This window comes from Salmo trutta, chromosome 19 (genome assembly GCF_901001165.1).
Source record: "Salmo trutta chromosome 19, fSalTru1.1, whole genome shotgun sequence".
NCBI classification, from domain to species: Eukaryota; Metazoa; Chordata; class Actinopteri; order Salmoniformes; family Salmonidae; genus Salmo; species Salmo trutta.
Genome location: NC_042975.1, coordinates 36,394,041 through 36,464,736, shown reverse-complemented (window position 1 = coordinate 36,464,736; position 70,696 = coordinate 36,394,041). Strand labels below are relative to the sequence as shown.

At 43.8% G+C, this 70,696-nt stretch overlaps 5 protein-coding genes and 1 long non-coding RNA gene across 9 annotated transcripts; 4 read left to right on the top strand and 2 right to left on the bottom strand.

The window, feature by feature from the left end:
• Positions 1-12,974: 12,974 nt before the first annotated feature.
• LOC115154490 (NF-kappa-B inhibitor alpha) lies at positions 12,975-16,664 on the top strand. Its single transcript, XM_029700759.1, has 6 exons — positions 12,975-13,876; positions 13,966-14,083; positions 14,322-14,523; positions 14,664-14,752; positions 14,951-15,181; positions 15,379-16,664. The coding sequence occupies exons 1-6, from the start codon at positions 13,383-13,385 to the stop codon at positions 15,418-15,420; spliced, it is 1,176 nt and encodes a 391-aa protein (XP_029556619.1). The 5' UTR covers positions 12,975-13,382; the 3' UTR covers positions 15,421-16,664.
• Positions 16,665-17,919: 1,255 nt separating this feature from the next.
• On the bottom strand, positions 17,920-19,478 carry LOC115154489 (uncharacterized). Its single transcript, XR_003867906.1, has 2 exons — positions 19,360-19,478; positions 17,920-18,996 (listed from the first exon to the last, which is right to left on the bottom strand). It is a non-coding gene; the product is annotated as an uncharacterized LOC115154489 (long non-coding RNA).
• Positions 19,459-21,919, top strand: LOC115154488 (zinc finger protein with KRAB and SCAN domains 1-like). Of its 3 annotated transcripts, none has more exons than XM_029700758.1 (3): positions 19,459-19,595; positions 19,981-20,495; positions 20,663-21,919. In XM_029700758.1, the coding sequence occupies exons 2-3, from the start codon at positions 20,008-20,010 to the stop codon at positions 21,537-21,539; spliced, it is 1,365 nt and encodes a 454-aa protein (XP_029556618.1). In that variant the 5' UTR covers positions 19,459-19,595; positions 19,981-20,007; the 3' UTR covers positions 21,540-21,919. The 3 variants fall into 3 exon arrangements, with proteins under 3 accessions (XP_029556618.1, XP_029556617.1, XP_029556616.1); XM_029700757.1 differs by having other exon boundaries at positions 19,816-20,495; positions 20,762-21,919; XM_029700756.1 differs by having other exon boundaries at positions 19,816-20,495.
• Positions 21,920-25,765: 3,846 nt separating this feature from the next.
• Positions 25,766-29,003, bottom strand: LOC115154487 (tripartite motif-containing protein 16). 2 transcript variants are annotated; one of them, XM_029700755.1, is made up of 8 exons: positions 28,744-29,003; positions 28,096-28,625; positions 27,857-27,952; positions 27,378-27,611; positions 27,015-27,171; positions 26,858-26,914; positions 26,695-26,748; positions 25,766-26,608 (listed from the first exon to the last, which is right to left on the bottom strand). In XM_029700755.1, the coding sequence occupies exons 2-8, from the start codon at positions 28,594-28,596 to the stop codon at positions 26,058-26,060; spliced, it is 1,650 nt and encodes a 549-aa protein (XP_029556615.1). In that variant the 5' UTR covers positions 28,597-28,625; positions 28,744-29,003; the 3' UTR covers positions 25,766-26,057. The 2 variants fall into 2 exon arrangements, with proteins under 2 accessions (XP_029556615.1, XP_029556614.1); XM_029700754.1 differs by having other exon boundaries at positions 28,096-29,003.
• A 2,792-nt stretch (positions 29,004-31,795) lies between these two features.
• LOC115154485 (tubulin polymerization-promoting protein family member 3) lies at positions 31,796-35,586 on the top strand. Its single transcript, XM_029700753.1, has 4 exons — positions 31,796-31,927; positions 33,995-34,191; positions 34,330-34,483; positions 34,666-35,586. The coding sequence occupies exons 2-4, from the start codon at positions 34,001-34,003 to the stop codon at positions 34,855-34,857; spliced, it is 537 nt and encodes a 178-aa protein (XP_029556613.1). The 5' UTR covers positions 31,796-31,927; positions 33,995-34,000; the 3' UTR covers positions 34,858-35,586.
• An 11,576-nt stretch (positions 35,587-47,162) lies between these two features.
• Positions 47,163-59,503, top strand: LOC115154484 (transgelin-2). Its single transcript, XM_029700752.1, has 5 exons — positions 47,163-47,343; positions 57,972-58,159; positions 58,298-58,469; positions 58,716-58,818; positions 58,931-59,503. The coding sequence occupies exons 2-5, from the start codon at positions 57,980-57,982 to the stop codon at positions 59,082-59,084; spliced, it is 609 nt and encodes a 202-aa protein (XP_029556612.1). The 5' UTR covers positions 47,163-47,343; positions 57,972-57,979; the 3' UTR covers positions 59,085-59,503.
• The last annotated feature ends 11,193 nt before the right edge of the window (positions 59,504-70,696 follow it).

The following is a 70,696-nucleotide window of genomic DNA, read 5'->3' as shown; positions in this document are numbered from 1 at the left end:
AAGTCACAAATAACAGACAATACAATACTCAAAACCAAACATACCAAGACAAAACAACTAAAGATACTCAGACATATTCACAGGTTTTTTAATTACTAGGGTTGTGGTAAACCCAAGACAGGACAGGAAGGAACGGGACAAGACAGGACAGAACTGGACAAGACAGGACAGCAACGGACAAAACAAGACTGGTGGATAAGCTGCTGGTTAGCATAGGGCTGTGAATTAGGTAGAGGGGGCATACTTGATGTTGTCTGGGGTTTCTGAGGGCAATGTAGGATAGGAATGTTTCCCAGATTGGGTTAAAGTCCTTCAGTTTGTTAGCTGAAGGTAGATCTCTCCAGGGAGGCCAGGTTCAGACAGTAGGTTAAGCCAGTGTATGGTTGAAACATTCAATCTGCTTTTCCAGTTTAGCGTAATCACTTTTTTTACAGATTGGGAAATATAAGGCACGTCGTAAGTGGTTTTAGATAGGAAACTTCTACATCAATCCAGGAAGGTGAGTTTGCACTCGGATAATTGAGACATTTGGCTATGGTAGTAATTTGAAAGGTCAAAATATATTTTTGAAATCTGGTGCTCCTAATCAACCTTTGAGTTTACCGTGTTGCAATTTTGAAAGTTTAATCCTGGCATTTCCTGTCTCCAATAAAATCTTGAGATAGAACGGTTAATGGTATCAAACCATTTCTGTGGTTCCAATGATAATTTAACCTTCCCTGTAGCTCAGTTGGTAGAGCATGGTGTTTGCAACGCCAGGGTTGTGGGTTCGATTCCCACGGGGGTCCAGCACAGAAAAAATATAACAAATAAAAAAATGTTTAGAAATGAAATGTATGCATTCACTACTGTAAGTCGCTCTGGATAAGAGTGTCTGCTAAAATGTAACCATGATCATCTAATCGTCGATTTTAGGGTGTGGTCCTAATAAAGTGATATTTTATAACATCCCCCACCCCCCACGGTGTCCGTATTCTATTATCCCATTAAGTGGACATCCTTATGTCAGAGAGAATGTAAAAAGAGTGATGGTCATGGTTGTCATTTATACCTTAGAGTAGACCATGAAGTGTTATTATTAGCCAAGATGTGTGACATTTTAAATTAGTAACGTTTGATATCTGAAATGGTACTTCTTCACAAGAGGATCAGTCAGCTTTCGCTCAACTTGGAGGATAATTGGACTACAAAGTCAGCCGAAGATTGCATATGAAACATGTCATTAACATCTAGTGAGAGAATGAGAGAGGGAGATTGAGAGAAAAATAAAATGAAAGACAGAAAAGAAAAGAAAAGAAAAGAAAACTGTATTGTCAGGTTTAGAAGGAAGGAGGGTTGGAGACAGCTAGGGCAAAGGAGAAGCTGGTGGAGACACAAGGCTGGTGTTTGAGGGGAAAGAGAGCGAGTGAGACAAGAAGGCAGGGGGAGGGAGAGAAAGATGGCAGAGAGAGAGGGAGAGAAGAAGGCAGGGGGGAGGGAGAGAAAGAGGCAGAGAGAGAGGGAGAGAAGAAGGCAGGGGGGAGGGAGAGAAAGAGGCAGAGAGAGAGGGAGAGAAGAAGGCAGGGGGGAGGGAGAGAAAGAGGCAGAGAGAGAGCGAGAGAAGAAGGCAGGGGGGAGGGAGAGAAAGAGGGAGTGTTACAGTGAATGGCAGAGAGTGCCAGGGGTGTGCTTTGACATTCATCACAGTGATGGTCTGGAGAAGGAGGGTTAATCTTTGTCACATTGCCCTGACATCTCTGACATCACTACATGGCTTCACGTCACAGGGAATCCAGGACAAACATGGAGCAGCTGCACATGCTAACTGCACATCTGTATACCTCCAGTCAGGAACAGCCATGTGCTCATTAGTGGCTTCAATGACACAAAACATCCAGTTAGACAGGTCAGTGCTCCTTAATACAGTCATTGTTGGTCAGCTCAGAAAATGAAGACATCCGGCTTTAAAAACGCATTGATTGCTTCAACCCCCCCCCCCCCCCCCCCCACACACACACATACATACACAAACAAACACACCCACACACACATCATTCTCTTGCCTAATGATCAGCCATTCTAACACACAAACACTCATACATACTATACACCCCCAACACACACACACACACACACACACACTCCTTCTTCCTTAATGAGTCTAGTTTTAATGACTCTAGTTAATTAGGTGAACATAATCTTCTGGTGAAAGCCCAATACAGCCTTTACAGCGAATAAATAAATTGCCAGTGTATTTAATACTGACTGGCTATGTGCAGCCTACACAGAACAGTCTCCCTTATTACTTTGTGCTTAGAGATTGACTACTAGCTTGATGATCAGAGCAGTCATGGCTCGTTTCTGCTGATTCTTCGTTTTTCAAAACTGCTTGGGTGTGCATTCTATTATCGAATGATACACTGGTACCCTTATGTATTAAAGATGTGAACACCATTTTCCTGTCACCATATGCCAACAGCTATACAGAGCTTGGATTAACCGTTGAATCCCTGGACTGCCTCCTATTCCTATTACGACATGTGGAAGACATCTATCTCAGTGCCTCAACCATATAAATATTGTAGAGTCCATAGATTATATTTCTATGCCCTTGACCCAGGTCTACTCTCTGATCCGTGTGTCTAGCGGATGCAGAGAGCTGCACGTTGCACACCCCCCTCAGGCAGTCCATCTCCCAGGGCTATGATTTAGAGCCAGAGGAAAGAGCCATTGGCAGGTTTAAAACACTCTGTTACCAGGCCAGCTCCCCAAGTAAACAGATAACACAGCTTGGCAGCTATTCAATAAGACTCCTACCACACTACAGCTGTGATTCTCATAGATACCCCCCCCTCCCCCCCAAAACAAATGATGTTTTACAGGTACTGTCATGATTCCCTAAATAACCTGCTGTCTCCCTTCCTCCATGCTTGATTTAAGGAACATCTGGAGAGTTATTTATTTGCAGGTACCGTTGTCACGTTGGTATGAAGAGATTTGGGAGACAGGCGCAGGAATGCGTAATATAATTTTTTTTATACCCCAAATTACGGCGGGCCGTTTAAAGGCATGGGGACGAAGACAAAAACACCATACAAAACACAGGGTTGAAACCCAAACAAAAGAACGAGGAGTATCTCAAATAAATAACACACGCGCACAATGATTAACACACAGGACGAGACCCGTAATCATCTGCACAATCCACAATGGCACGAAAGCCAAAACACACAGCACAGGTACTCACGCACCCATGGACATTGTAACAATAATCGACAGCACCATGGAAACCAAAGGGCACATATATATAATTACAATCAGTGGGAATAGGGGACAGGTGTGCGTGATGAAAGTTCCGGAGGGATCCGTGACAACTGTCATAATTCCCTAAATAACCTGCTGTCTCCCTTCTTCCATGCTGTCACGATCGTCAAAAGGAGTAGACCAAGGTGCAGCGTGGTAAGTGTTCATCCTTGTATTCATTTTAAATCAGAACACTAAACACAAAATAAGAAGCAATGATAACGACCGTCACGTCTGGCAGGCTTAACAAGCAGTACAAAAATAAGATCCCACAACTACAGGTGGGGAAAGGCTGCCTAAGTATGATTCCTAATCAGAGACAATGATAGACAGCTGCCTCTGATTAGGAACCATACTCGGCTCAACACAAAGAAATAGACACCATTGAATGCCCACCCCACACCCTGACCTAACCACATAGAGAAACTGTAAGGGCTGTCGTCGTAATGAGACCAAGGTGCAGCGGAGGGTGTGTATTCATCTTAGGTATTTAATGAAAAGAGAACACTTTACAAAAATAAACAAAAACGACAGCCAAACAGTCCTGTCAGGAAAAACCCTCAACGAAACAGAAAGCACTAAACAGAAACAATCACCCACAAAAACCCAAAGGAATAACAGGCTACTTATGTGTGACTCCCAATCAGCAACAACGAACTACAGCTGTGCCTGATTGGGAGCCACACACGGCCCAAAACAAAGAAATACAAAAACATAGAAAAATGAACATAGAATGCCCACCCAATGTAACACCCTGGCCTAACCAAAATAAAGAACAAAAACCCCTCTCTATGGCCAGGGCGTTACAGTACCCCCCCCCCCCAAAGGTGCGGACTCCGGCCGCAAAACCTGACTCTGAAGGGGAGGGTCCGGGTGAGCCTTCTTACGGTGGCGGCTCAGGTGCGGGACGTGGCCTCCGCTCCACCCTCGGCGTCGCCCACTTAGGTGGCGCCCCTGGCCGCGCCGGAGGACTGGTGGGCGACCCTGACTGCGCCCGGCTGGCGGGCGATTCTGGTTGCGCCCGGTTGGCGGGCGACCATGGCTGCGCCCGGTTGGCGGGCGACCCTGGCTGCGCCAGGCTGGTGGGCGATTCTGGCTGTGCCCGGTTGGTGGGCGACCCTGGCTGCGCCCGGCTGGCGGGTGATTCTGGTTGCGCCCGGTTGGCGGGCGACCCTGGCTGCGCCCGGCTGGCGGACGTCCCTGCTGCGCCTGGCTGGCGGGCGACCCTGGCGGCTCCGGCGGCTCCGGGCTGGCGGGCGGCTTCGGTGGCACTGACCAAGGATTCACCAGGCTGGGGAGACATGAAGGAGGCCTGGCCCTGGGTGCAGGCACAGGACTCACCAGGCTGGGGAGACATGAAGGAGGCCTGGCCCTGGGCGCAGGCACAAGACTCACCGGGCTAGCGGGCGGCTTTGGCGGCTCCGGACAGGCGGGCGGCTCTGCCGGCTCCGGACAGGCGGGCGGCTCTGCCGGCTCCGGACAGGCGGGCGGCTCTGTCGGCTCCGGACAGGCGGGCGGCTCTGGCGGCTCCGGACAGACGGGTGGCTCTGGCGGCTCCGGACAGACGGGCGGCTCTGGTGGCTCCGGACAGACGGGCGGCTTTGGCGGCTCCGGACAGACGGGCGGCTCTGGCGGCTCTGGACTGGCGGGCGGCTCTGGCGGCTCCGGACTGGCTGGCGGCTCTGGCCCAGGACTCACCAGGCTGGGGAGACATGAAGGAGGCCTGGCTCTGGGCGCAGTCACTGGACTCACCAGGCTGGGGAGACCCACTGGAGGCCTGGTCCGTGGAGGAGGCACAGGACTGACCAGGATGGGGAGACCCACTGGAGGCCTGGTCCGTGGAGGAGGCACAGGACTGTCCAGGATGGGGAGACCCACTGGAGGCCTGGTCCGAGGAGGAGGCACAGGATAAACCGGGCTGTGGGGGAGCACTGGAGTTCTGGTACGTAGGCTCTTTACCCACACTCCAGGCTGAATGCCCACTTTGGCCCGGCACGGGCGGAGTGCAGGCATTGGGCGAACTGGACCCTCCCAGCGCCCTGGAGACACAGCGCGCAGAGCCGGTGCAGGATAACCTGGACCGAAAAGGCGCACCGGAGACCAGACGCGCTGAGCTGGCACAATCCGTCCTGGCTCGATGCCTGCACTCGCATGACACTTGCGGGGGGCTGGCCTATAGCGTACCGGGCTATGAACGTGCACTGGAGACACCGTGCGCTTAACCACATAACACGGTGCCTGACCAGTACTGCGCTGCCTCCAGTAAGCACGGGATTTGGCTCAGGTCTACCGCCTGACTCCGCCAATCTCCCCGTGTGCCCCCCCAAAAAAATGTTTTGGGGCTGCCTCTCCTGCCTGTTGCGCTCCCTTGCCTCATACCAGCATCTCTCAGCTATCGCCGCCTCGATCTCCAACTGCGGTCGGCGATACTCCCCAGCTTGAGCCCATGGTCCTTTACCGTCCAGTAAGTCCTCCCATCTCCACGAGTCCATACTGCCCCTCTCCTGGTGCTTCTCCTTCCTCCGCTGCTTGGTCCGTTTCTTGGTGGATGATTCTGTAAGGGCTGTCGTCGTAATGAGACCAAGGTGCAGTGGAGGGTGTGCATTCATCTTAGGTATTTAATGAAAAGAGAACACTTTACAAAAATAAACAAAAACGACAGCCAAACAGTCCTGTCAGGAAAAACTCTCAACGAAACAGAAAGCACTAAACAGAAACAATCACCCACAAAAACCCAAAGGAATAACAGGCTACTTATGTGTGACTCCCAATCAGCAACAACGAACTACAGCTGTGCCTGATTGGGAGCCACACACGGCCCAAAACAAAGAAATACAAAAACATAGAAAAATGAACATAGAACGCCCACCCAATGTAACACCCTGGCCTAACCAAAATAAAGAACAAAAACCCCTCTCTATGGCCAGGGCGTTACAGAAACAAACCGTCTCTCTCAGGTCAGGGTGTGACACATGCTTGATTTAAGGAACATCTGGAGAGTTTTTTTCATGTCTGCTAGTGCCTAAATGAATCAAAACACAGAAGGCCTGAGCAGCGGAGAGTCAGTTACAGTAGGAGCACATACAGTACCAGTCAAAAGTTTGGACACCTACTCATTCAAGGGTTTTTCTTTATTTTTACTATTTTCTACATTGAAGAATAATAGTGAAGACATCAAAACTGTGAAACAACACATACGGAATCATGTAGTAACCCAAAAAGTTTTAAACAAATCAAAATATATTTTAAATTTGAGATTTTTCAAAGTAGCCACCCTTTGCCTTGAAGACAGTGTGTCCAAAATGTGTCACATTCCGTTTCAGAGGAGAGGTCAAATAGAACCTCACAAGCACGCATGCGCGCACACACACACACACACACACACACACACACACACAGGTCAAACCATGTGATGCCCAGTTGGAAGCTTCATATTAGGTTAGAGCAGATGAGGTAGAACTCTATACAGGATGCCAAGGACATACAGTCTGTTTGTACATCTGTTAAGACAGGCAGAGAGCTTACTTAACCTCACTATTTTTCCTATAAGATCATCCAATGACTGTATATGAGATCACCACTCTGATCTGGGAAAGGGAAATTGAGGTGGGATGGAGAAGGGGTGAATGGACGAGGGGATTCTTGTGCTGCTGCCAGCATTGAAAAATGTCCACAGAAGAGCGCAGGTCAGCACTTTTCAGAGAGCTGCTGCAGACCCGGCACCAGAATAAAGTGACTTAGGGGGGCAGTTGAAATCGATGAGGGGGCACAATTTTGGGGGGTTCTTGCATTGGAATTATATTGAATTCTGCGTATATACCACAATAAACATAAAGTTCAAATGCTGAGACTCTGAGACCATTGAATGACAACATTTGAAGTGACAGGTTGACACAAAATCTGTAGCCTATCTCTGCTGCGCTGTATCAGCACAATGGATAGCGTCCTACACACTAAAGCACATGGAAACCATGTGTTTGATGCAATTGATACCATTCCACTCATTCCGTTCCAGCCATTACCACAAGCCCGTCCTCCTCAATTAAGGTGACACCAACCTCCTGTGCAAACAGCCTATCTGAATGCAGCCATACACACAGCTGTCTTACCAAAATAATGCAAACTAAATGCTGAAAGTAGTAGCCTAGTTATTCATGCATGCAAACAAAAACACTGAACAACAGTTTGGCTTAGAAACCGACACAACTGCGAATGCGAACGAATGAATGAATGTGAACAGAACAAAACAGTGGCACCAAGTAGGCCTAGTAAACAAAATATCAGAAGGATAAAGGCATGACACAATCTATATTTAGGCTAGTTACATTAACAGTAATCAAACACAAGCATATCCTACAACCTCCTACAGTGAGATGCAGCCTTGCACAGGCCCGCTTCAAACATGGAAAATCATGCCGCTCATGACTTCAGTAACTTCTGTGGATCAAATTTCATCCACGTAATCATTTAAGCAATGACAGCCTACCATGAACACGTTTCTAATAAGTACAGTTCCATTTACAGCAACGCAAACCAATAGGCTACCAAGAAAACCACAATAGAATGTATCTATTTCTATGATGAAACATACCCATATGTAGCTTTACCCAGCGGCGTCATTTGGGTTCTTACATTGGAAGTATATTGAATTCTACTTATATCATTCTATTCCACAATAAACATAAACGTTTAAATGCAGAGACCATTGAGTGCTTTTGACCAAGAAGTGACAGGTTGGTTCGAAATCTCCGCTGCACTCTATCAGCACCATGGACAGCGCCTTACACACTACGCTTCCACCAAATCTGTTTTGCTTATATCCAGCAGTGCTTTCACCTTTTTAACATCTAGAAAGTTATGGCTCTCTGGGTCAAGGCCACACAGGGCCTCCACCAGTTAGCTTGTGTTCTCTGAATCGTTCTGACATTTCACCAATGACAGCATCCAAGAACAGTCTTTTACACTCAGTTTCTTCTCCTCTGTCCTCCTGGCCTACTGTACTGTCCACCACGTAATAGAACTTCATAATGCTGTCACAACTTTTAACATCCACTGACACAGTAACCAGGTGTCCCCTTCTCCTTTGGCTTTGTTTCGGTACTTTGGTGAAGCCAATTTCGGATATCCATTGTTAGGTCCGAGCTAGCTAAATAGGCTATAAAGCTAATGCTTTTTACAGCTAGCTAAATAGGCTATAAAGCGAATGCTTTTTACAGCTAGCTAAATAGGCTATAAAGCGAATGCTTTTTACAGCTAGCTAAATAGGCTATAAAGCTAATGCTTTTTACAGCTAGCTAAGACACTAACTAAACACTGTAGTGGTGGGGCGTGACGCATGTTGAGTGAAACTGCTACAACGGTAAACTTGACTCCACCCTTATAAATCCAAATCAAATATTAAAGGCAGAGGTGTATCACGTTATTAATTTAGCCTACCACAGATGATAATTTTTTTGTAAAAAATGTACCTAAGCTTTCCATAGCCCCCCTACACACACCGGGCACACTGTCCATTGTGCTGACACAGTGGAAATACAGATTTTGTGCCAACCTGTCACTCTGCTTTTTTGATATAGGGACATAAAACTAGAGGGGACACAAGTTTCCTTTTGCCACCTTGTGGATCCGGGCCCGAGCTGCTGTAGTGTAGAGTGGTGATCTCTCCACCTCCTCTACCTCCTCCCACCCTCTTCCTCCCCCATCAGCTCAAAATCCTGGGCCTCCCCTGGGAGCGCCTCCTCTCCCCTCCTCACATACTGTACAGAGCAGGACGCCCAGACTGAGCTCAGCTCCCATGCTAATCATCCATATGTTCATCTGCAGCAGCACATCTTTGGCCCAGCCACATGCTACTGTGCTATGATGAACTAAACCCCACCATCTCCATCGTCCCTACACAGTACATACATTTCCATGGGCCACTAGCTTGCTGAAATGAATGTACTTAGCCAGGTGTTTTATTAACCCCTTCCTTCCCATCTCTAACTCCATACCACCACACAAGCACATCCACCTTCCAAATCATTACATGGATGGAGGCTGACCATGTTTTCTCTCTCTCTCTCTGTCTCACTTCCGTTGGATGGTGATACTGGAGGAGAGAGTGCGTCAAGGTATTATAATTAAGTGCCTCTCTCTCACACACGCATGCAAGCACGTGCACACACACGCACACACACACACATACACACCTCACCTTCAAACAACCCTCTTAATTCTCTGACTCTTAGTTATTCCTGTTCAGTTTCTTTGAATATCCTTTTCACACAAAACCACAACATGTCATGTAGCCTCTTTCATCGCATTTCATTTGGACTTTCTTTCAGAATGTATTTTATTCCTCTGAAATGTTGTAGCCTATCTTTGGAACGTCTCATACCATTATTTCATGCAGCGAATTAGTTGCTAATGAATCCTATAATATAGAGCTTAGTTTGTCCCTGATAACCTTTGTTAATGATCATTTTGCTTACAGATGACAAAGAGGAAAACAAAACATGGTTTTTGTATAGGTCTCTGGCGCCACCCCGTGTATCCTCATAAAATTAATATTTGACTTCAAGTGCTATTTTCTACTGCAAATGATCTTTGTTCATTCAGTGATTATTACAGTTAATGTCATCAAATTAATTGATGGTGGTATCAAGGATCAATACCATTTTGATTATTGTGCTCTTCAAAAGACAGACAGACACCTATGCAACATAAAGCAGGCTTTCCGAGAAAACCCAGCAATCGTTATGTAAAGTAAGTCATGTATTGATTGAGATGAATGATGCCCAAATTTGTATTAACAATGTATTATCTACAGTGGAGAGGGTCAAAAGCTTTAAGTTCCTCTGCGTGCACATCACTGAGGATATGAAATGGTCCCTTCACACTGACAGCACATTGAAGAAGGCACAACAGAGCCTCTTCAACCTCAGGAGGCTGAAGAAATGTGTCTTGGCCCCTCACAAACATCTACAGATGCACCACCAAGAGCATCCTGTCAGGTTGTATTACCGCATGTTACAGCAATTGCACCACCCGCAACCGCAGGGCTCTCCAGAGAGTAGTGCGGTCAGCCCAACGCATCATCGGGGGCACACTGCCTGCCCTCCAGGACATCTACAGCACCCGGTGTCACAGGAAGGCCAAGAAGATCATCAACGACCTCAGCCCCCAGAGCCACAGCCTGTTCACCCCACTACCATCTAGAAGGTGGAGACAGTACAGGTGCATCAAAGCTGGGACCGAGAAACTGATAAACAACTTCAATCTCCAGGCCATCAGTAGCGGTGCGTGGGTCAAATCCCTGGGGAAGCCAAGCCCTTTCATTCATGGGCAATGTTAGCTAGTTAACATTAGCCTTCTACCTCTAGCTACATATTGAACTTCTATCCTCTCAGGCCAGGGGCACAACAATGTATGAATTAATGGTTGGATCAGAATTGCCGTTATAATCATTGGCCAGTACAGAGAATTAAGTAAAACCAGAAGTCCAAATCCCTATCTCCATCCATGGCTAATTTAGGAAAGGCCCAACACAACGAGATGCAACAATTCAAGATTTTCTGTCAATGACAATGGGATTTGATAGGAGTGACGCCAAATCCGAACTGTCTTCCCTTGATAATTTTTTGGGATGCGCCAGAACCATTCACAGTTGAGTTCACTCGGTTTAGCTCAACGCTGATTGGCACATTTGTTATACTTTTTTTGTCAAGGGAGTCCAGATCGCTTCAGATAGATGGCATACACGTAGAGAGACAGAGGGGCACTGTTTCGCTCTGTCAGATGCTTTCTCCTGTGAGATACATTCAGCTTCTTGCGAATTGAAGGAAAATGATGAAACACAGAGACCAAAGATATATTATTTTATGTTTTTTAATTGGGACATTTTTGGGGGAAGTCTGGCTTCTCTTGGAATGAAGGAGAATATAACACAATATATCTGGTAAAAGATAATACAAAGAAAAATGTTTTGTACCATCATCTTTGAAATGCAAGAGAAAGGCCATAATGTATTATTCCAGCCCAGGTGCAATATACATTTTGCCCACTAGATGGCAGCAGTGTATGTGCAAAGTTTTAGACTGATCCTATGAACCATTGTATTTCTGTTCATTTTTTTTATCAAGACTGCTCAAATATGCCTAATTTGTTTATTAATAACTTTTTATGTTCAAAATTGTGCACTCTCCTCAAACAATAGCATGGTATTCTTTCACTGTAATTGCTGCTGTAAATTGGACAGTGCAGTTAGATCAACAAGAATTTAAGCTTTCTGCCAATATCAGACGTGTATGTCCTGGGAAATGTTCTTGTTACTTACAACCTCATGCTAATCGCATTAGCCTACGTTATCTCAACTGTCCCATGGAAGGGACACCGATCCCGAAGAAATTTTAAATAGTACCCGCAAAACACCAGTCTCAACGTCAACAGTGAAGAGACGACTCCGGGATTCTGGCCTTCTAGGCAGAGTTCCTCTGTCCAGTGTCTGTGTTCTTTTGCCCATCTTAATCTTTTATTTTTATTGGCCAGTCTGAGATATGGCTTTTTCTTTGCAACTCTGCCTAGAAGGCCAGCATCCCGGAGTCGCCTATTCACTGTTGACGTTGAGACTGTTTTTTTGAGGGTACTATTTAATGACGCTGCCAGTTGAGGACTTGTGAGGCGTCTGTTTCTCAAACTAGACACTCTAATGTACTTGTCCTCTTGCTCAGTTGTGCACCGGGGCCTCCCACTCCTCGTTCTATTCTAGTTAGAGCCAGTTTGCGCTGTTCTGTGAAGGGAGTAGTACACAGCGTTGCACGAGATCTTTAGTTTCTTGGCAATTTCTCATATGGAATAGCCTTCATTTCTCAGAACAAGAATAGACTGACGAGTTTCAGATGAAAGTTCTTTGTTTCTGGCTATTTTGATCCTGTAATCGAACCCACAAATGCTGATGCTCCAGATACTCAACTAGTCTGAAGAAGGCCAGTTTTATTGCTTCTTTAATCAGAACAACTGTTTTCAGCTGTGCTAACATAATTGCAAAAGGGTTTTCTAATGATCAATTAGCCTTTTAAAATGATAAGCTTGGATTAGATAACACAACATGCCATTGGAACACAGGAGTCATGGTTGCTGATAATGGGCCTCTATACGCCTATGTAGATATTCCATTAAAAATCAGCCGTTTCCAGCTACAATAGTCATTGACAACATTAACAATGTCTACACTGTATTTCTGATCAATTTGATGTTATTTTAATGGACAAAAAATGTGCTTTTCTTTCAAAAACAAGGACATTTCTAAGTGACCCCAAACTTTTGAACTATAGTGGATATTTATATTCCGGCCTCTGGTCCAGAAGCAAAGTTCCTTCAATTATATTAATTTTGCAGTGGGGTTTTGTACCATGTACTTATATACTGGATTCTTGACATAGCTCACTAATATATCTACTGCTGTACATATCATTCTTTGTGTGTGTTGTGTTTTTTTAAATTTGTATTATTATTTGTGTACTTGTTTGACATTTTACTGTAATGTTAGGAGCTAGTAACATAAGCATTTCGCTGCACCCGCTGTAACATCTGCTAAACTGTGTAAATAAATAAACGTTGATTTAATCTCACTACAAGAGTAGTACAGTCAAATCTTTTTTCTCATTGTTCTATCAGTAATAAAGGACCTATCGGATATGCAATGACACGCATGCGCACAGGACCTACTCCTTCTAACAGACTTGGTTGGAGAGGCTTGGGAATTCCCCAGGACATCTCCTTTCGCGAGACGACTTGACCTGTAAACAATTTAGCACGGTAACGTTAATATTTATTTTACTCTGTGAAAAAGCTTATCAGGTGAAGATGAACTTTGATGATATCAGTTAGAACTTGGATGCAGCGCCCTGTGCTGTTTTCGTAGACTTGGTCCTCTTGCACCTTTAGCGTGCTAGCTAGCTAACTAACTGCTAGGACATCAGTTACCAGCTTGAAAGCACAGCTAGCCTGCTACATTGCTTTCGCAAACTGTCTGGTTAGTAAAAGCAATCGATTTTAACCAGCCGTTGCAAAGGAGTCTATTATAAAAAAGGAATAACTAGCTAGCAACAGTATTCGTAATGGCTGGTATTCAGCCCAGGTGCGATTTTGGAAAGCAGCATGCACGGCCTATACTTGGCTTCGGGCTTGACAAACACGAAACTCTGGGTACTTCTGCACCGGATGATTGGTGCGACAGTGGGCTAGAATGTCTGAGTGGAACAGCGCTGAGCCTGGATGACTCCTTCAGCAATGAGACATCCAAAACCTGGGGGCCCAGGTCCCCTCCTCACACGGCCTCCTACCCCTCACTGGATGACACTGACAAGCACCCTATGGACTTTAGTTCACTGGGTGGTGGAGAGAGGTTGGACTCAGCTATAGGGGACTCAATTACAGATGAGACGGTGGGGAGTATATCACAGGGGCTGGGGACCATGCACCTGAATGAACCAGTTATCAGTTACACAGTCGATGACTGTGGGAGGCAAGCAGCACCAAGCCCGGAGGAGGAAAGACAGAGGAGAGACGAGATGCTCAACACACTTAACTTTGTGTCTGAGGATGGAGACACGTGAGTAGGCTCTCGTTACTATTCACATGATGAACAGCAGTTTGTTGGCTATTTGTCATTGTTATCTCAAACATCTCCTTTGCCTATAGGGCTCTTCACTTGGCTCTTATCCACGAGCACTGGGCCTTCGTACAATACTTACTGGGGGTGATAGCTCTGGACAGGAGCTGGGTGCCTTACCTGGACATCCAGAACCACTTGGGACAGGTAAGCACAGGGACACACTGCTCTTCTGAGCTGAGATCCGCCACACCAACATAGGGATGTTTCCCAATGGGGGGGTTATTAACATGTAATTAACATGTCCACTTTCATTTTCTTGGTCTCCTCACTCTTCATTTGGCCCTCTCAAATCTCCTACTTTGGGGACTTTTTGTCTCTATTGTGTTTCCCTCTATTTTCAATGTCCACTTCTTATCTTCCTCCTCCTTACTTCCTCTGTCAGACTGCCCTCCACCTGGCTGTCATAGTGGACCAGTCCCAGTGTGTGCGGGGGCTGCTGTGGGGTGGTGCGAGTGCTGAGCTCCAGGAGAGAGGAGGGAACACACCGCTGCACCTGGCTGTCAGGGAGCTGAGGCAGGACTGTGTACGAGAGATCACCTCCAACTGCCAGAGCACCGACTATCTACACCTCACCAACTACTCAGGTACACAGATCACCCAGATGACATGTAGCCTGTCGTTGTACCATTAGAAACTTTGCATACCGTAACTTTATCATCCCTGTTTTACCTTTTAGGTTTCTCTATTTGTAATGGCACCCTCCTCCTTTCTTTCCCACTTTCAGGGGTGAGTGCACTGCATTTGGCAGTACAGAGGGGCAAGGAGGACATAATCAGAATGCTGATTGAGGCAGGAGCTGATGTTAACCAGAGGGTGAGTAGCCTACAGTAGTTACTACATCAGACTGATATAGACAGGGTGGGTCCTCCATGCCTGCTGGGTTCCAACATGCCTCAGCACTTCATTCATTAAAGTCATTAAAGGTCCCCTCACCTGCTGAGCAAGATAATTACACTTAAAGGTTATGATGATCCACTCACTGCCTCTCTCTCCCTTTCTGCCCCCCCCCAGGATCCAGGCTCAGGCCGTTCCCCTCTCCACTGGGCCGTGGAGTCCCAGAGCCCCAGGGTGGTACAGCTGCTGCTGCAAGGGGGAGCCAATGTAGACCAGCCCTCCTATGCAGGCCACACAGCCCTCTACTGCTCCCTGCACAGGCCCAACAAGGAGGTACAGGCCCTGCTCAAGGCTGGAGGGGCCTCTGACGCACAGGCCCAGGACGAAGAGGAGAGGGAGAGTGAAGAGGTGAGGGTGGTCTGGGGGAGTTAGTTGGCACTGCAGATATGAACTTCTTTATTTGTCTGTCATAGATGTATTGACATTTCAGAAGTCACACAGTGTCCATCATGGCTGTGAGTGTTATTATTGGGTTTATATGACTCCATGACACTGGAGTCTGGAGTCATATTAACTCTGCTGTTCTCTGCGTTTGCCTCCTGTAGGAGTTTGATGACGTTGTTATCAATGGACAACGAGTGCACTAACCATGAACATGGAACCTGAGCCACATGAAGTCATGGCGCTGCTGTTGGGCTAAGCGATTGATGTGCATTTGTGTGTGTGGTTCATGTATGTATGTGTGCCTGTAAATTGTATATAGCAAGGCTGCTGAGTAGGTCCAGTTCTCAACCCAGTCAGTTGTTCCTGTCAATTTAGTTCCTTTACATTGTGCTGGGGGTAAGCTAATGTTAGTTGGGTCACATGGTTTTAGTGTTTGTCTGGAGCTAAGCTTGCCAAGACTAGTGTTGCCTACCTTACGCATGGGAGATGATCCAAACAAAAGCTGTGTTCTGTCAAACTAGTTGCCAGTTTCACCACTACAGATTCCAACTTTAAAGCTGGAGTCCTTCATGGTGAAACTGCCACGCCCGTTTGCGATATTACAACAACAAAGAAGTTACTGCAAACAATGAACTGTGTTTTTCTCTCGGACATGATTGGACGCGAGATAGAACAGCAGTGTATATAGTGCATTTATTTTTACCATGAGACCCAACGCTCCCCAGCTCTGCTTCGTCAACAAAACAAAAACAGCCGTGGCGCAGTTTCCCCTACTGCGCATTCTATCTTTAAGGCTATAGATGTGGGTTTGGGACTAAAGCAGTTAGAAGGATCTGAGATATTAGCATTATTAACCAGGCAGGGTTAGGGGAAGATGTGAATGTACATAAGGTAGAGGTTTATGCATGCTAAGGTAAGTAGTTAATTAACAAGGGATGGGAGGAGAAAGGAGAGGGGCAAACTCAACACATTGCTAAATCATCATTGCTTCAAGTTGAAATAAATTATCGTTTAACGGCATTTGGGAACCTCTGCAAGTCTATATGAGTTGAGATTTTTTGACCTATCACATGGGTAGAGGGTAATGTGATGTGACAATTTCAGTAATGAATCAGTCCCTGACTATGAGTGCTCTAACCAGGGCCTGACGACTATCCCTGGAATACCCTGGAGTGATGTCATTCAGTTCATTTGATGTACAGTTCACAAATTAAAGACGGAGCTACAAAAAGCAGACACCGAGACCCTCCAGAATAAGGGTTTAATCTGGTGTATATTCGCTTTCTGTATTTTTGACTTATTTTTGTATTCTTTTGAAAAAGGATTGACTGGTGATTTGACAGGCTAGGGTGCCTCTGTATTTGCTTGTCAGCAGGAGCATGATGTCTACATGATTATTGTAATAAAACTGTAAAATGTATAGAGTATTAAAAGAGGATATGCAGTATCTGCTCTTTATTTTCCCTGAACACTCATCAGTATGGATTCTGTATCAAAGTTGTAGCCAAGCTTTACTTCCATGCACAGCTTCGATACAGATTGCACACAGTTACAGCATCCGGGAGCCGAGGCTACATAATTATACTGAACAAAAATATTAACGCAAAATGTAACAATTTCAAAGATTTTACTGAGTTACAGTTCATATGAGGAAATAAGTCAATTTAAATAAGTCTTATGGTAGAGAAATTAACATAAAATTATCTTGACAACAGCTCCGGTGGACATTCCTACAGTCAGCACGCCAATTGCACGCTCCCTCAACTTGAGACTTGTGGCATTGTGTTGTGGGACAAAACTGCACATTTTAGAGTGGCCTTTTATTGTCCCCAGCACAAGGCGTACCTGTGTAATGATCATGCTGTTTAATATGCCACACCTGTCAGGTGGATGGATTATCCTGGCAAATGAGAAATGCTCATTAACGTAAACCAATTTGTGCATAGAATTTGACCGTTTCTCAAGCTATTGTACAATCCATTCAGCTGCTTCTGACCAATCTTTAGGGAAGATACCTAGTCAGTTATACAACTGAAGTGTTGTTAACTCACGGGGGCTGCCTTAATCAACATCCACAGCACCCGGGGAACAGAATAGCTCAGGGATTTGATCCAGCAACCTTTGGGTTACTGGCCCAACACCCTAACCACTAGGCTACCTGCTGCCCGTTACAATCATATAGTACCTGCACTCATTCGTCACACTTGTCAGGGACAGTCTGTAGATCCAAAATAGTCTTTGTGCTTCTTAAAATGTTCATCATGGGGAAACTGGTGTATTAACTGAAATGTTGCTAGATTAATGTGGATAATAAATAATGTCCCTCCCACACACACTGCAGCGGAATGGCCTTTCTCCTGTGTGGATGTTGCTGTTTCTCCTGCAGCTCTTTCACACGAAAACAGACGTCCCCGCAGTCTGTACAACTATAAGGGGTCTCACCTGTGTTGGTTCTCGTAACATTTCTGATTATACTTGTCCCTGAACTTCTTTCCACACTCAGGGCAGCCCACAACCGTATTATTGATTCTGCGGTGGTGAGTCAGGCATGTCTGAGAAGTAAAGGTTTGGTCCCATCAGGACAGTGGAATTTAGGGAAGGCACTACAACAGTGTTTACTGACAAAGTCAGCCTGTTTGTAGTTCTTACCACAGTCAGGACAGCAGTGGCTTGGTCTATAGGAGGGATCTTTTGTTTTTACGTTTCAGGTAGGAGAGGGTCTCCCTCAGCGGTATTCGGGCTTTACGGGAGATGATGGGCAGATACACATCTCTTGGCCCTCCCAGAGACAGGCATCTGATTTGCTATGTTTCTTAGCTGACCCCTCTCAACCTTCTCAGTATTTCTAGCCATGTCAACAGACTGTCCCATCTCAGAGGCTGACCCGATCTCAACCTTTACCTCAGACTGGCTATTGTATTTTATCTCCTCTTTAACCCAGTCCTCATGTTCAGCAAAATCATCTTCCCCATCAAGTCTCCTATCCTCACTGTAAATGTCAGCCAGATGTCTGGCATCTATATTGAAACTACTGTACTGGCAGACTTTGGCCACATCTATCCTCTTCCGAAACAACCCTGGCCATGGTCCTGTGACCAATCTTCTCACAGTTAACTTTAGGTTCTGCATGTCTGAAAATAAATTGAAATAGACATATCAACAAATGCATTCCAATAAACCCACAATATTTGTAGGCAACATATTTGAGTGTAAGAAACACTCAAATCATGATCTGTCCGTACCCTGCTTCTTCTTCCCTCTGTTGCTCTACAGAGTACCCCTCTCCATCAGAGTGGTTGTCCATCTCACTGCTCTACTCCCCAGGTGTGTTGTTCAGGTACTCCTTAGCCATGCAGATAGTTTCCTCCATCTCCTGGGGGCACTGTTTCAGCACTCAGTCTCCAACATCTTTGGGCAGGAGGGATACAAAACTCTGCAGGGCCACACACCTCACCACATCCGTCCTCCTCGGAGCCAGTAATGGGCAGCACTCTCCAGCCCTTGCCCCAGCTCCCTGGGTCCTCTCTCTGGGTCGTACCTCATAGAGCTGAAGCCCTACTGCTGTCGCCTCTGTTCTGCCTTAACTGGGCTCAGGCTTGATCCTCCACTTCCTCCAGCTTCACATTGGGCTCCATTCTCCTGAGCTCCTCCTTCTCCAGTAACTGTGCCATAGAGTCTGGATCTCTCCCTGTACAGTCAGGGGCTGTAGCTGCTGTCGGTGCACTGCTTGTAGGTTTGTTAATAACCGCACCACTTCCATGGTTCCACTCTTGGAGTCTCTATGATTATAAACATTTGGTAATAATTGTGCCACTTGGGCAATGAAGATAACTTGGGTGTAACTTTATAATACATTCTGTGAAAATAAAATGAATGTATATGGCTGAGTATAAAATGTATTATACTCAGCCTTAAATGACTATGTTTCTAACACGTGATCCAAGAGGTTGTGAATGTTTAAAAGGCTGTACATCTAGCTAGCTCATTTAAATGTATCTCTGGATGAAGGATTACGTTAGCTAACGTTAGTGCAAGTTTAGTAGGCTAGCTAAGTTAACGTTAGCTGACAAGACAGGCTATAGGCAACTTTCACCGACTATCAAGCTGACCAAAACCACAGGTAGAAAAATATAGTTACTGACCGTGAGGCTAAGGCTTCTTTGGGTATTTTACTTGTATTGTATTTCGTGCAAGTTAGTCTACAGTTAGCTAGCTAACGTTACGTAGAAAGTTCTCTTTTGTTTCCGGGGGGGTCCCATTTGAATGTGACGACGCCTGTGTGGTGTAACATTGTAAACATTCCTCTCGTCCATTGTTGTCAAAATATTATTTGTAGCTAGCTACTGGAACGTCTACGGCGAGTAATTAACAATCACAGGTAACTTCTATTACTTTGAGTTATGTTCTATTCTGTGTAATACCTTTGCAGATAATCATTCTGCTATCATTTAAAAAAAAAAACGTTTAAATCACCCACTTAACGTTGTCCACCTGGCTAACTAGTTAAGTTGCAGTGATGCTACTGGAAATTTGACTCTTTGGGGTAATATATGCCTTTGTGATCCAGTAGTCCATTTATTTTACTGCTCTCACCATAGGCACCTGCAATCAATATGAATGTGGTTGAGTTCCTGGTGTCCCTGCTGGATGTGCATAAACAACAGCTGAAAGCTCTGACCAGACAGGGGGAGATCCAGGCCAAGGTCCTCAGCCAGCTGGTCAAAGATGGTTTAACCAAAACCCTTGACCGGTCTTCACCGCAGGATGAAGAGGAACAGAGAAGGCCTGGGATGACAACAGGGAGAGATAAAGACCCGGAGGACTGGGTTGCTAGGCTGCCTGGGCTGCTGCAAGAGGAGACACAGAAGAAGAGTCAACCGATCAGACCCCAGGGGTTGACTAATGCCTCCCAGACCAGGGTACAGGGACAGATGTGGACTGTGGAGGACAAGAGCAGGCAGGACTTCCTGTCCCTGAGGTACGACACCCAGAAGGGAGCCAGAGAGCTGGGGCAGAGGCTTGACTCAGCTGCTAAGCACTGGCTTAGGCCTGACCTAAGGACTGCTGCACAAGTAGAGCAGTGTGTTGCCATGGAGCAGTTTCTGTCCCTATTGCCAAAGGAGGCTGGTGCCTGGGTGCAGAAGCAGCAGCCCAGGGATATGGAGGAAGCAATCAGCATGGCTGAGCAGCGGCTTGGGTCTGGGGTCTTCACCGTCTCCTCGCCTGCCCCTACACAGACAGACACAGCACAGAGCTCAACAGAGGCACAAGAACAAGGGTAGGTCAATGTGTGGCTGCTATCTTATCTTCAGTTATTCTATCATCCTCAGTGTCTAAAGTTTTTAATTGTTTAGTCACATTCAGATCATAATGATTCACTATGATTAACCTTCATCTCTTGAAATGTAAGTGCCCTTGATTGTATTTCATTTTTTGAATTTAAAGGAGTGTCAAGATGCAGAGCACCAGTGATCAGCCAGATGCTTTGACTAAGTCATTTCTCAACCAGCTGGAGACAGTTAAACTGGAGTCTGTCCATTTCAGCCTGGAGATTCCTGACGTGGGGATGACCAGCTATCAGGAGGAGCAGGACGAGCATAAGAGGGTCCCAGAGGAAGGGTCCATCTTTGTGTGTAAGCAGGAAGTGGAGGATCCTGACTGGCATCAGGAGAGTGCTCCTCCAGAGCCCATCCAGATGTCTGTGAGAACAACAGAACATGAAAGCATGTCTGTGGACACACCTTACATCTTCCTTCCCAGAAACAACTCTCTTTCCTCCACCATGTACACGCATCCAACACCCACAGTGTCCAGTCAGATCCCACCCCCACCCCAATCTCCTGATGCCTATCATCCACATGTCCAGGACAGACCAGTGATAGACGGACTGCGGAGTAATGCTTCTAGTGACGAGACTGAGCTTACTGCTAGGTACACAAGGCTAATCTCTGAAGATGGACAGTTGACCTGGGGGACCCTCTCGGGTGTTCCTTCACCCTCCTTCCACACATGCCCGCCATCACCCTCGCCCTCCCATCAGTGCCCAGACTGTGGCTGCTGCTTCGCCCAGCAGAGGAACCTGGAGGAGCACAGGAACATTCACACGGGAGCAAGGCCCTTCGTCTGTGGGGTGTGTGGGAAGGCCTTCTGCCACCGCCGCACCCTCAACAAACACACACGCATCCACTCCTGGGAGAGACCCTTTCAATGTACTGACTGTGGACAGACCTTCAAACTCAAAGACACCATGAAGAGGCACCAGGTTTCCCACAGCAAGCCAGGGACAGGGCCAGGGGCCCGTCACAATTCTCACTCACGCTGATACTCTTAACTATCAGCACTTCACCTGGCTGGGAGGAGGCCTTGTGAGAATTGACACACAACAAGGACTTGAAGTAGGACTGGTCAGGTGGCTTTCTCTGTAAATGTCCTACGTAGGCAGATTTATTAGTGAGAAAACTACCAGTGTTTTCTGTTGGCGTGTTCCATAAGAGGACACTGCTTTGGTTTTCACAGGTGAACTGGTTTCCATGTAAACAAGCTCAAATTACTTGTTCTTTATTTATTCTTTTTTGTAGATGTCCTTGATCCAAGATAGGTATTTCATGCATTTTGATATTGTGATAGTTAATCTTTAATTATTTATTAGTTTGTGATCATGGTAGTACTTATTTTCAGAACAGAGATCAGAAAAGAATTGCGTAACAGTGTACTGTATTTATTTTTAGAATCAATGTTTTATGCATTATGTATGTACAGTACCAGTCAAAAGCTTGGACACCTTCATTCAAGGGTTTTTCTTTATTTGACTATTTTCTACATTGTAGAATAATAGTGAAGACATAAAATCTATGAATTAACACATGGAATCATGCAGTAACCAAAAGTGTTAAGCAAATCAAAATATATTTTAGATTTTTCAAAAAGTAGCCACCCTTTGCCTTGATGACAGCTTTGCACACGCTTGATATTCTCTCAACCAGTTTCACCTGGAATGCTTTTCTAGCAGTCTTGAAGGAGTTCCCACATATGCTGAGCACTTGTTAGCTGCTTTTCCTTTACTCTGCGGTCCAACTCATCCCAAACCATCTCAATTGGGTTGAGGTCGGGTGACTGTGGAGGCCAGGTCATCTGATGCAGCACTCCTGCACTCTCCTTCTTGGTCAAATAGCCCTCACACAGCCTGGAGGTGTGTTGGGTCATTCTCCTGTTGAAAACAAATGATAGTCCCACTAAGAGCAAACCAGATGGGATGGCATATTGCTGCAGAATGCTGTGGTAGCCATGCTGGTTAAGTGTGCCTTGAATTCTAAATAAATCACAGACAGTGTCACCAACAAAGCACCATCACACCACATCCATGCTTCATGGTGGGAACCACAGATGCGGAGATCATTTGTTCACCTACTCTGCGTCTCACAAAGACGGATAAAAAAATAAATCTCACATTTGGACTCGTCAGACCAAAGGACAGATTTCCACCCGTCTAATGTCCATTGTCGTGTTTCTCGGCCCAAGCGAGTCTCTTCTTCTTATTGGTGTCCTTTAGTAGTGGTAGCAATTCGACCATGAAGGCCTGATTTTCATGCAGTTTCCTCTGAAAAGTTGATGTTGATGTGTCTGTTACTTGAACTCTGAAGCATTTATTTGGGTTGCAATTTCTGAGGTTGGTAACTCTAATGAACTTATCGTCTGCGCAGAGGAAACTCTGGGTCTTCCTTTTCTGTGGCGGTTCTCATGAGAGCCAGTTTCATCATAGCGCTTGATGGTTTTTGCGACTGCACTTGAAGAAATGTTCAAAGTTCTTGACATTTTCCGTATTGATTGATCTTCATGTCTTAAAGTAATGTTGGACTGTAGTTTCTCTTTGCTTATTTGATCTGTTCTTGCCATAATATGGAATTGGTCTTTTACCAAATAGGGCTATATTCTGTATACCACCCCTACCTTGTAACACAACTGATTGGCTCAAACACATTAAGAAGGAAAGAAATTCCACTAATTAACTTTAAACAAGGCACACCTGGTAACACATGCATTCCAGGTGACTACCTAATGAAGCTGGTTAAGAGAATGCCAAGAGTGTGCAAAGTTGTCATCAAGGCAAAGGGTGGCAACTTTGAAGAATTTCAAATATAAAATATGTTTTGGTTACTACATGATTCCATGTGTTATTTCATAGTTTTGATGTCTTCACTATCATTCTACAAAGTAGAACATTTTAAAAAATAAAGAAAAACCCTTGAATGAGTAGGTGTGACCAAACTTTTGACTGGTCACTGTAAGTATTCAGACCCTTTACTCAGTACTTTGTTGAAGCACCTTTAGCAGCGATTGCAGCCTTGAGTCTTCCACGGTATGACTCTATAAGCTTGGCACACCTGTATTTGGGGAGTTTCTCCCATTCTTCTCTGCAGATCCTCTCAAGCTCTTTCAGAGACTTGTTCCTGAAGCCACTCCTGCGTTGTCTTGGCTGTGTGCTTAGGGTTGTTGTCCTGTTGGAAGGTGAACCTTCGCCCCAGTCTGAGGTCCTGAGTGCTCTGGAGCAGGTTTTCATCAAAGATCTCTCTCTACTTTGCTCTGTTCATCTTTTCCTTGATCTTGACTAGTCTCCCAGTCCCTGCCACTGAAAAACATCCCCACAGCATGATGCTGCTAATCAAATTTATTTATATAGCCCTTCTTACATCAGCTGATATCTCAAAGTGCTGTACAGAAACCCAGCCTAAAACCCCAAACAGCAAGCAATGCAGGTGTAGAAGCACGGTGGCTAGGAAAACTCCCTAGAAAGGCCAAAACCTAGGAAGAAACCTAGAGAGGAACCAGGCTATGAGGGGTGGCCAGTCCTCTTCTGGCTGTGCTGGGTAGAGATTATAACAGCACATAGATGTTCAAATGTTCATAAATGACCAGCATTGTCAAATAATAATAATCATAGTAGTTGTCGAGGGTGCAACAAGTTAGTAACACAAGAGTAAGTGTCAGTTGGATTTTTCATAGCCGATCTTTGAGAGTATCTCTACCGCTCCTGCTGTCTCTAGAGAGTTGAAAACAGCAGGTCTGGGACAGGTAGCACGTCCGGTGAATAGGTCAGGGTTCCAGCAGGTCTGGGACAACAGGTCTGGGACAGGTAGCACGTCCGGTGAACAGGTCAGGGTTCCATAGCTGCAGGCAGAACAGTTGGAACTGGAGCAGCAGCACGGCAGGTGAACTGGGGACAGCAAGGAGTCATCAAGCCAGGTAGTCCTGAGGCATGGTCCTAGGGCTCAGGTCCTCCGAGAGAGAGAGAGAGAGAGAAAGAAAAAGAGAGCATATTAAAATTCACACAGGACACCGGAAAAGACAAGAGAAATACTCCAGATGTGACAGACTGACTTTAGCCCCCTGACACAAACTACTGCAGCATAAATACTGGAGGCTGAGACAGGAGGGGTCAGGAGACACTGTGGCCCCATTCGATGAAACCCCCGGACAGGGCCAAACAGGTAGGATATAACCCCACCCACTTTGCCAAAGCACAGCCTCCACACCACTGGAGGGATATCTCCAACCACCAACATACCATCCCGGGACAAGGCCGAGTATAGCCCACAAAGATCTCCGCCACGGCACAGCCCAAGGGGGTTGCTACCACAATGCTTCACCGTAGGGATGGTGCCAGGTTTCCTCCATACGTGACACTTGGCATTCAGGCCAAAGACTTCAATCTTGGTTTCATCAGACAAGAGAATCTTGTTTCTCATGGTCTGAGAGTCCTTTAGGTGCCTTTTGGCAAACTCCAGGCGGGCTGTCATATGCCTTTTACGAAGGAAGGAGTGGCTTCCGTCTGGCCACTACCATAAAGGCCTGATTGTTGGAATGCTGCAGAGATGGTTGTCCTTCTAGAATGTTCTCCCATATCCACATAGGAACTCTGGAGCTCTGTCAGTGACCATCAGGTTCTTGGTCACCTCCCTGACCAAGGCCCTTCTCCCCCGATTGCTCAGTTTGGCAGGCCAGTCAGCTAGCTCTAGGAGAGTCTTGGTGATTCCAAACTTCTTTCATTTAAAAATGATGGAGGCCACGGTGTTCTTGGGGACCTTCAATGCTGCAGTCATTTTTTGGTACTCTTGACCAGACAGTTACCTTCGACACAATCCTGTCTCGGAGCTCTACGGACAATTCCTTCGACCTCATGGCTTGGTTTTTGCTCTGACATGCACTGTCAACTGTGGGACCTTAAATAGACAGGTGTGTGCCTTTCCAAATCATGTTCAATCAATTGAATTTAACACAGGTGGACTCCAATCAAGTTGTAGAAACATCTCAAGAATGATAAATGGAAACACAATGCACCTGAGCTCAATTTCAGTTTTTTTATTTGTAATAAATTTGCAAAAATGTCAACCTGTTTTCACTTTGTCATTATGGGGTATTGTGTGTAGAATGATGATTATTTTTTAAATCCATTTTAGAATAAGGCTATATTGTAACAAGATGTGGAAAAAGGGAAGGGGTCTGAATACTTAACGAATGCACTTTAGACACATTTGTATCAGATACTATAGCTGGAGGATGTTCATATTTATTTACTTGCACAGTTTGTAAAGAGAACCATTGATATATTTCCAATTTAGGAATTTTCTTTGACTAAGATTACATGTCACAGTAATAAAGTCAATGGAATGATATGATTATAGTTTCTTTTTTTATCATTTGCAATATACTTAACTCTTCACTCATACGGTTTTATATTTTATTGAAATGTGTTAAATTGAAATGTTTCATAATGTGTGCAACATTAACAATGTGTAGTTTACATAGTCCTATTTTCACTGAGTAGATACCCCTCAGTCTGTTATCACTGTGCTCGGTAAGGTTGGAGGTTCTGCTTTAGTTGGCAGAGGGACACGGAAGAACCCACTCCAAAGCCTGCATACAGGGGCTCAGAGAAATGGGACTTGAATTTGTGGATCAACTCCATAGCCTCTGACACAGAGTAGAAGGCCACCGTGTTGGCAGTGTAGTCCAAGTACACTCCAACCCGTGTGGCCCGCGGGGCCTCTGGCAGGTCTTTGTCCATCTTGTTGTGCCATGCGGAGTAGCCCGAGTCAGAGCAGAGCAGACTCCAGGACTTGTCGTTGTAGCCCAGCAGACTGTGAGAGTTCTTACTCTTGCGGCTGATGCTCTTGTAGGCCACTCCGATTGAGAACTCCCCACTCCACTCTGCTTCCCAGTAGTACCTGAACCCACCCAGTGACTCCCTGCATAGAACCTGGGAGAAGCCATCGAATCGCTCAGGGTGGTCCGGGTAAAACTGGACTGTCTTCTTCCGCATCACTTTGTGGTTCCCCTCAAACAGAACCAGTTCTTTGTAGGCTGTGTTGGGGTCAAAGGTGAGCGGACAGGAATCTGAGGGAAAAGTCATATTTATTGGCGTTATCAGAAAATTATATGATTGAGTTGGTATGAAGAACAGACAAGAACAGAACACTCACATCTCAAGAAGTCTGCTCTAGTTTTGGGTTCCTGAAAATCTGCCCTGGAGGGTGCTGTATTAGTGCCGGAACAAAATATGGATTATATCATCAGAGATATTCAGATTGAAAAATGATATTTTTTCACAGATAATAAACCCATGTAAACTTCATAAATATATACCTTTGAATTGTTTGTCTCCACCTCTTGGTGAAAGTATGTATACAGGGGTATCACTTACTGTAAATGTAAAATTACAGTTGGTTATCACAATGTAATGCTATACTCTTTCTGTACAAAGGCTGTGTTGTAGGCGTCTAAGTCGCATTAATATACTAACCTAGCTTGGAGATTTTGCTCAACTCCTTCTTACAGATGTCATCTAGATGCTCCTTCATGTCGGTGGCAGTCTTCGTGATCTCTCCGAAGGAGAACTGGGGGTTGATTAGTACTTTGGGCACCATGGGCTCAGGAGGAACACACAGCGTGGGGAAATTCTACATAGTGCCGAAGTAAGATATGAAATACTGTTTCAGTGAGTCATTTTTTATTAAATAGACACAAGGAGAATAACATATTTGAATTGAATAGGCTTGCTTTTCATTGTAATGCCAATGCTAGATTCATAATATTTTGTTGAATATTGTACTGATCCTTGTTCCGACAGCCCAGTGTCCCCCCCCCCCTTCCTCTAGTCCACTACCTGTAGGAAGTGGATGTTGTCCTCTGTGTCCAGGATCTGGCGCAGCTCAACATCTTTGCGCTGCAGCTCCAGGATCTCCTGCTCCAGCCGCTCCACATATCCCTCAGCCTGTGACATGGCCACCTGCATGTTGGCCTTGGTCAGCTGGCTCACCTCAGCGTGCCATCGCTCCACTGCCTGCAACATCTCACTGAAGATCTTATCACTGTCCGACATCACCCGCTGGGCATTGCTCTGACGTTAGGGGAGGGAGATACTGCATATTACACAAATATCATTGTGTTGTTTTATATATATATATATATATAAATTAAAAACAAAACATTGCAAACTCATTGTTTTAATTCATATACTATATCATAGTAATGATTTTGTGCTTCTAAGACAAAGTTTATGATCAAACAAATATACCATTAATGAAGGGATGTAGTCTCATAAAAGTACCATAAATTGACCTAGGAAATGGAAATGGACCTAACCTTGAGAACGTCAACATTGTGTCGCAACTCCTGCAGTTCCTTCATCCGCTCCTGAATGATGTGCTGGACCTCAGACTGGGTCACTGCCAGGTTTTTCTGTTAAAGGAGAACAAGAAGAGGAACCATAAGACCTTTTTGTCTTTAGAAGTTTCAAATGAATTTCAACCATAGCATTGCAGTTGTCATGTACTGGTAGAGCGGTGAGGGTAGATTGTTCCAGTGTGTAAGAGCAGTCTTGCCTGTTTCTCAGCGCGCTCCTCCTCAGCAGAGATGATGTTGTGGCTGCGGTGCTCCCTGACGGTACACAGCACACAGATACACATCTGGTCCGAGCGACAGAACAGCTCCAGGCCCTTCTGGTGCTGCGGACAGATCTTCCTGTCCAGGTGACCTGTCTCATCCACCAGCTTGTGCCTCTTGAAGGTGGCCGACTCGTAGTGAGGCTTGACGTGTGTCTCGCAGTAGTAGGCCAGGCACATCAGGCAGGACTTGACAGCCTTGCTGCGGCGGCCTACACAGAAGTCACACAGTGAATCCCTCTGGAGGTAGGAGAAGGGCTGCAGCTCGAGCTCCTGGGTCACGTTGGGCACACTGCGCCTCAACACGGGGCGAGGGCTGAAAGTGGCCCGGCACTGGGGGCAGCTGTACACCCCCAGGTGGTCGTACTGGTCCCAGTAGATCTTGATGCACTCCAGACAGTAGGTGTCTCCACAGGAGATGGTGACGGGGTCTCGCAGCATGTCTGCACACAGAAGACATGTGTAGCCATCTGGAGACAGGGGGAAGTTAGACTCAGCCATGGTCCTGCTGGGTCAGACTGTCTGAGACAGGGAAATAACCTGTTTGGAGAAAAGTACTGACTGATCACAGAATGATTATCCACTGACCTGTGTTTAAAGAGAGTAAAGCCAGAGCCCAGGCCCCTTCCACGGGTATTTAAAGGTGAGGCTTTGTTTTAGTGTAAACAGAGAATACATGAAAAGACACGTCGATTTTTTGTTGACACAACAGCAGTGAGAGTTATGGTGGCTGACAACGTCCACGGTCAAAACAGTCTGTCCTGCTTGTTCTCTGTAAAATAAATCTAGGACAGTGGTTCTCAAACCTCTCCTCTGGGACAATTTGAATCAGGTGTTTCCCAATTTTGTTGTAGCCCTGAACTAACTCACCTGATTCACCTAGTCAAGGGCTTGATGATTAGTTGACAATTTAAATCAGGTGTGCTAGCTGTGGAATAGTTCAAATACATGGAACGTCTGGGAGTCCCCGAGGAGAGGTTTGAGAACCACAAATCTAGGACACAGCACCATCATGTTTATACGCACACAACACAGTTACAGTAAACAGCCTAAAGGACAAGGTCAAATCTCTGCCTGTCCCATCTGGGTAAACATGCCCTCTGAATCACACAGTTTAATAATCTACAGTTGAAGTCAGAAGTTTACATACACCTTAGCCAAGTACATTTAAACTCAGTTTTTCACAATTCCTGAGATTTAATCCTAGTAAAAATTCCCTGTCTTAGGTCAGTTAGGATCACCACTTTATTTTAAGAATGTGAAATGTTAGAACAGTAGAGAGAATTATTTCTTTCAGCTTTTATTTCTTTCATCACATTCCCAATGGGTCAGAAGTTTACATACACTCAATTAGCATTTGGTAGCATTGCCTTTAAATTGTTTACCTTGGGTCAAACGTTTCGGGTAGCCTTCCACAAGCTTCCCACAATAAGTTGGGTGAATTTTGTCCCATTCCTCCTGACAGAACTGGTGTAACTGAGTCAAGTTTGTAGGCCTCCTTGCTCGCACACGCTTTTTCAGTTCTGCCCACACATTTTCTATAGGATTGAGGTCAGGGCTTTGTGATGTCCACTCCAATACCTTGACTTTGTTGTCCTTAAGCCAGTTTGGAAGTATGCTTGGGGTCATTGTCCATTTGGAAGACCCATTTGCAACCAAGCTTTAACTTCCTTACTGATGTCTTGAGATGTTGCTTCAATATATCCACACAATTTTCTTCCTCATGATGCCATCTATTTTGTGAAGTGCACCAGTCCCTCCTGCAGCAAAGCACCCCCACAACATGATGCTGCCACCCCCGTGCTTCACGGTTGGGATGGTGTTCTTCGGCTTGCAAGGCTCCCCCTTTTTCCTCCAAACATAGCAATGGTCATTATGGCCAAACAGTTCTATTTTTGTTTCATCAGACCAGAGGATATTTCTCCAAAAAGTACGAAATTTGTCCCCATGTGCAGTTGCAAACCGTAGTCTGGCTTTTTTATGCCGGTTTTGGAGCAGTGGCTTCTTCCTTGCTGAGCGGCCTTTCAGGTTATGTTGATATAGGACTCGTTTTACTGTGGATATAGGTACTTTTGTACCCGTTTCCTCCAGCATCTTCGCAAGGTCCTTTGCTGTTGTTATGGGATTGATTTGCACTTTTCGCACCAAAGTATGTTCATCTCTAGGAGACAGAACGCGTCTCCTTCCTGAGCGGTATGACGGCTGCGTGGTCCCATGGTGTTTATACTGCGTACTATTGTTTGTACAGATGAACGTGGTACCTTCAGGCATTTGGAAATTGCTCCCAAGTATGAACCAGACTTGTGGAGGTCTACAATTTTTTTTCTCAGGTCTTGGCTGATGTCTTTAAGATTATCCCATGATGTCAAGCACAGAGGCACTGAGTTTAAAGGTAGGCCTTGAAATACATCCACAGGTACACCTGCAATTGACTCAAATTATATCAATTAGCCTATCAGAAGCTTCTAAAGCCATGACATCATTTTCTAGAATTTTCCAAGCTGTTTAAAGGCACAGTCAACTTAGTGTATGTACACTTCTGACCAACTGGAATTGTGATACAGTGAATTATAAGTGAAATAATCTGTCTGTAAACAATTTTTGGAAAAATTACTTGTGTCATGCACAAAGTAGATGTCCTATCCGACTTGCCAATACTATAGTTTGTTAACAAGAAATTTGTGGAGTGGTTGAAAAACGAGTTTTAATGACTCCAACCTCAGTGTATGTAAACTTCCGACTTCAACTGTATGTGTATCTTGTAAACAGAACATTATTCTAGATGATTCCCACTCTCTAGAACAGAACAGAACATTATCCACATGATATTCGTGGTGCCAGTACCAGATTAGCCACTAAAGGGTGGGGTTTCATCCAACATCCTTTCTCATTAAACGAATGGGTTTCACTGTTCAATTGTAATGGCCATTTGTTAAAGATGTGTCAAACATGGGGTGAGGGTTATGATTGAGTCAGTGTTAAAAAAACATAATATGCTTCATATAATGGGCATAGACAGAGCGAATGGCAGTGAATAGAAACAAATAAACATAATTGCTGCGTATGGATTTGTGTATCATGTTAGTGTAAATAAGCTCCTGACTGGCGCAGCGGTCAAAGACACTGTATCTCAGTGCAAGAGGCATCACTGCAGTACCTGGTTTGAATCCAGGCTGCATCACATCCGGCCGTGATTGGGAGTCCCATAGGGCGGCGCACAATTAATTAGTCCAGTGTCGTCCGGGGTAGTCGTTGTAAATAAGAATTTGTTCTCAACTGACTTGCCTAGTTGAATAAAGGTTAAATAAATAAATACAAGTATTAGATGTTTACTGTTCATATACAATATAGTGCTGTCCTCATTTTATAGGCTGTTCTTCATGTTTGTCAAAACAAAGGCCCTCTTTGTTGCTCTGGACAGACAGACAGAGGACAGGGCGTGGTTGCACCAGTTGTGAGCCAAATCATATAGGACAGAGAGGGGAGGGGGAAGGAGCCCGGGAGGGGGAGAAAGGGAGGGGGTAAGGTTGAGAGAAAGAGGGAGTGAACGAGCGAACGCATGCGCCCAAGAGTGACAGGCAGCATATGATGTCATGGCTTGTGCTGGTCTGTGCTCTCTCTCTCCCCACCCTCTGTTCTTCATCTCCCTCCCCTCTCTCTCCACCTCTCTCATCATTGTGAAGGTGGTGTGAACGGTAGGGCTAGGAGGAGGACACACAGCATCAGCACGGGCATCCCCAGCATCATCACTCAGCATCCCTTCACCTCAAAGGTAAACATGTCTATATTTATAGTTATCCTGTACCTTAGTCTATGGACCAGAAATGAAGAGGTTCAAACACAATGCATGACAGAAAATCATAGAAATGAGAAGCCATTTGTTTGATATCATTTAATGTGCTCACTGTCCTCTTTTAGGTTTACTTTTCGTTTGTGCTTACTTTCAGGCATCTTTACTAGACTCTATTGTCATACTTTATTTGAAATGTACATACGTGTAGACATATATACACTGAGTGTACAAAACATTAGGAACACCTGCTCTTTCCATGACATCAACTGACCAGGTGGATCCATGCGAAAGCTATGATCCCTTATTGATGTCCCTTGTTAAATCCACTTTAAATCAGTGTAGATGAAGGGGAGGAGACAGGTTAAAGAATGATTTTTAATCCTAGAGACAGTTAAGACGTGGATTGTGTGTGTGCCATTCAGAGGGTGAATCAGCAAGACAAAATATTTAAGTGCCTTTGAACGGGGTATGGCAGTAGGTGCCAGGTGCACCGGTTTGAGTGTGTCAAGAACTGGGTTTTTCACACTCAACAGTTTCCTGTGTTTATCAAGAATGGTCCACCACCCAAAGGACATCCAGCCAATTTGACACAATTGTGGGAAGCATTGGACTCAACATGGGCCAGCATCCCGTTGGAACGCTTTCGACACCTTGTAGAGTCCATGCCCTGATGAATTCAGGGCTGTTCTGAGGGCAAAATAATGTGTTCTTAATGTTTTATACACTCAGTGTATATTATATGTCATGGGGCTATATTGCATAATGTTTGTGTTTAACTTGTGGAATGTTCCTGTACTGTAAAAAATGACTTCAAGATATAATAATATTTCTTTATGTTTTGAATATCAAATGCTCCATGGCCCAGTTTTGGATAAAATACATTAACTTGTTAGCCATCATGAATGAACAAGACACATTATAAAACAGAGAAAGTGAGCAGTCTGGTGGTCTCATTTAGTGAAAATAATTGAGATATTTTCCCCAACAACAGGCTGCTCTCCAGGAATGATACATCATGGAACGTTATTTAATTAAGTAGCTGCCAGAGAGTAGCTGAAACAACAGTAACAGTTCAAGATGTGTGTGTGTGTGGATATGGGTGTGTGGATATGTGTGTGTGTGTGTGTGTGTTTGGATATGGGTGTGTGGATATGGGTGTGTGGATATGTGTGTGTGTGTGTGTGTGTGTGTGTGTGTTTGGATATGGGTGTGTGGATATGGGTGTGTGTGTGTGTTTGGATATGTGTGTGTGTGTGTGTGTGGATATGGGTGTGTGGATATGGGTGTGTGGATATGGGTGTGTGTGTGTGTGTGTTCACCATAAGTCAGCGGCCACAGCAGCCATTTCTTGGCGGGGCAGGGAATCAATCCAGCTAATGGATTCATTACAAACAAGTGAGTATGTGAGTAATGCCCAGAAGACATGGTGTGCTGAATGTCTTGCCTTAACGACCAAATCTCTCCCAATACTTAATACCTCATTTCCTGTTCGTGGACACACAGCGTCCTCCCAATGTTATTTCAATATTATGGCAGGGCACCTGGTCTTTGTGTGAGAAACAACAACCATCTCAACTGAATGCCTTTCTCGTACATCCCATCCTTAATGTTGTACCGCTCCTTCTCATCATCTCTCTCTCTCATCTCTCTCTCTCTGTCTCGCTCTCTCATCACCCCCCCTCTCGTTCATCATCCCCCCTCTCTCTCATCATCCCCCTCCCTCTCTCATCATCCCCCCCTCTCTCTCATCATCCCCCTCCCATCATCCCCCTCCCTCTCTCATCATCCCCCTCCCTCTCTCATCATCCCCCTCCCTCTCTCATCATCCCCCCTCTCTCTCATCATCCCCCCCTCTCTCTCATCATCCCCCCCTCTCTCTCATCATCCCCCTCCCTCTCTCATCATCCCTCTCTCCTCTCTCTCTCTCTCTCTCTCTCATCCCTCTCTCTCTCTCATCCCTCTCTCTCTCTCTCATCCCTTTCTCATCCCTCTCATCCCTCTCATCCCTCTCTCATCATCCCCCTGTCTCCCTCCCTCTCTGTATAGGACAGAATGGCAGAGGGCTCAGTATCAGAAGCAGAGGTGGAGACGGCCTTCAAGAAGTTTGCCATTCATGGGGACACCAAGGCTACTGGGAAGGAGATGAATGGCAAGAACTTTGCCAAACTCTGCAAGGACTGCCGGGTCATCGACGGCAAGAACGTCACCGCCACCGACGTGGACATCGTCTTCACTAAAGTCAAGTGAGAGACTCCGTCCAGTTTCAAATCTCCACACTGAAAGATCCACAGTCATCTTTCTAGTGAGAGGGAAAACGGCCAGAGGACCTCAGAATACCTTATCAGGAATGACATACAACATTTTGTGTCTGTGTATTTTAGGGCGAAGACAGCTCGTGTGATCACCTTTGAGCAATTCAGCCAGGCCCTGTCAGAGTTGGCCCCGAAACGTTTTAAAGGGAAGGGCCAGGAGGAGACGCTGCAGCAGCTCTATGGCCTCATAGCAGGGAAGGAGCCCTCCAACGCGGGCGTCACCGTGAGTGTCTACCTGTCAGCAGCACACTGCCTGATAATATTACAGTCTCAGAGAGAGAAAGAGTGTGTGTGTGTGTGTGTCCGTGTGTGTGCTGTGTGTTTGCATATGTGTAAGTGGTAAGTTCTTGCTTTGTATGCTCATCTCTCATTCTCTCTTTCCTTCTATCTTTTTCCTGCTCATAGAAAGTGGCCAAGGCAGCGGCGGTGGACAGACTGACAGACACCACCAAATTCACGGGGGCACACAAGGAGCGTTTTGACGAGACTGGCAAAGGGAAGGGCAAGGCTGGGCGAGAGGAGATCCCAGATGCCAGTGGCTATGTGGGGGCCTACAAGGGCAAGGGCACCTATGAGGATAAGGTCAAGGAAGCATAGGCAGGATAGAGGAAACAGAGAGAGAGCTACTCAGACCCTACCATTTACCCCTAAGACCCCCTAAATACTGGACTTTCAATTAGAACTGAGAACTGCACAGGTACAGGAGGATGAACTGTTCAGTCTCTAGATGCCATAGTATCAGGGGAGGCCATCATTGTAAATAATCCTTTCTTCTTAACTGACTTGCCTAGTTAAATAAAGGTTACATTTAAAAATGTAAAAATATATCCTCAGAGTTACAGGGTGGGGTTGGGGTGGTAGGATGAAGAGGGGTGGTGTAACGGTTCCAGTGGGGAGTAAACCTGAATAGGAAACATTACCTTTATTAGTTGATAAAGAATAATGATTTCTTAGGGAGAAAATGTACTTAAATAATCTATATACTCCCCCTTCCTAAATGCTCCAGCCCAACCCCTGACCCCATCCCTCCCAGCTTTACTAAACACCTCAGTCAGCACACTTATTACTACAGGAAGTAACTCAGCTCCCTACTACTACAGGAAGTAACTCAGCTCCCTACTACTACAGGAAGTAACTCAGCTCCCTACTACTACAGGAAGTAACTCAGCTTCCTACTACTACACACATTGTGCCTTATCATTGAGGTTGCTTCTACAGTGCCTTGCGAAAGTATTCGGCCCCCTTGAACTTTTCGACCTTTTGCCACATTTCAGGCTTCAAACATAAAGATATAAAACTGTATTTAATAATTTTGCACGCCCAATTTTTCTGTTTTTTATTTGTTAAAAAAGTTTGAAATATCCAAAAAATTTCGTTCCACTTCATGATTGTGTCCCACTTGTTGTTGATTCTTCACAAAAAATGTGTTTTATATCTTTATGTTTGAAGCCTGAAATGTGGCAAAAGGTCGAAAAGTTCAAGGGGGCGGAATACTTTTGCAAGGCACTGTAACACTAATGCCCTGGTATTATGCACTTCTTTCACCCACATCCTTCTCAACTGATGTACATAGCTTCATCTGCTCTGCTATAATAACTGTATATTGGAAATATAAATGGATGAATTAATAAATACATTATTAGATGATGTAATAGATTAATGAATGGTGAATACATTCAAAGGTATATAGACTGTATCTGGACATTATAGTCCTTTGCTTGTGCTGTAGATTGGACACATGGAATAAGAGACAGATGAGTCCTCTCCTCCTCTGAGAAGATGAGAACTCTGTCTGTTGGAGGAATGGGAGCCTCCTGACTGCACTGCATTGTTGTTCTGTCCTTCCTGATCACTGTACAGTCTAGCTGTGTCTCCCTCTATTCTGAAGAGCTGGAAAATACTATGTAAACGCTAAAATAAATCACTGAGCAGCAAATCAGATCATGTGAAAGAGTTATTTTTTCTCTCTGTCTCTCTCTCTCACACACACACACACACACACACAAACACACACACACACACAACTTAATCAATTCATATCAAAGTTACAGGGGTTAGTACTATTCCATTGGGTACTACACACGCAAAAACACAGTATCTGTCCCTAATACCTTTACAAAGCCAGTCTGCTTCCTCTGTTATTAAGTCCCATACTGGTGCAACAAGGCTATAAAGTGAATGAGGACCTCCCCAAGACATGGTCACCAGCTGTCTATCTGAGACCTGTGCTGAGCTGAAAGATGTGAGGTGAGACACATGGAATGGTGTTTATTGTAGTTGACTGTCCTCTGTAGTATGTTGCTATGGGTGGAACATCCCTCTGGGATAGGTGATGAATGATGCTCTGCTTGCATGTGACATTCTATGTCATGTTCAGTGGGAGTGTGCTTTAGTGAATGTTCAGATCAGTTCAGAATAGTTCAATTCACTATTGTGTTATGAATGCATGTAGCAATGCACTTAAAAATAAATGCCTTGTGTGTGAGGGTGTGTCTGTGTTGTGCTCTGTTCTCCCTCCCAGGTATCATGCTGCTGTGTGTGTTGTAGACAGGACCTACTCCTGGAACAGCCCGGGACAACACTCTGAGAGACAAAGAACACAGAGAAAGTGTCTATACTGTATATAAGTGTTTATAATAATCTGGTTTGAGTCTCAATAAGGATGTGTGTTAGTGTGTACAGATTGTTAGTGTGTGCAGGTGTACAGAGTGTGTGACAGACCCAGCGTCCTGTGGCTGCGGTGTGATGCAGAGACAGGTGGGGCAGCTGCAGAACTACTACTACTCTGACCCAACTAAAGCCACGCCTAGAGACAGCCCAGGCTGCACTGGCTGACATTAAGGCTGAGAGTCTTATCTATGCCTGCATATCTGTGTGTTTTACAATCAGATTATTAACGATCCATGTGAAAGTAAACCCAGCACAGGACACAAAACTCCATCCGAGTTGTTTATTCTGTCAAAGCTTGAATTTAAAATAGGATCATGTACTGTAGGAGGGAAATCAGGTGAAGTCACCATGAAGTAAAGTTCAGTCTAAATCACAATCAAGGGAAATAAATCTGTTAGTAAAGTGCATAAAAACAATCTGAGTACAATAAGTACAAAGTGAAATGCATAAACAGTAGTGCTTTCTATTAAAAACAAAAAGTAGATATAAATAAATACAGCTATGTACTTTTACCACCTGGCTACACATCTCTTTAGATGAGACTAGCTCCTATTGTACTTGCTCTAGTAGAAAGTATAAACTATGAATCAACTTAACTACTTCAATAGGCATCTGACTAACTGCCATGTACTGTAGCTCCTCTAGCTACACTAATTTCACAACTCCTCTTTCCCTGTGTATCTCTGACCATCATTCCACCCCCCTACTGTGTAGATAGCCGTAAAAGCGTTCTCTGTGGCCTTGGCCCGCTGGAGTCGGTGTGTGGGTTCGGTGAGGGAGCAGATCACCGTAGCTTACTAGCACGTGTTCATCACCTTGGCAGGCCTACAATGTGTCGTCAGGGCTGTTCACCGCACCCCGCTCTGGGGTTTACAGCCTGGCCCTGACAGTGTGGAGTGATGCAGGCTCCCCTCGGACCCTACTGGCAGGCTGCGCCAGCCTGTACCACAACACCCAGAGTAGAGTGATGCAGGCTCCCCTCGGACCCTACTGGCAGGCTGCGCCAGCCTGTACCACAACACCCAGAGTGGAGTGATGCAGGCTCCCCTCGGACCCTACTGGCAGGCTGCGCCAGCCTGTACCACAACACCCAGAGTGGAGTGATGCAGGCTCCCCTCAACCCCTAATGGCAGGCTGCGCCAGCCTGTACCACAACACCCAGAGTGGAGTGATGCAGGCTCCCCTCGGACCCTACTGGCAGGCTGCGCCAGCCTGTACCACAACACCCAGAGTGGAGTGATGCAGGCTCCCCTCAACCCCTAATGGCAGGCTGCGCCAGCCTGTACCACAACACCCAGAGTGGAGTGATGCAGGCTCCCCTCGAACCCTAATGGCAGGCTGCGCCAGCCTGTACCACAACACCCAGAGTGGAGTGATGCAGGCTCCCCTCGGACCCTAATGGCAGGCTGCACCAGCCTGTACCACAACACCCAGAGTGGAGTGATGCAGGCTCCCCTCGCACCCTAATGGCAGGCTGCGCCAGCCTGTACCACAACACCCAGAGTGGAGTGATGCAGGCTCCTCTCGAACCCCACAACACCCTGAGTCTGGCCACGCTGTAGGAGAGGAACCACGAGGACCAGGAGGACATGGCCAGCAGCGTGCTGTCCCCCTGCCCTCTGCCCCCTGGCTGCTTCCCCTGTGACGACCAGAGCCACTACACCACTGACTGACCGCTAGGAGCTCACTCCTCTTCATGAGTCTCTGTCTCTATCCTTCCCTCTCTAACTTTGTTCTTGTCGCAGATTCTGCTCTTATGAGCTCTATCACCTGCTCAACAAGCCCTGTGGGATAAAACATATTGTTAATGGCATATTACTCTAATAAAAGTTTTATCAGACTTGAAGTTTCAACTAATCAATGCTGAAATACATTAAATGGAAATGGTTTTGAATTCTAACATGTATGAACACCACCCTTCAACCCATAGTGTAAAAGTACATGATACAGGTGGCTGGCTGAAGAGAAAAGTAGATGCCATGAACCCAGCAGTGTTGGGGAGTAATGAACTTCATGTAGTTCAACTAGTAATTAAACTACATTTTGCAGTAGCTTGGTGGTATTTTAACTAAATGCAAATGCTGGTAGTGTTTTCAGTAGTTAATAATTTTTTGCCATTTAGCGGTGTAGCTAACTACTGAAACTACCCACTAATTTTTTTGCAAATGAAATATGGGTGGTTGTCACGTTCATCATAATAATGATCGAACCAAGGCGCAGCGTGAGTAGCGTTCCACATAATTTATTAGAATGTGAAACTTTGAAAAAATACAAAACAATAAAGGATAAACGAACCATGACGACAATGCAACTACACAAACAATATCCCATAACCCCCAAGTGAAAAACAAGCTACTTAAGTATGATCCCCAATTGGAGACAACGATTACCAGCTGCCTCTAATTGGGAATCATACAAATCAACCAAACATAGAAAAACTAAACTAAAACCCCATATAGAAAATAATAACTAGAAAAAAAAAACAGTCACGTCCTGACCTACTCTATCATAGAAAATAAGAGCTTTCTATGGTCAGGACGTGACAGTGGTCAGACCTGCCTAATTCTCACTACAAACATAGTTTTTGTGTTTAATAGGCTAAATTACACATTATGTTAACATCACAAAGTAGTTGTGAACTAGTTTTCCAAAGTAACTTTAGTTAATCAGTGTCTCCCCGTGGGACGGTTGAGCTAACGTGTGCTAATGTGATTAGCATGTCTTGTAAGTAACAAAAAAAAGAAATAATCCCAGGACATAGGCATGTCTTATATGGGCAGAAAGCTTACATTCTTATTAATCTAACTGCACTGTCCAATTTAAGGTAGCTATTACAGTGAAAAAATACCATGCTATTGTTTGAGGAGAGTGCACAACAACAAAAAACGTTTGATACATTCACCTCTGAAGGTAAATAATGTACAGTAATTCAGTAATCTTGCTCTGATTTGTCATCCTGCGGGTCCCAGAGATAAAATGTAGCATAGTTTTGTTTGATAAAATCCATTTTTATATTCAAATGTAGGAACTGGGTTCTACAGTTTGAATTCTTGCTGTGTGTGCCGACCCACCCACAGTGGAATTGTACACCTACTGAATGTACACTGTGTGGCCATGGTTTCAACTTTCCAACAATAAATTGCAGTGATGAGAAATATCAGACTGATTGCTCCATTATTGTCTCTGTTTCACTTACAAACACTCATAATGGCAGAACCATCAATCAAATTCAATCAAATGTATTTATAAAGCCCTTCTTACATCAGCTGATGTCACAATGGCCAGAGTGATTCATTATTATCTGTAAAATGGCAGCATCAATGGTGTCAAAAAATGTGTGTTTATTTCAGATAGATGTCAATGATAGGCTTTTTATATTGTTCTGGGAATATGATTAAATTATGAAATACCAAGTGTTAACCACATATTTATACCTAAGACACCCGAAACCAGGCACAATATCCTGAAATTGAACCCTGAGTATGAACCAGAACTAGCCTACTTATAGACTCAAAAACACTTTCATTGCAGCATTCAGGCCTTATATTTTTGCCTCATATTTAGGGCTCATATTTAGTAATGGGGTGTGATCTCTCAGTTACCTGATCAGTGATCAGATATGGTAATAAGTTATTGGAAAACCACAGGACTGTGATAGAGGAATATTAACAATCTTTACTGCCTTTTTCTCAGGCTTAGATGAAGCTGATATCAAGTTGTGTTGGCGCTTTTGACCTGGGGGTTATAAAATACATCATTAGTTAAATGGATTACTGTACAGCAAGAGGACAATGGAGGAAGGAATGTTTATAAATGATCAGATTTATCATCAGTTTAGTTCCAACGGTTAACCACCCAGTTACCTACAGTACCAGTCAAAAGTTTGGACACACCTACTCATTCAAGGGTTTTTCTTTATTTTGACTATTTTCTACTCTATAGAACAATAACAGAAGACATCAAAACTATGAAATAACACAAATGGAATCATGCAGTAACCAAAAAAGTGTTAAACAAATAAAAACATGTTTTTTTTTTCTTCAAAGTAGCCACCCTTTGCCTTGATGACAGCTTTGCACATTCTGGCATTCTCTTGGCATGGTTTTGATGTCTTCACTATTATTCTACAATGTACAACATAGTAAAATAAAGAAAAACCCTTGAATGAGTAGGTGTGTCCAAACTTTTGACTGGTACTGTATGTGAGCATGGATGTCTGTATTTTCTTCATAAGTGTAATGTACACTCTTCTAAAACGGTTGAGTTTAGTCAGGAGACAATTTGCCAGAATAGCAGGACTTTGCACAGTGATCATATTACATGGGAGTGTAACTCCTCCATTTCCTCCTCTCTCTCTAATATGGTTATTATGAGAGGTAGTGACTGAGGTGATTAGTGAAGATAATAACTGTTCCTCAGGTCCATCAACTCCTCTCTCTGTCCTGTGTTCTCAGGGAAAGGTAGGGGGATCATAGCACAGAGAGCTTGGTGTCCATAACTTTAGCTTTCCCCCAGAAATCTTCGTTCAAGTGCAGCCTGTGCCAGCTTTCAGAAGATCCTAATCTCAGAACAATGTGCCCCTCAGAACCATTTTGATGTGAATTGGATGCGGTGACACTGATTACGACAGTGAGCTAGGATAAGATGTCAATAGATAGATTACCTGCCCAGTGCATTATTCACACAAACCATGACACCTTCACTGTCAGATTCACTACTTATGTCACCACACGAATGAACCCTGGGAATGAGTGAGTAGGACAGGAAAGGGGAAGGACAATCCCCTAAACTAGGCCCACCTTGATCAGGCATTATCAGTGTCCTATTGAAACCCAAGAACACTGGGACTGAGACACAACCAGGAGGAACCCCCTCACAGATCATAATCAACAACCTCACTGATTCTATCAGTCCACCTGCTACCAGTGACCTAATAATACTAATACACACAGACAGCTACAGTAGCGGTACACATTACACACTGCCTGATAATCTAAGTGGACCCTGCAGGTTCCTGCCTTCACACCTTGTTTGGGTGTCCTGTCCAGGGACCTGAGATTGGAAGTGTGTGTGGAAAGGGATTTAGGGGATTGTGCTGGCAGTGGGGTGTGTCAGAAAGGAAAATAACTTGCAATACTGTTTTTGCTGTGTTGTGCATGTTAAATGGATGTTGTGTTTGTAGATGTTCTACTCTATATTATAAGCAATATTACATTGTATTCTAGGGCTATAAAAATTATATTCTCCCCACATTATCCAGTGCCGTCTGTGTCCTTAGGGTCTCAGATGAGTGTCCACTCTGTTCCTCTTGGGGGCGCTGTATCTCAATGTGAGAGTCCAGATCTGCTTCCTGAAGGAAGCAGCAGGTAAAGCATTCATCATCATCATGCCTATGAGAGTTTATGAACTCTGGGACTTTACACTCTGTAAAACAGTACTAAAATCCCTGTATATGTTTACAAAAAAGTACAAATCAACACATTTGTTAAAGTAGCTACTTTGCATCATCCAACATCAGTTACAGTAGGCTACATTAATGTCTCAACCCTCCTCTCTCCCTCCGTCTCGTCTCTCTCTGCTGTGGTCAGTGGCGTGGGAGGGTGCGCTGCCGTGCGGCCGCTGGGACTGTGAATGTACGTTTCAGCGCCAGTGGGGGTGCTGCTGTGCTGAGGCGCAAACTACAAGCGGACCGTTATGTACCTTTTACTGAGGAGTGGCTTCCGTCTGGCCACTCTACCATAAAGGCCTGATTGGTGGAGAGCTGCAGAGATGGTTGTCCTTCTGGAAGTTTCTTCCATCTCCACAGAGGAACTCTGGAGCTCTTTCAGAGTGACAATCGGGTTCTTGGTCACCCCCCGGATCAAGGCCTTTCTCCCCTGATTGCTCAGTTTGGCCAGGACAGCCAGCTCTAGGAAGAGCCTTGGTGGTTCCAAACTTCTTCCATTTAAGAATGATGGAGGCCACAGTATTTTTGGGGACCTTCAATGCTGCAGACATTTTTTGGTACTCTTCCCCAGATCTGTGCCTCGACACAATCCTGTCTCGGAGCCCTACGGACAACTCCTTTGACCTCATGGCTTGGTTTTTGCTCTGACATGCACTGTCAACTGTGAGACCTTATATAGACAGGTGTGTGGCTTTCCAAATCACGTCCAATCAATTGAATTTACCACAGGTGGACTCCAATCAAGTTGTAGAAACATCTCAAGGAAGATCAATGGAAATAGGATGTACCTGAGCTCAATTTCGAGTTTCATAGCAAAGGTTCTGAATACTTATGTAAATAAGGTGTTTCTGTTTTCGCTGTGTAGATTTTTTTTATTTAATACAATTTACTATAAGGCTGTAACGTAACAAAATGTGGAAAAAGTCAAGGGGTCTGAATAATTTCCGATGGCACTGTAAGTGCAGTTATTGTGAAGTGGAAACGTCTAGGAGCAACAACGGTTCAGCCGTGAAGTGGTAAGCCACACAGGCTCACAGAACGGGACCACCGAGTGCTGAAGCGTATAACACATAAAAATCATCTGTCCTTGGTTGCAACACTCCCTACCGAGTTCCAAACTGCATCTGGAAGCAACGGCTGCACAAGAACTGTTCATCAGGAGCTTCATGTATTGAGTTTCCATGGCCAAGCAGCCACACAGAAGCCTAAGATCACCATGTACAATGTCAAACGTCGGCTGGAGCGGTGTAAAGCTCGCCTCCATTGGACTCTGGAGCAGTTGAAACGCATTCTCTGGAGTGATGAATCATGCTTCACCATCAGGCAGTCCAACAGACAAATCTGGGTTTGGTGGATGCCAGGAAAACGCTACCTGCCCGAATATATTGTCCCAACTGTAAAGTTTGGTGGAAGAAGTATGATGGTCTGGGGCTGTTTTTCATGGTTCAGACTAGGCCCCTTAGTTCCAGTGAAGGGAAATCTTAACGCTACAGCATACAGTGACATTCTAGATGATTCTGTGCTTCTAACTTTGTGGCAACAGTTTGGGGAAGACCCTTTCCTGTTTCAGCATGGCAATGCCCCCGTGCACAAAGCGAGGTCCATACAGATAGTGTTTGTCGGGATCGGTGTGGAAAAACTTGACTGGCCTGCACAGAGCCATGACTTCAACTCCATCGAACACCTTTGGGATGAATTTGAATGCGAGCCAGGCCTAATCACCCAACATCAGTGCCAACCTCACTAATGCCCTTGTGTCTGAATGGAAGCAAGTCCCCTTAGCAATATTCCAACTCTAGTGGAAAGCTTTACCAGAGTTTAACATATAGATTTTTTTCTTCCTTTATTTAACTAGGCAAGTCAGTTAAGAACAAAGTCCTATTTTCATTGATGGCCTAGGAACAGTGGGTTAACTGCCTTGTTCAGGGGCAGAACAACAGATTTGTACCTTGTCAGCTCAGGGATTCAATCTTGCAACCTTTCAGTTACAAGTCCAACACTCTAACCACTAGGCTACGCTGCCGCCCCAAAGAGTGGAGGCTGTTAAAGTAGAAAGGGGGGGGCCAACTCCATATTCGTGCCCATGATTCTGGAATGAGATGTTCAACGAGCAGAGGTCCATATACTTCTGGTCATGTAGTGTACACTCCCACATACAACAGTACTTCACAGTTAATACCAACATGTAAATTGCAGTCGACTGATCATACTCCTTAAAAAAAACGCTTTCTATGTATTATTTAGAAAAATAAAATAAAAATGATTACTGATGCAGAATCCAGCTGTTAATGTAGTATAATTTCACATCTCCAAAGAAACAAGGTTGCTGTGATTTAGCATGATTTACAGTGTAAAATGGAAATCATTAAACATAGTCATTAACTTTAGCTTCAGTGCTGCTGATTGCTAAACGTATCGACGGTCATGAATAAATGCTAAATCAGCAGAAGAACTCTTCTACCACCAGCTCAGGGACTCAGGTCTCATACACACGTGGTATTTCTCATCGGTGTGCACTGAGACCATTCACAGCTTGGCTGGCCATGTTCATACACACGGTTTGCTTATCTTTCCTCTACCTGTGCATTTTCCCACTTCCCCCATCCCCCAATCTGTCTGTCTGTCATCCTCTGCCTTATATTAGATCATTTCAATCAATCAATCAAATGTATTCATAAAACCCTTTTTACATCAGCAGATGGTACAAAGTGCTATACAGAAACCCAGCCTAAAACCCCAAACAGAAAGAAATGCAGATGTAGAAGCACGGTGGCTAGGAAAAACTCTCTCGGAAGGCAGGATGCTAGGAAGAAACCTAGAGAGGAACCAGGCTCTGAGGGGTGGCCCATCCTCTTCTGGCTGTGCCGGGTGGAGATTATAACAGTACATGGCCATTTAAGGACAGATTGTTCTTCAAGATGTTAAAACATTCATAGATGACCAGCAGGGTCAAATAATAATCAGTGGTTGTAGAGGGTGCAACAGGTCAGTACCTCAGGAGTTTGGCTTCCAGAACAATGCATACAAATGTCCATCAGTAATCTTTGTTTTGCCAATGCAATAAGCTACATTCACAAATGCACTGTAAATAGATCAAGGCTATGCCCTGAGCCAACCCAGGAAAGCTGGAATATCTCATCTGAATAATTAGGGTCTTCAGTGGACCAATTCCGTTTAGGATGGGGTAAGGACTTCCATTAAACAATTTGGTAGTTTTACTAGCTCAGTAGCTCAAGGCTTGGTGGCTAAAGATATATATTTCAGTCTGGTGCCCTTGAATGGAGAACAATAGACAATATAGACAAATCACACATGGCACCTCTACACAGAATAGCCTGGAGGCTAATGTGGCACTGATACAACATTACCCAATAACTTTCCTTGGAATGACCGATGGGGTCAGACAGTAACTTCATACTAATGCTGACTCTTCTCAGTGATGCACTCTGTGATGTCAATGTTTAACCTAAATGGCCTCTCAAGCTATAGAATGCCCCACCAAGGCTGTTGAGGGTGTGATTGTGTGTGTCAAATCAAATTTTATTGGTCACATACACATGGTTAGCAGATGTTAATGCGAGTGTAGCGAAATTCTTGTGCTTCTAGTTCCGACAGTGCAGTAATATCAAAAAGTAATCTAACAATTTCAGAACAACTACCTCATACACACAAGTGTAAAGGAATGAATAAAAATATGTACATATAAATATATGGATTAGCGATGGCCGTGCGTCCTAGGCAAGATGCAGTAGATGATATAGAGTACAGTATATACATATGAGATGAGTAATGTAGGGTATGTAAACATTATACAAAGTGCCATTGTTTAAAGTGACTAGTGATACATTTATTACATCCAATTATTCATTATTAAAGTGGCTAGAGATTTGAGTCAGTATGTTGGCAGCAGCCACTCAATGTTAGTGATGGCTGTTAAACAGTCTGATGGCCTTGAGATAGAAGCTGTTTTTCAGTCTCTCAGTCCCAGCTCTGATGCTTTCAGTAATTAGAGTGTGTCTGTAATGCTGTCATATACCACTGGCATGGGTGTGTTTATATGTGATTGGGGTTTATGTTCTTTAGAACCAGGGAATCGTTGAAAAAAGGATAAGGAATTTAACTAAACACCCAACAAAGCAAAACAAATCAGCAGTATTTGCACTTTGACTGACAGGCTTACATTATGGTTCCTCTCATTTGCTCAAGCCCTCACTTACGTACTTATCGTACTGTACTTCTCTCATGGAACAAAAGTACATTCCATGGCTACCAGACATTTTCTTTTACGAAAGACCACATAAACCACAAATAGCAAAATATTAATATAGAGGCAATAAAGTCAACTTCCCCCTAGAAGCGCCTCCTTCCTTATGCTCTCTAATTACCGAAAGCATCTCCCTCCCCCTGGTCCCCCTAAACCACCGTACTCTCTACTTTATTCCTCATTCATCCCTCCTTCCCTCCTTCCCTCTCTCCCTCCCTCCCTCCGTCTGTTCTCTAGACAAAGTGGTAGATGGAGATATTTGGAGAATTCCTCAAGCTGACCAAACCAACCCCTTTGGCAGCGGCCCTCTCACTCCCTGTCCTTCTCCCAAATAAGGAGGTACACTTACAGCGGTGAAAAGATAAGAGAAAATAAAAAGATTTGTCATAGAATGAAAGAAGAGTACTAGAAGCTCATAGAAAAATCTAGAGAAAAAAGTCCATATCCTTTTAAGGCTGTGGTTTCCTCCTCCCCTTCTGTCCTCTCCTCCCTCTTTCTCTCTCACTCGCTTTTTCTCTTGAATGTGGTGAAGTCATTTAAGACAAACGTGTTTGTTCTTTTTAAGCCGGCACTCCCTGAGAGCAGACTCTGTACTCTGTTGCAAAGGAGAAGAGAGGAACTATTTTACACCAGCTCACAGAAACACAGGCCCAAAGCCACTTGCACGCATCAGAACAACTAAAGCTGCTCCCAACTAAACACTGTAAGTACATACCTGGCTCCTTCTTAACACATTCATCTCTTATTCATACTGTTACATTTCCTGGTGTATCAGACATTGTCAAAATGGTGTCTAGTACTTTCTCTAGCATGCTTGGTAAGTTGCTACTGACAGCGTTCTATAGTTTTGGACAGTCTATTTTAGGATTACATGGATGAGAGAGAGGGCGAAAAGGCTGTAGACATACTCACATGGGGTACACCTTCATCTTTTTTATATTCAGCCTCTAAACACACACACACACACACACACACACACACACCAGTGGCGGTCGGTACCGTTTAAGATGAGCGAGGATTTTTATTTTAATGAGTATGGCCTTATTTCTATTACAGCATATTGGATGACTGTCATTCATATTCCATTCACCCAGCTCAATGTAACATTGATTAGTTTAGGCTACTACATGATACTAAACTTTTCCCTAATTCCATCACGCGGTTGCTACAACCTAGCTTATGAATGAAAGTTTACAACATACAGCAGGTGCACACATGCCGAGAGAAAGATTTGAGGTGACAGACAGTGACACATTCAATACTGCCTTGTACACTCTTGCCTGCATCTAGCTTGTCTAGGGTGTAACCATTAGTCCAACAGTTGCAAACAAGAGTTTCTATTGGACAAATCCAGGTATGTTTATCCCCGTTTTTTCCCATTTGCTTCCATTTAGAATTTTTTTTCAACAGAATTAGCGGAATGAATACACCCCTGATCACATGTAAACACAGATCACTTTCATGGCAGCCACGTTGTATTCCTTCTCACATCTATGCGGTCTCCTCCTCTCACCCTTTCCCTTCACCTGTGGACTTCAATGAATGTGACCAGGCGAAAAAACCTTTCCAAGACAAACCATCTCATAACCGCTACACACAGCCTACATTGTTGTCACCATATTACCTAAAGTAAAATCATAGTCAACATAGCTAATAGAACTAACGAGTTAGTAAGCCTACTACAATCATGCAGTACAGTCGGTAAGCAGATACACCAGCGGGCCTGGTGGCCATAAACTAGTAAAACCAAAAGCTTACGTTGACTTGGAAGAGTCCCAGTGTTGTGTTGGATAGTCATAGCCAGCTAGCTAACATAGCATCCCTCTGTTTGAGCCGGGTGTTTGAGTAGGCTAAACTAGCTAGCTGCATATGCTAGCTAAGTAAGTGAGTCTCCTTCATTTTTTTCTGCTTCTTAATTTTTGAAGGCATTAAGTTGTTCAAAACTGTTCAACTATTGTCTTTCTCTCTCTTTGAGTCAACTACTCACCACATGCTATGCACTGCAGTGCTAGCTAGCTGTAGCTTATGCTTTCAGTACTAGATTAATTCGCTGATCCTTTGATTGGATGGACAACATGTCAGTTACATTTACATCATTTAGCAGACGCTCTTATCCAGAGCGACTTACAAATTGGGTTCATGCTGCAAGAGCTTTGATAGGTTGGAGGACGTCCCCTTGAAGTTGTCATAATTTCTGTGTAAGTCTATGGAAGGGGGGTGAGAACCATGAGCCTCCTAGGTTTTGTATTGAAGTCAATGTACCCAGAGGAGGATGGAAGCTAGCTGTCCTCCGGCTACACCATGGTGCTACCCTACAGAGTGCTGTTGAGGCTACTGTAGACTTTCATTGCAAAAAAGTGTGTTTTAATCCATTATTTGGTGACGTGAATATATTTAGCATAGTTTTATCTAAAAATTATAACTTTTTAAATGTTTCAATATTATTATTTTTATGAAATTCACTGAGGAAGATGGTCTTCCCAGACTCACGCACACCCTGCCCTCTCTCACTCCGTCTCTGCATGGCATGTATCTAATTCATTCATTAATTCCATAATAACAGAATGATGCTGTGACTCAGATTTTTTACTTTAAAATGAATGTCAAACAAAAACCAATGCTCACTGTTGGCCCTAGTGGCCAGTTTCCATGTCATCTCCCAACGTCCTCAGACATGGATTGACGTCGAATACTGACTTGTATCACGGGTGACCTGGCTGCACACACTAGCTACACCCCTTTTTAAAACGGGCAGCTCCATGTAAGACAAATTCATGGAATGATATAGGGGCTTTCTTTCTCATGATGTATGTACTGTATCTTTGAGATGGAGAAAGGGTTATCTATCTCAACATGCGGTCAGAGAGTGTTGCTCTGGTTCCTCTTAATTTCCTGTCTATCTGCCGGTACCAGACATTAGTGTAGCTGTGGTGTGGGAGTCAAACCTTATATGTGAGGGATGTTTAAGTGTATTCCCTGAAAACACTTTGACATGACATTTACAAGTTGCTTTGGAAACATTGAATGATGGATCTTTTGTGCAGTAACCCCAGTAGCTTTCACACTCTGTTTCACATCACTGTAATAAAGTCACCTGTAACGGCAATGATTGAGCCATGTTTGAATGAGGACACAGAACACATATTGGGTAATAGGAAGTACAAATGGCTTTACAGGCTGAGTAAGGGCAGACTGTTGTTTTGAGAAGCCTGGTCTGAGCCTGTAGCAGAAGGCCTGGCCTTGTCAGGAGCCAACAGCTCTATCCTGCCCCCCTCCTCCCACTCCATGAGTATACCATAGCAGACTATGCTAGCAGCCCTCCTCTCCTTCCTCTTTTCCCTTCCTGGGGAAAAGTGCAGTAAACAGATTTATGAACTCTCAATCACACATGGATGTATTCCGGTTCTTTGACGCAGCACACAGGTTTAACCCAAGGCTTTTCACACAGTTTATAGAACCTGTTAGAAACGTTCTATAAGGTTTGAGTGAGGTTTGGGAAGGTTAGAGGTATCTGTAGTAATCTAACTGCCCCTGCCCTTAACCCATAACAGCCAATAACATCAGCCAATCAAGAGCCTCCATGTTGAGAAGGCCTGATCCAGCCAGTGATGTGTGCCTGTACGCCTGTACTAGTGATGCGTCAATCGCAAACAAGCGGTTCTTTTTGAACGTCGGAAACCGAATTGCATGAAAAGTCATTCATTTGGCTCCCTGATTTGCATTCTGTTACTACAGCTTTTTGAGGTCCAGATAACGATTATCTGCAGATAACTTATAAAAATATTATCTGACGAATGTCATTCCTCACTGCAGGAACAATAGATAGTGAGGAGAGAGCCTTTTTCTGGTCCAAACACATTTTTGGAGTGTGTAGAAAGAATGGCAGGCCATCTAATAATTTGGTCAGGTAAAAATGTATATGAACTCACGTCACAACCTGACATAATGGCAGGCAACTATGTAGGCTTTACATTTGCAGTTTTTTCATGGTTTCAGGTACATGTTTAAGTGCTACTGAACGAAGACCCGGTTACGAGCCAAATTAACGTCTCTTTTTGAACGGATACAAATGAGCCGGCTCACTGAAAATACTCGGAATGTCCATCATGTACTGAGCTGAAGGCGGATCGTCTCTGGGCATGCTAAAACAGTGCTCTGAGGCAGATCATCAGATTGAGAAACAGCCCTTCAGATTGGCTAGAGCAGAATCTGGTATTTATGATGATATTTACAAGAGTTGTTGTTGTGCAATTCCATGGTAAGAGAATGACATGGAGACTCCGACTTTTCACTTTAAATTTATGCCAAACAAAAACCATTGATTGCAAAGTTAAACAAACCATACAACTCTATGCAAAAGGACAACTTTTAACAATTTCCACAGAACATTTTCCAAAAACACATTTACTCGAAGAACAGTGCAGATGTACAGTTTGGTAACAGAGTGACGGTAAAATCTCCCTCAGTTTTTTATGTGATCACATTTTCCAAAAACTCTTAAATATCTACTCTGAATTAAGATTCAAAGATGTCTGCAGACAGAATTGGGTGTCAGCTATGATACTACACCTTGAATTTGAGAAAAGTCTATTCTGGTTATTGAACTACTGTAAGGGAAGTGGATAAACACCCGTTAACAGAATGACATCATGGGTCCCTGACCTGTACTATACAGAATTATGAATGTCATTGTCTTCATGGTGATGTATCCTGAATCAAATGTTATTTATCACATGCGCCGAATGCAACGGGTGCAGACTGTACCGTGAAATGCTTGATTACGAGCCCTTCCCAACGATGCAGAGTAAAAAATAAATAAATAAGAGGAATACAATACACAAGAATGAAGCTATATACAGGGAGTACCAGATCTATGTGCAGGGGTACAAGGTATTTGTGATAGATATGTACATAAAGTCAGGTTAAAGTGACTAGGCATCAGGATAGATAATAATAAGGTATTTGAGGTAGATATGTACATGAAGTCAGGGTAAAGTGACTAGGCATCAGGATAGATAATAATAAGGTATTTGAGGTAGATATGTACATAAAGTCAGGGTAAAGTGACTAGGCATCAGAATAGATAATAATAAGGTATTTCAGGTAGATATGTACATAAAGTCAGGGTAAAGTGACTAGGCATCAGGATAGATAATAATAAGGTATTTGAGGTAGATATGTACATAAAGTCAGGGTAAAGTGACTAGGCCTCAGGATAGATAATAATAAGGTATTTCAGGTAGATATGTACATAAAGTCAGGGTAAAGTGACTAGGCATCAGAATAGATAATAATAAGGTATTTGAGGTAGATATGTACATAAAGTCAGGGTAAAGTGACTAGGCATCAGAATAGATAATAATAAGGTATTTGAGGTAGATATGTACATAAAGTCAGGGTAAAGTGACTAGACATCAGGATAGATAATAATAAGGTATTTGAGGTAGATATGTACATAAAGTCAGGGTAAAGTGACTAGGCATCAGGATAGATAATAATAAGGTATTTGAGGTAGATATGTACATAAAGTCAGGGTAAAGTGACTAGGCCTCAGGATAGATAATAATAAGGTATTTGAGGTAGATATGTACATAAAGTCAGGGTAAAGTGACTAGGCATCAGGATATATAATAATACGAGTAAGAATAAAGAACAGATCAGCAGCAGCATATGATGAGTGTGAAAGTGTGTATGTGTGTGTATTTGCATGTGTCGGTATGCGCGTCTGTCCGTATGTAGTGTACAGTATGTGAATGTGTGTGGTTTTTGTGTGAGAGTGTCAGTGTAGTGTGTGTGAGTGAGTGTGTATACTGTATAGTGTGTATATATATAGTCTTGTGAGTGTGCATATAGTCAGTGCAAGGTAGAGTCAATGCAGATAGTCCGGGTAACCATTGAATTAGCTACAGTGCCTTCCTAAAGTATTCACATCCCTTGACTTTTTCCACATTTTGTTGTGTTACAGCATGAATTTAAAATGGATTACATTGAGATGTTTTTGTCGCTGGCCTACACGCAATAATGTTAAAGTGGAATTATGTTTTTAGAAATGGTTTTAAATTCATTAAAAATGAAAAGCTGAAAGGTCTTAAGTCAATAAATATTCAACCCCTTTGTTATGGCAAGCCTAAATAAATTCAGGAGTATAAATTTGCTTAACAAGTCACAAAATAAGTTACATGGACTCTATGTGCAATAATAGTGTTTAAAATGATTTTTGAATGACTACCTCATCTCTGTACCCCACACATGCAATTATATGTAAGGTCCCTCAGTCGAGCAGTGAATTTCAAACACAGATTCAACCACAAAGACCAGGAAGGTTTTCCAATGCCTCGCAAAGAAGGTCCCCTATTGGTAGATGGATTTTAAAAAACAGACATTGAATATCCTTTTAAGCATGGTGAAGTTATTAATGACACTTTGGATGGTGTAGCAATACACCCAGTCTCTACAAAGATACAGATGTAGAACGCTCTTAGAGACTTACCCAGAAAGACTCACAGCTGCCAAAAGTGCCTCTTCAAAGTATTGACTCAGGTGTGTGAATATTTATGTAAATTAGATATTTCTGAATTTCATGTTCAATACATTTGCAAACATTTCTAAAAACAGGTTTCCACTTTGTCATTATGGGCTATAGTGTGTAGATGGGTGAGAAAACAAATATTGAATCTATTTTGAATTCAGGCTGTAACACAAGAATGTGTAATAAGTCAAGGGGTATGAATACTTTTCGAAGGCACTGTATTTAGCAGTTTTATGTCTATTTAGCATTCTTATGGCTTGGGGTAGAAGCTATCTCTTGTTGATCTGAAAGCCGATGCTCCGGTACCGTTTGCTGGACGGTAGCAGAGTGAACAGTATGGCTTAGGTGGCTGAATAAGTATACAAAGTTAGAAAAATGTCAAATAATCCGTTGCATGTTTGGGTATTATTCTACACACTGCCTAGTATTCTAATGAGCTCCGCCACCAAGCAAAACCAAACCTGAACCAATCATAGACGTCTATGTTTCACAAGTTTGGACATCACAGTAGAGCACAGTAGAGCACAGTAGAGTAGAGTACAGCAAAGCATAGTACAGTACACTACAGTAAAGTACAGTACACTACACCCCAGTCAATTATACTGCACTCTACTCTGGTGTGCTCTACTGTACTGTACTAAACTCTACTAATGTACTGATCTATACTTTATTTTCTTTACTGTGCTGTCCAAACTTGTGAAACAGATTGGTTCAGATTTGGACTGACCAAATTTTAACTAGCACTACTTTTCAACTTCCATGGACTCCTGGTGTCGGTCGGTGCTGAGAGGGGGATTACAGTGTGGGCTGGTCACAGTAAATGGAAAGAGAGGGGGCTCATGGGTAGGTGTCAGTAAGAGCCAGGAGAGGTGATGTTAACTGCAGAGAAAGAGAGAGACAAGAGAGAATTAAAGAGGGAGGGAGGGGTTGTCCAGACTGTTTTCACACTCTTGCTTGGACCACCAGACGACAGAAAGAGACAGAAAACAGTTATGAGCTGAACATAACAGTATGCCAGTGGAAGGGAGGACAGTAGCAGGTCACCCAACTGTGGTTTGTGACTACTATGAACTTCCCTTGTAGCCATTTCAGTTGCCGTCATTCTGTTACTGATGTTTGATTTGATAACAGAATGATGTGTTTTAATCACTTAATAAATCATAAACCAAATGTTATCAGTAAAAATACTAAGGAATTAGTAGGTCTACCTATACTTGTTAATTCTGTTTAATTTCATTACCCTCCCTCATCATGAGGGAGAGAAATTAGAAAACATTTTAAAGATATCTGGGTTTTTGGTAACAGAATGACAAGACATTAGGCAATATTTCTTAAACTTACAGAAGGCGAAAAAATTCAGCAAAACTAAATATAATCGCTCCTCCATTTCCTGGTTGCTACAATTCTAATAGTTTACCTAATTTCAGTTTATGTGACAAAACAAGCAAGTATAGTATAGAGAATCATTGTACCATCTAAACCACTGTGAAATATATTTCCCATGACCTGAAAATATTGTATTTTCAGCTGTTTGAAGCTGGTGTACAAAACCCGAAAGTAAAAGATGCAAAAATAAACTAGAAAAAGGGAAGCATAGAAATAGAGCACATAGAACCAATCTACCGCTTCTTAGACTGTTTTCAATGAGAATGACAGATCTAATACTCATATCGCCCCAAAAGTTACATATTACAGCTTTAAGTAACCTTTCGTCTTATCTAACCAGACCAAACGTAACATATCATACTCATTTGAGTGTCGCATCCTGTTACAAACTCTGGTTGTGACATAACTAGGCTGACAGAGAAGAGAACAACAGGTCCTTCCTCTACATCCCATATAACATATGTAGTAATAACCCTACACTGCTCTGCTTTTCTCTGGGTGAGGAGAGACACTGACATGGAACTATTAGCTATTAGCTCTAATAGCTCTGGTCTGGGAGTCATTAGCTACTGGATGACAGCTAGTGAATTAGGATTAGGAAGTAATGCTTTCTCTGTGTTAGAGCTGACCAACATTAATAAATGCTAACAACTGTCACAAACAGTACGACAGTGCACGCAACCACTCATATTGAGTAACATTATCAAACCTCTTGTGAAAGAATCAAGATAGTTGTGGCCCGGCCAAAACAGAATTATTAACACAATGGATTGCACAAATAATATGCAAGCATGGCCAATCTGAAATTCTGTCTTGGATTCTATTTTAGACACAATCAATCTTTGTGTTTGTGTGTGTGTGTCGTTGCTAAGGCAGAGAGATCATAGAGGATCTCTCACAGATGTTTCTCTCACTCTGCACAAAAACAGGAAGCAGAGCATTGAGGTGCTTAAGGAAGAGAATGTGCTCTCCAGTTTCACTGTAGTCTGTCTTGCCAGTGCCATTTCAAACATCACTTACAAGATCTGTGAAAAAACAGACGTGTACCTGCATGCTACAGTGTCCTATTGGGCCTGTCTTCAAATACAACTATGCTCCTACACACACACACTGACATTGACACATGCACTCAAGCAGTGCCTCCACCTCCTTTCCAAACACAGTATTAAGCCAGTATTAAATTGCTTGTCCTTTTCTTTTGCACGTTGATACCCCTATACAGCACAGGAGGTTGGTGGCACCTTAATTGAGGAGGACGTGCTTCTGGTAATGGCTGGAGCGGAATGAGTGGAATGGTATCAAACACGTGGTTTATATTGTATGTGTTCGCCATTCCAGATGATCCATTCAGCCATTCTTATGAGCCGTCCCCCTCTTAGCAGCCTCCACTGCTATACAGGCACAAGACCTGATTGAATGCTATTGTGATAGCATGAATCAATGTGGATTGATAACTCAACCTGAATGTTTACTTATTAGGCAAGTAAAGAGGAGAGGGGAGGAGCATGTTGCTGTTAATTCTAGCTGCTCCTGATAATATCTCTTACTAATATCTCTTATATGTTTTACTCACCATGCAGCAACATGAGTCATCTTTTGAACAATGTCCTGTTCAGAGGGGATATTCAGTATGCCTCACTTTGAGACATACAGTAAGATCATAAGGTAATTGTGGATGTAGACATTTAGCCCAACAATCCCATCTAGCTAGCATTATGCTCTGTGCATTTACAGACGTTGCATAGTATGGACTGGGCCATAGGGTTTGCCGCTTGCCACAGTGTCCTTTGTTGGGCACTAATACGCAGAAGAGTCAAAACACATAACAGAGTGAGCACGTCTATGAAGGTTAACTGTAACAGCTACCCCAGTGAGAAAGGAAGGAAGTGACAGAGGAGAGCCAGCTGGGAGGACTAAGCCAAACAGGATGTAGACAGCAGGGTGTGGCCGGGGAGGACAGGAAGCAGCTAGGAGCCAATGAGAGCAGCAGGCTCACAGAGAGATGACATTAACCTTTGACCCTCAGCTCTGAGATGTTCAGTGATAGTTATGATTCAAGATACCAGCACAGGCACTGAGACTTTTCGATTCTACAGTCCAAGAATTAGGTCTAGATTTGAAGTCTCCATCTTGTGGTCTGTACTATGGCCATGTTTATTTTTTTATTTTATTTTTATTTAACCAGGCAAAATCAGTTAAGAACAAATCCTTATTCACAATGACGACCTACCCCGGCCAAACCCTCCCCTAACCCAGACGACGCTGGGCCAATTGTGCGCCGTCCTATGGAACTCCCGATCATGGCCGGTTGTGATACAGCCCGGGATCGAACCAGGGTCTGTGGTGACACCTCTAGCACTGAGATGCAGTGCCTTAGACCGCTGCGCCACTCAGGAGACCCCACTACTATGTGCCTCCCTAGCATAGTAGTCTTCAAGTTGGTAGGCATTTAGGCTCTCTGTTATAAGTTCTGAACTCCAGATCAGATCAGAGTGCCTGACAAATATATTTGCACACAGACACACACAGACAGAGAAAGAGATCATCAGACTCTGATTACGGACCTATTTGTGTTGGTTCAGGGCCAGTTTTGAGGGTGTCGGCAGGCCAGGGACATGAATGTGAGTGCTGTTCCATCTATTAAGTGTCCCTGTTGAGCCAAGACAAAACCAAAAATAGTTACACTGCCACTGTTACACATATAGACAACCTATCACAGTATTCATGGAATTCTCTATGTGAGGAAGTTGCTCCTCACCTACAGACATTTCTGGTTTATCATATTTACTCAGAGTATATATATTTCTTCAAGTTATTTATTTAAGAGCAAGTTGTGTTTTGTGTATTTATTTATTCAGTCACTTCCACAGTTCTACGTTTACTTGTCCACCATATCAAACCTCTACAGCAAATTGTGGTCATGTGTCTGACACAGCTGATTTTATCCCTGGTAATTAGGTCACCTGCCATTTCAAATAGGTGTGCCCCAATTGTTTTCAGTTGGTTGTATTGTAACCCAGGTGAGCCATGGTTTTAAGCTGCCAATGTATTAGGGTTTTAACTCGTTCTGGAAGTGCATGTTTAATGTATATATGATACCTTTGAACAGTATCAATTTTTAAAGCTGTTTAAGGAGTAAAATCTTGAACGATTGATTGATAGATGTTATTTATTATGTAGGCTGTTGTTTTGTTTGGACCCCAGGAAGTAAGCAGCAGCTAATGGGGATCCTAATAAATCATACCACTATGGGTTAGAGTAAGGCCAATTATTTTACACTGTCTTAGATACTTTGTCTTTACCTTTTATGTTAGCTTCTATATAAGTCAAGTGTATGGGATGGTCAATACCACCTACAACAAAGAAAACACACCAATGTTTGCCTGCCCTATCTGAAACAATATCTCTCCTTGCAGGAACAGTCATGGCAAACAAAGGTCCCTCCTACGGTCTGAGCCGTGAGGTGCAGAGTAAGATCGATAAGAAGTATGACCAGGATCTGGAGGAGAGGCTGACCGAGTGGATCATCGCCCAGTGTGGAGCCGGAGTGGGCCAACCCGAGGCAGGAAAGACCGGTTGGCAGAACTGGCTCAAGGACGGATGTGTGAGTGCCTCTTTCTCATACCTTGTGGGGTGGGGGGGAGTATATCTGTGTGTGAAGGTAGATGTCTGCTTGAATTTGTCTGCCAGTCTTGCACAGGTAGTGAATACTTTTACCCTCTCTCTGTCTCCCCCTCTCCAGGTACTGTGTGAGCTGATCAACAGCCTGTCCAGTGGGAACAAGCCCATCAGGAAGATCCAGAGCTCAGGCATGGCCTTCAAACAGATGGAGCAGATCTCCCAGTTCCTCAATGCGGCTGAGAAGTACGGCATCACCAAGACTGACATGTTCCAGACAGTCGACCTCTGGGAGGGTATGTACATCCAGCCAGCTGCCGTCAGCTGTACCCTCCCACATTACACCAAATACACATCACTTATATCCTCAGTTCAACTAACATGCTATATAGAGCATTTAAAATACTATTGCTGCTTATTCACCATGTCTAAAGGAGCTACATTCATTGTATCATAGAATATGCTAGACAGTAGTTGCAGTCCCTCTTACTAAAGTGTCTTGATGTGCAGTATTAATGTCTACTGTGTATTCATGTCTGTAGGGAAAGACCTGGCTGCTGTCCAGAGGACCCTGATGGCCCTGGGAAACCTGGCTGTCACCAGGGACGATGGGACTTACCGTGGCGACCCCAACTGGTTCCATAAGTGAGTCAACCTCATTTTTGTCCTGTCATTAAACTGATCTCAAAGGGAAACGTTTGCTTACAATATGAACAGTGACTATAAATGTGGTGTACATGATGGTTTCTGTCTGCAGGAAATCAATGGAGAACAGACGTGATTTCTCAGAGGACCAGCTGAATGAAGGCAAGAGCGTCATCGGCCTGCAGATGGGCACCAATAAGGGGGCATCTCAGGCTGGCATGACAGGGTATGGGCGACCCAGGCAGATCCTAAACAACAACCCCTAAAACCATGACAATGCCCTGTCATCCCACACCTCAGTACATTCCTCCCTCTCTGGGACAGTCACTGACGACAGAAGCTCTCTAACTCAAACAGGAGAGACTAAACAAAAAAAAAGTAAGGCCAAACTGGACTAAAACGGGGACTGTAAAACATACTCCTACACACAAACCTAGTGACAAGTCTGTAAAATCATGTTTTATTGAATATGTCGACTAGACATGGCTACATAAGAAAGAACCAGACATTTCATTTAGATACTGCTTTTAAAACTGCACTCTGATGGTAATAAGTCTAAATGTTTGGTTTGTACTGGGAAAGATGCAGTAAGATGCTGTCAATAATAAAGATGTTAGGCCACCTTTCAAGATCTTTAATTCTTGTATGTTGATTCTGAAATAAAGTTCAGTTTAATTTGAAAAAATGCTTCTCATTCTTTACAACACTTTGCTACCAAAGATCTACACTGCAGAATGACTACAATGACCAATATAAACTCAACATTGTAAAGTGTTGGTCCAATGTTTCATGAGCTGAAAAAAAAGCTCACAGAAATTTTCAAAGCTTATTTCTTAGTGCACAATTTTGTTGACAGCACTGTTAGCATTTCTACTTTGCCAAGACAATCCTTCCACCTGACAGGTGTGGCATATAAAGGAGCTGATTACACAGGTGCACCTTGTGCTAGAGACAAGGCCACTTTAAAATGCGCAGTTTTGTCACAACACAATGCCACGTCAAGTTTTGAGGGAGTGTGCAACTGTCATGCCGACTGCAGGAATGTCCATCAGCACTGTTGCCAGAATTTAATATTCATTTCTCTACCATAAGCTGCCTCCAATGCTGTTTTTAGAGAATTTGGCAGTATGGCCTCAAACACAGACCACGTGGAACCATGCCAGTCCAGGACCTCATCTGGCTTTACCTGTGGGATTGTCTGAAACAAGCCACCTGGACAGGAGTACTTCTGTCTGTAATAATGCCCTTTTGTGGGGGAAAATTCATTCTGATTGGCTGGGCCTCTGCCCAGTCATGTGAAATCCATAGATTAGGGCCTGAAGAATTTATTTCAATTGATTGATTTCCTTATGAACTGTAACTCAGTCAAATCTTTGAAATTGTTGCATGTTTTATATTTTTGTTCAATATAGTTAGACTGGGATTTTGTGGTTTATTTCTATACCAGTATATACATTGAGGTTAGAACAGTTGCTGTAGGCTACTCTCAATATGATTTGTACAGTCTGGATGATAAAGTACAGAACTAATATGCAGCATAGTAACATCTATTCTTATCCATATTTTTTTGAAACTGCACTGTTTAGGGACTCGTAAGTAAGCATTTCACTAAGGTCAACACCTGTTGTATTTGCCGCATGTGACGACAATTTGATAAGGCCTAGTTTAAATGAAATCCAACTCTCTTTGCCATCTAACCCTGCTGCAGACGGTTGGTCATTACAGGAGAACTCTGGGATCTTTGGCAGGGCCCTTTCTCCACACTCCTGGAGATATAGGTATGTGATAAGGAAAGACTATTACAAAAATATTAAAATCAGACGAGTATGGTGGAAGGGAGGGAGAGGTATTGGCTGGCTGGATTCTTTAACTGCTGATACTAAGTCTTTCTGACAGGGCACACTAACCCTGACTGCCAGCACACAGCTTATTTTATAACTGACAGTGAGGCAGGGAGAGAGGAAGAGGGACAACAGGAGTGAGGGGAGGGATTCAGTGGAGGAGTATTACCCTTCTCTCTCCTGCCAAGGGTTTGTTTATACTGTGTTCAGCTTGAGTGCCGACTAAGCTGTTCAGCATGATGTTAGGAAGAAACAGGCCAGGGATAGAGAAAAGAAGGCTTGGAACAGGAAAGGTTAGGTGGGATAAGACTGGGAGAGAAAGAGAAAGAAAGGGAGATGGAAGAGATGGTGAAGAGAAGAGCGGTGCAATATATAGATATTGGAACATGAGGATACTTAGAGCATACATGGTGTCAGATAGGGAGAGTGAATGGAGATGTATAAGAGTGATAGCTCTCTACATGGTGTCAGATAGGGTGAGTGAATGGAGATGTATAAGAGTGATAGCTCTCTACATGGTGTCAGATAGGGTGAGTGAATGGAGATGTATAAGAGTGATAGCTCTCTACATGGTGTCAGATAGGGAGAGTGAATGGAGATGTATAAGAGTGATAGCTCTCTACATGGTGTCAGATAGGGTGAGTGAATGGAGATGTATAAGAGTGATAGCTCTCTACATGGTGTCAGATAGGGAGAGTGAATGGAGATGTATAAGAGTGATAGCTCTCTACATGGTGTCAGATAGGGTGAGTGAATGGAGATGTATAAGAGTGATAGCTCTCTACATGGTGTCAGATAGGGTGAGTGAATGGAGATGTATAAGAGTGATAGCTCTCTACATGGTGTCAGATAGGGAGAGTGAATGGAGATGTATAAGAGTGATAGCTCTCTACATGGTGTCAGATAGGGTGAGTGAATGGAGATGTATAAGAGTGATAGCTCTCTACATGGTGTCAGATAGGGTGAGTGAATGGAGATGTATAAGAGTGATAGCTCTCTACATGGTGTCAGATAGGGAGAGTGAATGGAGATGTATAAGAGTGATAGCTCTCTACATGGTGTCAGATAGGGAGAGTGAATGGAGATGTATAAGAGTGATAGCTCTCTACATGGTGTCAGATAGGGAGAGTGAATGGAGATGTTTAAGAGTGATAGCTCTCTACATGGTGTCAGATAGGGAGAGTGAATGGAGATGTATAAGAGTGATAGCTCTCTACATGGTGTCAGATAGGGAGAGTGAATGGAGATGTATAAGAGTGATAGCTCTCTACATGGTGTCAGATAGGGAGAGTGAATGGAGATGTATAAGAGTGATAGCTCTCTCTACATTGGGGTACAGCGTCTGGAATCAGAGAACATTTCCTAAAAAGGACTGATCACAGCAGGGAGAGGTCAGAGAGAGGGACAACCTCTTTCTTTCTGTTTCTTAGAGATGGCATGTATACACACAGTGTGGGGAATACAGTCTCACCACCTCTGACCAGCTAAACAATATCAGCTAACCTCATATCAACTCTGACCTGGCTGGAGACACACACCAACTGGATCAACTCACAGTTCAAACAGAAAGGACATTTTCCTACTGCCCCTATTCTCCTGTCAATCTAAATAAAAGGTTCACGGTGTTCTCAGAGGTTCTAGAAAAGAGGGTATATAGAAAGTGAGATGAGGTACAATGTAGAAAGGGAGGCACAGGAGGTTGGTGGCACCTTAATTGTGGAGGATGGGCTCGTGGTAATGGCTGGAGCAGAATAAGTAGAATGGTATCACATGGTTTGATGCCATTCCATTTCCTCCGTTCCAGACATTATGAGCCGTCCTCCCCTCAGCAGCCTCCACTGAAAGGAGCTGTGTGCCGAACAGTGGCGTCCACCACATCTGCTAATAATCCATGAATACAATAGCAGTAAAGGACACCGTGTGATCCACTATAAAACCATTAAACCTCTGAGTAGCATATGATGCTATGCCCTAGTAGTAGGTGAAGAAAGCTATTATTCAGCCAAAGTACACACACTTTATCAAACATAAATATGTTTTGACATGTTACCATAGAAACAAAGTGAGGCATATAGCGGTGTGACCTATTCCCTCTAGCTGCGGTGGAAAGTAACAGTAGGTGTGAACTAACTGGTGAAGTGAGGTGAGGTGACAGAAAGGATATATGAGATGTTTCAGTTCTGTCTGATTGAGAAACACTCCAGTCATGTCAAATCAAAATCAATTTTTATTTGTCACATGCGCCAAATACAACAGATGTAGACCTCACCATGAAATGCTGACTTACAAACCCTTAACCAACAATGCAGTTAAGAAAAATACGTGTTAAGTAAAAAAAAAAATAGATAAGTAAGAAATAAAAGTAACAAATAATTAAACAGCAGCAGTAAAATAACAATAGTGAGGCTGTATACATGTCCTGACTCTGACTGCGGTATGGTGGCAACGTTTTGAAGATTGTGTCGGTTCTCCTGGTTCTCTCTGTGATGTCATGTCAGCAACATTATACTGACCTCAACGCTCCTGCCTCACAGTGGGAGGGCAGTGTGGTGGGGAGCCTGGGAAGACATTAGTAGAGGTGGGATGGAGGCGGGGGTCCCGTACAGCTGTAACAAGGTGTTATTCTAATTTTTAAAAGTTGGGAAGACTGAAAGTGTATGTGGATAAGACTGTAACTGAAGAGGGAGGGGTCTGGGTGGAGTGTACAAAGCTTATATTATGACCCAGCCAAAGACAGTGTCTACAATATCAGAGTCACTCTCACACACCCTCGCAGCCCATGACATCAGACATGGTTTGATCACCAGGGAAACAGCAAACAACAGTAAGCAAAGCAGTCAGTGTTGGCTCCTCCTCTACATCTCCTCCTTCCTCCCCTCCTTTCTTTCTGGTGATCACTATCAGCATTTGTTTTAGCCTATCACAGCAGAACACATATGTTACCCGTGGGGTGGGCAGCTTTAGGGTCATTAAATATTGTGTGGCTGAAGGGCGGGTGGGTGGTGGGAGGGTTGAATACAGAGAAAACAATACCTTAAAAAATCCATAAATGTATAATTCATATATAAACCACATTGAGGGTTTTCTTTCATTATTTTAGGCTATCTGGCATTAGTGTTTGTGCTTAAGCTTAAGCTTTAGGGCCTAACCAAAGATATTTATAACTACCTCAATATAGACCAGAGCCTGTCGATTCCAATTGGAGCAAATTAATCATAGTGGGAAGAACAAGCAAGGAGGTGGGCAGAGCCAAGTACGAGCTAGCGAGATCCTATTTGCGCGTTCTAGCATTTTATTTGCATTAGGGAATGCATACTCTGAAGTGTGCATGTAGTTATTGCACATGCACACTTCACAGAGTATGCGTTCCCTAATGAAAATATGCAATTTGCCCTTGCACTCCTAAACAATGCAATTTAGAAAATGTGGCAAATGTACAGTACCAGTCAAAAGTTTGAACACCTACTCATTCAAGGGTTTCTCTTTATTTTTACTATTTTCTACATTGTAGAATAATAGTGAAGACATCAAAACTATGAAATAACATATGGAATCATGTAGTAACTAAAAAAAGTGTAAAATAAATCAAAATATATTTTAGATTCTTCAAAGTAGCCACCCTTTGCACAATATTGGCATTCTCTCAGCCAGCTTCATAAGGTAGTCACCTGGAATGCATTTCAATTAACATGTGTGCCTTGTTAAAAGTTCATTTGTGGAATTTCTTTCCTTCTTAATGCATTTGAGCCAAACAGTTGTGTTGTGAAAAGGTAGGGGTGGTATAGAGAAGATTTGGAAAATAGAATAATAATGGCGGCGGTGGAGATGGCTGACCTTTTATGTTCCCTAACCAATTGTGTTAGTGTGTTTTTTCACGTTATTTGTGACTTATTTTGTACATAATGTTTCTGCCACCATCTCTTATGACCAAAAAGAGCTTCCAGATATCAGGACAGCGATTACTCACCTCGTACTGGACAAAGATTTTTTCTTTAACGAGTCGGACGCGAAGGATTTACTTCAGACGCCCGACAAGGCCCTCATCCCCGTTGTTACGAATCCCTTTGGCCCTGCAGTCTAGGGGGGATGGAGACGAGACCCGTAACATAACCCATGCAAATTATAATAGTGGGAAGGAACAGTGAAAACAAAAACCACAGACAACTTAAATCTACCATCAAACTCTTAAGGTTTATTTCTTTAAACACACGGTAATGGGGGTGTGGGAAAAGGGGCTGAGCTGGACCCAAGGAAAGAAACAATAAGATAAAAACACCCCTAAGCTAGACTAGCCTATTTCAGTAACAGCTAGCTAACTAACCAAAAATACAGTGGGTGGTCTGCCCAGTTCTAACTAGTGTATTTAGACAAAGTATTCCTACGTGTAATGTAGGCCCATGGGCGACTTGTCTTGGTACCCCCTGTTCCCACCATCAAACAAACAGTCAAACAACAAAAAACTCACAGGATAACCGGACAAATGTGACACGTAGGAGCAATACAAAAGAGATCAATCCAGAGAGAGAGAGACACACAGAGACACACAGAGACACACACAGAGACACACAGAGACACACAGAGACACACAGAGACACACAGAGACACACAGAGACACACAGAGACACACAGAGACACAGAGACACAGAGACAGAGACACAGAGACACAGAGACACAGAGACACAGAGACACAGAGACACAGAGACACAGAGAGTGAGATTGAATTTACAGAGAGCGATTGCGCTCCAGAGAAAACAACTGACTGGGGTTTTATACCAAGGGAAAGGGATGTGATTGGTTGAGGGAAAAGGAGCAGGTGTCTTCTGATTAGCAACTGATTGATGACTGATTGGGGAATGATGATTGTCACCTGTGAGGGGAGGAGAGAAAAGAAATACACATACAGGATACACACAGGATACCTGTATCCGTAACATCCGTCATTCGCAGAAGAAAGAGACGGGGATAACGGGGATGTAGGTCTGGGTGCCTTGTAAGGATCCGACGGCGAGTGGGTAATCTGCCTTTACCATCAGTCCTATTAGCCAATGTACAATCATTGGATAATAAAATGGACAAACTACGAGCACGTATATCCTACCAACGGGACATTAAAAACTGTAATATCTTATGTTTCGCCGAGTCGTGGCTGAATGACGTAGCTGTCTATTTACCACCACAAACCAATGCTGGCACTAGGACTGCACTCAATGAGCTGTATAAGCAAAGAGGAAAACTCTCATCCAGAGAAGGCGCTCCTAGTGGCCGGGGACTTTAATGCAGGGAAACTTAAATCCATTTTACCTTATTTCTACCAGCATGTTAAATGTGCAACCAGAGGGGAAAAAACTCTAAACCACCTTTACTCCACAGACAGAGATGCGTACAAAGCTCTGCCTCGCCCTCCATTTAGTAAATCTGACCATAATTCTATCCTCCTAATTCCTGCTTACCAGCTAAAACTAAAGCTGGTAGCACCAGTGACTCGCTCAATTCTAAAGTGGTCAGATGAGGCAGATGCTAAGCTACAGGACTGTTTTGCTAGCACAGACTGGAATGTGTTCCGGGATTCTTCCGATGGCATTGAGGAGTACATCACATCAGTCACTGGCTTCATCAATTAATCCATCGATGACGTCATCTCCACAGTGACTGTACGTACATACCCCAACCAGAAGCCAAGGATTACAGGCAACATCCGCACTGAGCTAAAGGGTAGAGCTGCTGCTTTCAAGAAGCGGGAACCTGGGCCATATACAGCGTTCCTTACTGAGTTCTCTGAATTCCTATCGGACCTTATGGTCATGGCAGATAATATTATAATTTTGGATGACTAATATTCACATGATAAAGTCCACAGACCCACTCCAAAAGGCTTTCTGAGCCATCATCGACTCAGTGGGTTTTGTCCAACATGTCTCCGGACCTACTCACTGCCATACTCTGGACCTAGTTTTGTCCCGTGGAATAAATATTGTGGATCTTAATGTATTTCCTCATAATTCTGGACTATCGGACCACCATTTTATTACGTTTGCAATTGCAACAAATAATCTGCTCAGACCCCAACCAAGGATCATCAAAAGCCGTGCTATAAATGCTCAGACAACCCAAAGATTCCTAGATGCCCTTCCAGACTCCCTCCACCTACCCAAGGACGTCAGAGTACAAAAATCGGTTAACCACCTAACTGAGGAACTAAATTTAACCTTGCATAATACCCTAGATGCAGTCACACCCCTAAAAACAAAAAAATATTTCTCATAAGAAACTAGCTCCCTGGTATACAGAAAATACCCGAGCCCTTAAGCAAGCTTCCAGAAAGTTGGAACGGAAATGGAGCTACACCAAACCGGAAGTCTTCCGATTAGCTTGGAAAGACAGTACCGTGCAGTATCAAAGAGCCCTCACTGCTACTCAATCATCCTATTTTTCCAACTTAATTGAGGAGAATAAGAACAATCCAAAATGTATTTTTGATACTGTCGCAAAGCTAACTAAAAAGCAGCATTCCCCAAGAGAGGATGGCTTTCACTTCAGCACTGATAAATTCATGAACTTCATTAGAAAGCAAATTACGGACTCCTCTTTAAATCTGTGTATTTGTCCAAAGCTCAGTTGTCCTGAGTCTGCATGAAACTGCCAGGACCTAGGATCAAAGGAAACACTCAAGTTTTTTAATACTATATCTCTTGACACATTGATGAAAATAGTCATGGCCTCTAACCCTTCAGGCTGCATACTGGACCCTATTCCAACTAAACTACTGAAAGATCTACTTTCTGTGCTTGACCCTCATATGTTGAACATAATAAATGCCTCCCTATCCACCAGATGTGTACCAAACTCACCAAAAGTTGCAGTAATAAAGCCTCTCTTGAAAAAGCCAAACCTTGATTCTGAAAATATAAAAAACTATTGGCCTATATCGAATCTCCCATTCCTCTCAACATTTTTTGAAAAAAGTTGAGAGGAATGCCTTCCTCACTGCCTTCCTGTAGACAAACAACGTATACGAAACACTTCAGTCTCGTTTTAGACACCATCATAGCACTGACTACACTCGTGAAGGTGATAAATTACCTTTTAATGGCGTCAGACCAAGGCTCTGCATCTGTCCTCTTGCTTCTTGACCTTAGTGCTGCTTTTGATACCATCGATCACCACATTCTTTTGGAGAGATTGGAAACCCAAATTGGTCTACATGGACAAGTTCTGGCCTGGTATCTGTCGGAAAGATATTAGTTTGTCTCTGTGGGTGGTTTGTCCTCTGACAAATCAGCTGTACATTTCGGTGTTCCTCAAGGTTCCGTTTTAGGACCACTATTGTTTTCATTATTATTTTACCTCTTGATGATGTCATTCGGAAACATAATGTTAACTTTCACTGCTATGTGGACGGTACACAGCTGTACATTTTGATGAAACATGGTGAAGCCACACAATTGCCCTCCCTGGAAGCCTGTGTTTCAGACATAAGGAAGTGGACGGTGACAAATGTTTTACTTTTAAACTCGGACAAAACAGATAATGCTAGTTCTAGGTCCCAAGAAACAAAGAGATCTTCTGTTGGATCTGAGAATTAATCTTGATGGTTGTACTGTACTGTTGTCTCAAATAAAACTGTGAAGGACCTCGGCATTACTCTCTCTTTTGACGAACATACCAAGACTGTTTCAAGGACAGCTTTTTTCCCCATCTACGTAACATTGCAAAAATCAGACATTTTCTGTCCAAAATTATGCAGAAAATTAATCCATGCTTTAGTCACTTCTAGATTAGACTACTGCAATGCTCTACTTTCTGGCTACCCGGATAAAGCACTAAATAAACTTCAGTTAGTGCTAAACACGGATGCTAGAATCTTGACTTGAACCAACATTTTTTATCATATTACTCCAGTGCTAGCCTCTCTACACTGGCTTCCTGTTAAGGCTAGGGCTGATTTCAAGGTTTTACTGCTAACCTACAAAGCATTACATGGGCTTGCTCCTACCAATCTTTCCGATTTGGTCCTGCCGTACATACCTACACGTATGCTACGGTCACAAGATGCAGGCCCGCTTATTGTCCCTAGAATTTCTAAGCAAACAGCTGGAGGCAGGGCTTTCTCCTATTGAGCTCCATTTTTATAGAATGGTCTGTCTGTCCATGTGAGAGACGCATACTCGGTCTTGACCTTTAAGTCTTTATCGAAGACTCATCTCTTCAGTAGGTCCTATGATTGAGTGTAGTCTGGCCCAGGGGTGTAAAGGTGAACGGAAAGGCACTGGAGCGATGAACCGCCCTTGCTGTCTCTACCTGGCCGGTTCCCCTCTCTCCACTGGGATTCTCTGCCTCTAACCCTATTAAGGGAGCTGACTAACTGACTAACTGGTGATCCTCCCAAGGAGGGGTGCGTCACTTGAGTGGGTTGAATCACTGACGTGATCTTCCTGTCTGGGTTGGCGCCCCTCTTTGGGATGGCATGGAAGAGCACCAGTAAGCCAGTGACTCAGCCCCCTTAATAGGGTGCCGACCTGTTGCACCCTCTACAACCACTGTGATTATTATTATTTGACTCTGCTGGACATCTATGAACGTTTGAACATAGTCACCGTGCTTCTACATCTGCATTGCTTGCTGTTTGGGGTTTTAGGCTGAGTTTCTGAATAGCACTTTGTGACATTGGCTGATGTAGAAAGGGCTTTACAAATAAATGGGATTAATTAATTGACATCAACACCATTATCCCAGAAACCCTAGGCCAACCCCAATTTGCATACAGCCTCAACAGATCCACAGATGATGCAATCTCTATTGCACTCCATACTGCCCTTTCCCATCTGGACAAAAGGAACACCTATGTGAGAATGCTATTCATTGACTACAGCTCAGCGTTCAACACCATAGTGCCCTCAAAGCTCATCACTAAGCTAAGGACCCTGGGACTAAACACCTCCCTCTGCAACTGAATCCTGAACATCCTGACGGGTCACCCCAGGTGGTAAGGTTAGGTAACAACACATCTGCCACGGTGATCCTCAACATGGGGGCCCCGCAGGTGTGCGTGCTCAGTCCCCTTCTGTACTCCCTGTTCACTCCTGACTACATATCCAAGCACAACTCCAACACCATCATTAAGTTTGCAGATGGCACAACAGTGGTAGGCCTGATCACCGACAATGATGAGACAGCCTATAGGGAAGAGGTCAGAGACCTGGCCATGTAGTGCCAGGACAACAACCTCTCCCTCAACGTGATCAAGACAAAGGAGATGATTGTGGACTACAGGAAAAAGAGGACCGAGCACACCCCCATTCTCATTGACGGGGCTGTAGTGGAGCAGGTTGAGCGCTTCAAGCGCCTCAGTGTCCACATCACCAACAAACCATCATGGTCCAAACACACCAGGACAGTTGTGAAGAGGGCACGACAAAGCCTATTCTCCCTCAGGAGACTGAAAATATGTGGTGGGGTCCTCAGATCCTCAAAAAGTTTTACAGCTGCACCATCGAGAGCATCTTGACTGGTTGCATCATTGCCTGGTATGGCAACTGCTCGGCCTCCGAACGCAAGGCACTACAGAGGGTAGTGCATACGACCCAGTACATCACTGGGGCCAAGCTTCCGGTCATCCAGGACCTCTATACCAGGCGGTGTCAGAGGAAGGCCCTAAAAATTGTCAAAGACTCCAGCCATCCTAGTCATAGACTGTTCTCTCCACTACCGCACGGGAAGCGGTACCGGAGCGCCAAGTCTAGGTCCAAAAGGCTTCTTAACAGCTTCTACCCCCAAGCCATAAGACTCCTGAACAGCTAATCAAATGGCTATCCAGACTATTTGCATTGTCCCCCCCCCCAACTCTTTTATGCTGCTGCTATTCTCTGGTTATTATCTATGCATAGTCACTTCAACTCTACCTACATATACAAATTACCTCAATTACCTCGACTAACCGGTGCTCCCGCTATTGTTATTTTATTGCTGCTCTTTAATATATTTGTTACTTTAATTTTACAATTTTTTAATTATCTATTTTTATTACTTAACACTTATTT

Excerpts from the sequence above, each read along its gene's own strand:
- LOC115154490 (XM_029700759.1), top strand. The coding sequence starts at position 13,383 with ATGGCTGGTATTCAGCCCAGGTGCGATTTTGGAAAGCAGCATGCACGG. Across the intron at positions 14,084-14,321 it reads TCCAGAACCACTTGGGACAG|ACTGCCCTCCACCTGGCTGT; the intron begins GTAAGCACAGGG and ends TTCCTCTGTCAG. Across the intron at positions 14,524-14,663 it reads ACACCTCACCAACTACTCAG|GGGTGAGTGCACTGCATTTG; the intron begins GTACACAGATCA and ends TCCCACTTTCAG.
- LOC115154488 (XM_029700756.1), top strand. The coding sequence starts at position 19,831 with ATGAATGTGGTTGAGTTCCTGGTGTCCCTGCTGGATGTGCATAAACAA. Across the intron at positions 20,496-20,662 it reads ACAGAGGCACAAGAACAAGG|GAGTGTCAAGATGCAGAGCA; the intron begins GTAGGTCAATGT and ends TTGAATTTAAAG.
- LOC115154487 (XM_029700754.1), bottom strand. The coding sequence starts at position 28,656 with ATGGCTGAGTCTAACTTCCCCCTGTCTCCAGATGGCTACACATGTCTT. Across the intron at positions 27,172-27,377 it reads ACAACATCCACTTCCTACAG|AATTTCCCCACGCTGTGTGT; the intron begins GTAGTGGACTAG and ends GGCACTATGTAG. Across the intron at positions 26,915-27,014 it reads GAGCAAAATCTCCAAGCTAG|TAAGTGATACCCCTGTATAC; the intron begins GTTAGTATATTA and ends TTACATTTACAG.
- LOC115154485 (XM_029700753.1), top strand. The coding sequence starts at position 34,001 with ATGGCAGAGGGCTCAGTATCAGAAGCAGAGGTGGAGACGGCCTTCAAG. Across the intron at positions 34,192-34,329 it reads ATCGTCTTCACTAAAGTCAA|GGCGAAGACAGCTCGTGTGA; the intron begins GTGAGAGACTCC and ends TGTGTATTTTAG. Across the intron at positions 34,484-34,665 it reads CCTCCAACGCGGGCGTCACC|AAAGTGGCCAAGGCAGCGGC; the intron begins GTGAGTGTCTAC and ends TCCTGCTCATAG.
- LOC115154484 (XM_029700752.1), top strand. The coding sequence starts at position 57,980 with ATGGCAAACAAAGGTCCCTCCTACGGTCTGAGCCGTGAGGTGCAGAGT. Across the intron at positions 58,470-58,715 it reads GACAGTCGACCTCTGGGAGG|GGAAAGACCTGGCTGCTGTC; the intron begins GTATGTACATCC and ends TCATGTCTGTAG. Across the intron at positions 58,819-58,930 it reads GACCCCAACTGGTTCCATAA|GAAATCAATGGAGAACAGAC; the intron begins GTGAGTCAACCT and ends TTCTGTCTGCAG.